The sequence below is a fragment of the Pyxicephalus adspersus genome, chromosome 11 (assembly GCF_032062135.1).
Source record: "Pyxicephalus adspersus chromosome 11, UCB_Pads_2.0, whole genome shotgun sequence".
NCBI lineage: Eukaryota > Metazoa > Chordata > Amphibia > Anura > Pyxicephalidae > Pyxicephalus > Pyxicephalus adspersus.
The window spans coordinates 29,041,653-29,113,741 of record NC_092868.1 but is presented as its reverse complement, the minus strand read 5'-3'; the positions used below and the strand labels follow the sequence as shown (position 1 = coordinate 29,113,741).

The following is a 72,089-nucleotide window of genomic DNA, read 5'->3' as shown; positions in this document are numbered from 1 at the left end:
CCTGTACACTGTATTGAATGTTCTGTATTCCACACAGCCTGGTTGCACAGTATTTCACATTGGACCAGTCTGTACACTGCATTGTACACTCTATATTAGCAGTTGCCAACTGGTGGTCCACGTGAAAAGTTTGGTGGTCCATGGCCCTGGCCATGGGGGTCAGGAGAAGGACTTCGCTGGGTAGGTGCACCGGCCAGAGCCGCAGACCACGTCTCCCATACAGACTGTAGGAGCCTCCACTAGATTAAAGTAAACTGAGGAAACATTCTGATATAGCACAGTGAATCGATTACTTGATAGCAATAGTAGCTTGCTGATTGCTTTTACTTGTGAACTGCAATTTCTCTTTAATTTATTCAACTGGAACTAAAAGCATGTTTTTGTTATGTCACCAAAATAATTCTATAGCTGCAACACATAGTCTTTGTATGTCATTTCTGATTTATGTGCACACATTAAAAGCTACAGAATACATCTTGGAATCTACAAATGCATGCAAAATAGCAGATTTTTATATTTACTTTATTTCACCTCCTACTAATATTATGCTGCAGTGTGTCATATGGGATAATGAAATCTGCCTGTGTATGAAAACAAATAATGTGCGAGATTGCTGATACACATGATGTGTCACTGATGGCAAATAAAGATGACTCACTGCTGCTTTCAGAAGAGGTAACTATGAATGTATAAAATGCTGACCTTGTTTTTCAGCAGCACTTATTTCATTGGTATTAACTGTGGAAGAACAGAAGATGTGTTTTAGTAAGTTTCTTTTAGATTGTAAGGTTTTCTGGGCAGGGTTCTCTACTCCTGTGCCGTTGTTTGTATTTGTCCGTCATTTGCTACCCCTAATAAATGTACAGCGTGCGTAATATGTTGGCACTATATAAATCCTGTTTAATAATAAAAATAATGTGTTATCAAATTTTAATTCCAATAAATGTATCTTATGAACCTGCATGTTATGTGAGGTAGCACATAGCAGGTTAGTCCTGAAATGCACTTTTAGAGTATAAAACTGTACACATAACAGGCTGTGCCACTAAGGGGCTTTTTGTCTGCCCTTCCTTGGCATTTAGTGGTTGAGAAGCAGTGCCTTGTTAGGTACATCTGTCGAATGCCCATGAACTGTCTATTACAATGCTCCTGAGAGCTGATTACAGTGCTCCGGGTTGTGGCCGATCAGTATCTGCCAGGCTGTCATCATGCTGGGAAATCGCTATGTCTAGCACCAGTTTGAGCAAAGTTTTAAAGCAGAACTATGGATTAAGTAAATTTGTAAGTCACCATTAATAGGATTGGCATTTTCAGACTTGCAATCTAAAACTGCACAGTTAGCCTCTCTACTATGTGTTCTGGAGCAGCAAACCACAACCACAGGTCAATGTTTTTGCATGTGTTGTGGTGCAGTTATTTTCCAGAAAAGGAAAAGCAAAAAACAACGGCAGGGCAGGAAGTAGCATGTTACTTCCCGGAACTGTGCAGCAACCCCACCTCAACGCAAATACAACTACATACAAACAAGTGCCAAAATTGTCCCCAACTGCTCATTTGAATGGAAGTAGTTGGGAATATGGCTGAAAGAGACCTAAAGATATATAGCTGTCTTTATTTATCTTAAAATCCCTGTGCAACTCTGAAATTGAACCTTTATTCTGGCATCAAAAGCCTGCTCTTTTTGGATTTTCTCCTTAGGGTACACTTTGGCACCCTTCTTCAATTGTCTGGGGTCACCATTTGCATTGGCTGGGCTTCTTGAAACTACAACACATTGCAATGACATCAGAGTGGCACAAAACTGTAGTTTGTTCCATGGTCTGCCCGATTTCTCCCAGCGCTAACTAATCCTGGCCAGTAACACCCACCAATAATAATGTGCTGGATGATAAAAATCCAAAATGAAGAAGATTAGAGTGGTTGTGTGACTGCAACATTTAACAACAATAGATATAAAATATGGTATAAAATAGGTTTAAAATAGATATATTCAAGCTGTTTACCCTGACAACAGGTTTTTGTTTCTGTCCATCTATTCCTGAGATCCACACAGCCTTTTTACACAGCACAGCCTGGTGGATGAGACCACTAACAGTGAAGAAATATGGTGTCTCTTCTCTGCCCCTTTTCTTCAAACTGGACAATCATGAGCAATGGGAACCTGGCGAGGTCCTCTCTATTCTTCTCTCTCCTTCTATTGTAAGCACATTAGCACGTAACACACCTGTTTTGCCCCCAGTTCTGACCCTTTTTCTTAATGTCTGCTGCAAGAGAAATTGCAAAAAGCTGATTCCAATTACAATTCTGGTAGCATAACTAATCTGCTTTCTTTGGAGAATTTAAAATTTGCTTGGAGTTCAGCTTTTAATTCTATCTATTCATCTTTAGCCAGTAGAATAATTATGGTTCAGTATCACATTTAGAACCCTTTGCATGAGAATTTACATGAACGCTGTGGAAGATCAGACACCAAGATGTGATACTACAAAGTTATACCCCGGGGTCTATATATAAAGCAGGGAATCTGACATTCACCTTTGGTGTTGAACCAATACCTGCTATTGAAATCACATGATCCTGGATAAAGATGTTGGATGAATGTCCGATTTACTTCTTAGTGGAAAGGATTTCTCTATGTCTCCCCAGTATAGTATTGGGCAGATGGACTACTGTATGAAATGTGTATCTAGGGACTGATCACGATGAACTTCTTTTGTTGAACTATCACCTATAGGCTTTGTTCAGACTGGGGTGAGGTTGCAGTGTGGTTATCGCTTCCTCATGGCAGTACTTTGGGTAGATACTACATGATGCGTCTATCTGGGGGAGCTGAATAGAGAACAGGGGTAGCATTGAATGGTCCAGTCCTCACTATCACTTGTTGTCAAATCAAATCAAATGCAGGTTTTTCAGGAACCAGTGGTGTGAATGGCCAAGCAGCTATCAAGGTATCACCTCCTAGGAGCTACGCGGGATTGCTTGCTCCTGCCACAGGTCTGAAACGGTTTATAGCCTTAACAATTGTAAAAGTGCAACTAAAGTCCAACTTTACAAAATTAAAAATCAGGTAGGGACAGGCGCTGTTCCTTCTGCAATAACCTGGCTTTCCTACCTGCTTAAGCCCGTGAAATGCGAAAAGGCTGAGTTGCAGATGAGCAGCTTCAGCTTTAGCTGCCAGGGAAACCTAGAAATGCTGGTTTCTCTTACGCGTGCTGAGGATGAATGACACCTGTAGAAGTTACATCATCCCCCCACAGCCAATCATGATGGTCTAAGAAGAGGAAGAAGGGAGAAAAAAAAGGAGGATACAGGTAGTCCCCGGTTAAGGGCATCCGACGTACAGACCACTCCTAGACAAGAACGGGGCTTCCCTGCATGCTGTGTGCAGAACAGAGGCTTGACTTGCATGACTTGCAGAAGAAATCTTTTGCTAAACACAGCTGAGGTTGTGGGTGATCTTAGTGAGCTCTTTCTGCAGCCTCTTTAATGACCAAGACAAACACTGCAGTTGTTTCTTTTTGCATATCAAAGCACAGCTTGCTCCAGAAGTTAATAATTGATTAGGCTCCAAAACATTTTTTTTTGCTTTGTTTGTGATTAGCTCACAGTGAGGATTTTTACAGTAACTGACATCATGCTGCCTAATAATAATATGTTGAGACAAACATCTGTTCTAATTGCATTTATTAAAATAATGTACCTGTTCCGACTTACATACAAATTCAATTTAAGAACAAACCTACAGTCCCTATCTTGTATGTACCCGGGACTACCTGTAGTAGCGCCCAATGATGGAACACAGATAGGTGAGTCGTGGGGCTTTAGTTCTGCTTTAGGCAGAATAAAAAAACATTATCATGGTTTTACTACAGCCATAAAGTGAAGCTTTACTGTAGTCAACCAGTTGTCTGCGAGAAAATTTCTGTGGTCCGCGGCTCTGGCTGGTGCGCTGGTCACACCAGCCAGAAGCCACAGACCATGTCCCCCGTATGGACACAACCCACCCACTCTCCCATGGCAGGCTCAAAAATGCGATGGGAAATTGGGCCGATTCTGGCATTATGACGTCACTATGGGGGGGAAGTTTCTTCCCCCTTTGACACACGGCTCCCTGTGCATGCGGGGTCCAGATTCCGTGCATTTAGTGGTCCGCAGGTCCGAAAAGGTTGGCAACCACTGCTGTAGTCAACTAAAATACAAATATGGGAGGAGAACCAAATAAATATATACACAGTTAAAAGATCAACACAATCTTATTAAAAAAAATAAATAAAAATAAAGATATATATATTATGTTTGTGTTCTGTTATAGTGGTCTTTTAATCTGCAAAAAAGGCTACTTGTGGTTTGTAATAAATCTGCCCACACTCTGACAGACTGCTAATATTTTATAAAATCCTTTGGTAATCTCTCATAAAATTGATGTTTGGTTAGCATTTTAATTAGCTTTCACTCTTCGTAATGATTAGTCTAGCTGGAGCTACAGATCAAGTCTTACCCCTCTCGTGTCTCACATCCATCAACTATAAACTGCAAGACTGGGAAACTAATTAGATAACCCGACTGCTGTATTTCCTTGTGATTCTGCTGATAGTGTTCCTTTAAAGTGGATTTTCCAGGAAAAAGGTAATCTATTTTTATCATGTCTATTTTTGTAATGCCATGATATTCTGCAATGGTTTAAACTAGAAGTATCAAAGTCATGCAAACAGATCATTAGGGCCAATTTTAGATGGCGGCAAATTAGTCTGTGGGTTGTGGCAGGGAGGCCACATTTCAGCAAATTTAAACCCAAAAAACTAATATGTAATATATTGCCGCTTATCAGCCCTTGGATGAGATTTCTATTTTCCTTTTATTTACACCCGATCTTCCTGCTGTCTGCTTAATTTAGGAAGTGCCTTTGGCAGAACATTTTTGGTAGGATCAACAGGTATTTTCTGCCCTTGCTAAAATAGTTCTAGGCCTGAAAAAAGAACTCTTATGCTTTCTACCGTGCGCACAGACAAGAAGCAGCAATTTCTGATTTCATCTGCAGCGCCACCTTCTGGTCGAATCATGCACATACAACAGCCATAAAATACAACGATTCTCTCCAAGAAGCCCCATACTTCAATGGTAAGGTTTCCGTTTAGTGCTGACTCTTATTGTTATGACTTTCCTGGTTTAAATAACTATAAGCTCTGCAGTGACTGCCATGTATTTACCCTGCACAGTGAGTAATTTAAAGCAAGACATAAAAGTGGAGAAATCCTACGCATACAATCACTTGACCAGTATGGTGGTACACACTCATGGAATATTCATATGGATGGCTGATGAAAAGTAATAAAACAATGACAATTATATACAGTGGTATTGGTAGTGCCAGACCTACTGTAATGAACGGTTTGCTTTATGCCTTAGTTGGCATTTTGATCTACAGACAAGCATGGATAGAAGACTCACTTGCTTGTCATATAGTGGGGTTGCAATGTCTGCCATGGGGCAAACAGAAATGTTCTGCCTGTTTTTGAATGGAAGGCCCTGAAAAAAACAACCCTCCAATCAGCAAAGTTTGTACTCCTGATTGAGTAATATTAGCTATGTCCAATCAGGAGAACCTCTGCAGACAGAATTCAATTTCTGTAACAGCAGGTAAATGCAAGTTCAAGATTTGTTACCCTGGTGAATTTTTGTTTCTTCCAGATTTTCGCAGATTCTCCCAGAAGAATTTCCAAAACAATAATGCACTGCATTGACTCTAGGGACCTGATGCATTAAAGCTCTCCAAGGCTGGGGAGGATACACTTTCTTCAGTGAAGCTGGGTGATCCAGCAAACCTGGAATGGGCAAATGTTTTGAATCGTGGACAAGATTAATTCCAGCTTTGCTGGATCACCCAGCTTCACTGATGAAAGTGTATCCTCTCCAGCTTTGTAGGGCTTTAATAAATCAGGCTTAGAATGTCCATTTTTGCTTTTGGTTAAAACATCTCCCTCTATAAAATTTAGAGGAGGCACACGGCAGCCATAGTGTAAATGATGTGGAAGCTGTTGTACATAAAACATAAGGAGACCTGACAGACTGCATGAAGAAATATAAGGACTGTTAGGAAAATATACTTTAATTTTCATCTCTTACTATTTCACCACTTAAGGCTCTATTTACAGTAGATTCCCCCAGTCAATTCCTCTGAAATTCACTAATAGATGGTCATATCTCTCTACAAGTATCCTATTAAACCAATGACTCGTTCTGCCACCTAGTGGCCAATGGTAAAAAGTACACAGTTGTCACACTAGGAAATGAAAAAGAAAGAAACTAATATGAGCGAATGAATGATATAAAGGAAATAAAGGGATGAAGGGAATAATTTATAAATTGAGCCCTTAATGCCATTGCTGTTTTTTTATTTTGTTTGGGGATTTTTGTTGTCCTGTCTATATGTTTTATCTTTATTTTGCTGGAAGCCTTCCCTTTGAAAACAAAATGTATTTTGTTCCAGGGAATAATATCTTGGGGGGTTTCTTTTATGTTACTGGAGGATTGTTTTTTTATTGTATTACTTTCCTATGTTGATAAGTTGCTTTTTAGGTTAAACTTTTTTTTGCAGGCTTTCCTTTAAAAACAAATAGGATATAGTTTTTAGGGTTGTTTTGTGTTTTCTATTTTGCATGCATTTTTATGTTATGTTAATAGGACCTTTTTATGTTTGGGGTGCTCAAGCTCAGCATTCACCATCTGTTCTTGGAAGTTTTTCGAAGCACACAGCTGTGTCAGAAAAAGAAGACAAATAAGTGCAATGACAATGTGCACATAAACCACCTGACAACAGACAGCGCTGGCCAATTTTACTCTTCTGTATCTTATGCAGCATCTTAATTCATTTAGTACAACCACAGTCTGTATTCTTTGTCTCTAGCAAATTGTAGCCTAGTCTGCTAATAGCCATACTGCTGGCCAAATGTATACTTCTGTATTATCTGTAGTCCCTTAATTCCTAAAGAGGTTCTAAAGAAACTGGTCAGCAACAGGACTTTTATATATCAGAAAGAACAGAGATAGCCAAAGTGCTGGCAATATTCTATCGGCGGGTCAGGGTAGCTTCATAATGCTAACTATAGAAAAGCAAACATCCTCTCACTGATTATTCCTGGTTAGTACAAACCTGCAAGCGCTGAGTTCTGAACATTTCCAGGATCAGTTTGTCAAACCCCAACTGCTCTGGCCAGAAAAGAAGAATCAATCAGTCTGTGCGCAATCTATCATAGTACTGGTATTCCCTGAGTTAAGGATATCCGACATACGGACGACTCCTAGATACGAACGGGGCTTCCCTGCTTGCTCCTGTGTAGAACGGAGGCTTGGAGGGGGTTGGATGACTTCCAGAGAAAATCTTTTGCTAAACACAGCTGAGGTTGTAGGTTATCTTAGGGGGTGAGCTCCTTCTGCAGCCTTCTATAACTTTTTAATGACCAAGACAAACTCTGTAGTTGTTTCTTTTTGCATATCAAAGCACAGCTTGCTCTAGAAGTTAATAAATGATTACCTGTTCTGACTTACATACAAATTCAACTTAAGAACAAGCCTACAGTCTCTATCTTGTATGTAACTCGGGGACTACCTATATATGGAGGTACCTTAAAGGTCTAATAAACCCTAATTAAAGAGTTCCTGTGTAATGATAACACAGAAAAAGTGTTAAAAATAAAACAAATTTAATAGGACAAATTTCAAAAAAATGGTTTAGCACATGCACTATAGTGATGATAGCACTCAACATATTAGGTAATGATGCATAGGCTGGATTGAAAGAAATAATTCATCCTTCACCATTATCTCTAAATAAATGAGCAGTAAAGTCTTTTATAGGCCAGTTTGGGTTATCACAGTTCTTTGCAGGCTCATGGAATTTTCCGACTTGACTACTTTTATCTATTAAGGTGACACAATTTCCTTTATTATATTTTACCAAGATGGTATTATATTACACGTTTGTGTACAGGTAGTCCCTGGGTAATATACAAGATAGGAACTGTAGGTTTGTTCTTAAGTTGAGTTTGTATGTAAGTTGGAACAGGCACATTATTTTATTAAATGCAATTAAGACAGATGTTTGTCTCAACAAGTTATTAGGCAGCATGGTGTCAGTTACTGTATACAATCCTCACTGTGAGTTAATCACAAACAAAGCAAAAAAAGACATTATGGAGCATCTGGAGCAAGATGTGCTTTGATATGCAAAAAGAAACAGCTAATGAGTTTGTCTTGGTCATTAAAGAGGTACAAAATGTTACAGATCAGCTCAGCTCACAAGATCACCCACAACCTCAGCTGTGTTTAGGAAATTATTTCTTCTGCAAGTCATGTAAACTGCCCCCTCCCCCCATCAAGCCTCCGTCCTGCACACAAGCGAGCAGGAAAGCCCTGTTTGTATCTAGGAGTCATCTGTATGTCGGATGTCCTTAACTCTGTGACTACCTGTACTAAGAGCATGCTTTTATACCATTTGCCAATGACATTCATGGCCATGATATCAGTGTCTTTCTCTGAATCAGTACAATAAATTTTAAGGGGCCATGATGATGCCCCCTGAAAGGGCAAGGCATTGATGCCCTGCATTCATAATGTCTTCACTTTATTCTACACAACAGACTGAAGATATCTTGTGGAGAGAAAGAAGAACTGCTAGGGACAGCTCTGGATTGGCAACTGTGAACTGCTTTTTATTTTTTTACACTTTTTTTATTTAAAAAAATACAGAGCTGAATTTTTTATTCATTAGTATTTTTTTCTACCCCTTGATTTTGTTTTGGGTAATTTTAAACCTCATTCCAAGCAATCTTTATATTGATTCTTTTGTAATGTTGCATTTATACCATGTCGAAGCATTATATAAATATGTAAATAACTGAATCAATATTTATAATATTCTTCATATTTATTTTAGCCCTGATAAAGGGGGCCTCCTATAAAACCTGAAATCTATTCTATTTGACCTTTTATAATGAAATATACCCTTCCTAGTTCCTCAACAGTTGGTCTATCACTCCTGCTTATGCTAGCACCTCATTTATTAGATTCCAGACACTGACGGCTGGTCAGGGACACCTCAGGTTGATTTACAGACTGTTCACTTTGCACAATGAGTGTTAGTGAATAATATATAGCTGTATTCACTTGGAATATCCAATCATGTGCTAGCAAAAATCCTCTTTTCCCCTTGCATTTAATTGGGTATTCACAGCACCTTATTTACTAACATTTATTTTTGTGCCCTTCAATATCACAACTAAAAACTTAGTAATACAATTAGTAAACACAGTACCAAATTCGTAATATTATGTCTCAAAGATAAAAATAATCATGTAATTACAAATCATTGTGAAAAAACTTTAACTAAAGTGAGTAGCTAAGACAAAACTAATCCATATACCTTCCGCTCAAACCAATCTGCTAATCCAAAAATTATGTAGGTGGAATGAGTTATATGAATCTATGAAATCTATATAAATTAATATTGGTATTTTTCTATCATTTTTTGTTTTTTACCCATTACAAACAGGTTAACATTTCTGGCATGGTTAAATTTGGCATATCTCCCAAGTTTTGAAGATTTTTTTAAGCCTTATGTATGTACAAATGCCACCCATGTCATGCCTCCTACACCTCATCTCCCCCACATATAGCAAACAAAATAAAATGATCAGTGCTTTTTCACAACTATTTTTTTTATATTTGCGTTTCATCTTAGCAAATAGAATAAATTAGAGATTATATGAAGGTTTAGAGCAATAAAACACTGATCTTGTTAAGTGATAGATTCTTTACCAGTTTATATAACTGATGGAAAAAAAAGGAACATTGGATGGGGACAGTTCCTCCATATCAGTGACAGTTGGGGGTTTCATATGGAAACATCGTGGTCTGTTTAAGGCTTGTTAACAATAATAAAAGTATGTTTTCTATGTGGTTTCACAATCAAATATATGTCAAGCAAACCTGTCTAAATTTATATAATTGTGAGTCAATTTAAATGCTAATGAATAACACCGGTCACATTCCCTGGAGTACAGAGAAGCATCGAGAACCCAATAAAACTCAGCTAAGATGCTAGTCAAATGCAATGCAAACAATGATGAAGAATTTTACAAGTATTTAGTAAGCAGTTATTATCCAATGAAATAGGTTTATAATTGGGTGTTAGGTGAAATAGGTGAAATAGGTGTTGGCCCAGAATACTCCACAGGGAGGGCACGGCAATCACTTACCACTATGACCTCACCAGACTCAACACATCTCTCTTCTTCTTTAACCCACCATGCTTCTTTGTGAACTTTGTGGGAGAAGAAGGGTTAATTCCTTATCATTCTAGTTGATCTCAAGGCTTTAAGCGTTAATTCAGCTCCCGGAAAATGCTAACCAAATGCCTTCTAAATACTCTAGGCGTTCAGAAAAGATTTCATGGTGATATATTTGATTGTTCCACAGTTCATACAATGTGGCTGTGCAAAATGCAATCCTATCCTGCAAATTCTTGAAATCAATAAACAGTTACAACAAAAAGGAAACATAGTGACTGTTAGTTCTAGCTCACTCTGCTTTGATCTTTGCTGATTTTGGGTTATCAGATTTCCAATTTGACTTCTAGGAGATCAGCAGCACTGTATTCCCCCAAGTCTACAGTAGAGGAAAATGTTGAGTGCTGGATGGAAGTTTGTGAAAGATGAGGATGACTCACACTGATATGTGATATACATGAGCAAGAAAAGGATTAATCTAACAAAGCAACAGGCTAGGTGGAATCAGTGGCTGATCAGACAGCTGGAACTGGCTCTCACTTCTCCTATACTCCATGTACAAGGCCCTTACATCCATTATCCACCTAGGGGCAGTATAACTTTTAAGCCTATGATAAAGCACAATAAAGCAGCCTTAATTATCACGTGCCTTTCTAAACATACCTATTACACTTACAGGAAAAGGCATACTTACCCAGCATCACCTGCTGCCACTTGTTCTATCTTGGCTGTAGGACTTTAGCATGACACCCAAGGAACCTGCATCTTCAATGGAGTCCATTTTAGGATTTTTACATTGCCCATAATGTAAGAGAAAAAGAGAATCCGTCAATTTATTATCCAGTTAGCACTCAGCTGGTGGTGCACTGCAGAACAGTATGATGAATGCGTGGCTACATAGGAGCAGGCTGGCTTTTATTGGGAGGACACCGCCACCTCCTGGTCACTTAGGGGAATGCAGGTAGAATTTTTTTTCTTTTTCTTTTTTTTTCCAAAAATTAATGACCGAGGGAGTAAAAATGCCTGGATCCTGAAAATGTGTATTTATGTTTAGAGCTATTAAATCAAGTAGTGTGATACAAAAAAAATGAAATGTAGACTGGCTGTGAAGCAAGTGCCTTCATATATCATTGCATCCATCATAGTGAATGGGAAGAAGCACATTGCAAATTTGGAGTATTTTGTGATCCAGCAGTATAAGATTGTCAGTGTTTGATCAATTCTAGTTGCTAATTAAAGAAATAATATCAGTAACTTGATTTTTCGTTTCCAATCCTCTCCCATACTATGTAATTAGTATCCTGCATTAGGGGTCATCATTGGAAAATTAGTTTATAGTTTTAATATTTAATTTAACAGCTGTATTTAACAAAACTAGAGAACACTTAGAAAAGTGGTGGTGAATTTGTCTAGGACTGACCACCATTTGACTTTGTGTCCAAGCATGAAATCAGCAGATTATTATAGTTTGCTCACTTGTAGGAATGGCAGATTTTCAAAAGTGTTACCCTCAAAACGGTGTATTTATAGTGATTAGATCAGGTACTGTAAATCAAATAAGAAGAAATGTAGAATGGCTATAAAGTGGATGCGTTCATCTATCTTTGCATCCAACACCTTGTACCTACAGATCCCTTGGAAGAAGCACAATCTTATGTCTGAGCACTTTAGATCCAGAAGTATAAAACGGGGCTTGATACATTCTGGTTGCTTAATATAGTATACTATAACAATATACTTTTGGTAAAGTAGCTGCAAAATAAACATTTTTCTAAACATTTGTTATGTATTTGTATGTTATGTATTTGTTATGTAATGATGTTAACATCATTTCAACAGATTTGTCTGCAGGGCTCAGGTTTAAAGTCAGTGCTTAACTAAATGCCATTCCCCAATCTAGTGTCATATTCTTCAACTTTAGACAAGCCCCTGGCCAGGGCCAGAAGGCGTGCCAATCCCAGCACTCAGCTGCCCCCAGGTATGTTTTTTTTAGGGGGGGATAAAAGAACTGATTGAGGACCAGGAGCCCATATGATGGGATGGGGCAAAGTAGTAGATGGAAAGGTCAAGGCAGAAGAGAGCAAGAGCAGATCAAAGGTTAAAGCAACTGATCATTCATTAGAGTCAAACAGTCAAACTTGGTATCCAAGGGTGGAGAGGGTACAAGGCTGGACAATGCTGAAGGAAGGGCTCAGTCTCTGTGGATGGGTCCCATGCTGCAGCTGGGATTTCTTATCAAAGTGAATATAATTTTAGACTGGACACAGATAAGGTTTTCCCGACAACAGAGTGAATTCTGGATGTTCCATGGAGCTTATGGTTACATTCAGTCTATGTCTGTGTTACATTGTGTTACATATAGTGTTACATTCAGTCTATGCCTATTTTAGAAACAGAAATAACTACAGAAGTAACTTTTTTCACACTTTGCAACATATTTCAAGATAAAATAGCAGATGCATGTGTACTTGCAGATCCAAGTGTATTATGGCTTTTCCCAATAGTTTCCCAACTCTTGTGCTCACTTTGACCTATTGGTTCCACCTCTTTTGGCTGAAAAGCTAACTGGTGACACATTTCCAAACTTCTCTCTTAGCATATAATTGTGCTCTAATATTCTTTTGTACTTTGCCACATATTATGTTTCTGTCCTCCATCTCCCACATCTCTTGTGAACCCTGTAGTGATGTAGGGGGTCAGAGAGGGGAACCATGGTGTATAGCAGGGGAGAAAGACAACACACATTTTACCATTCTGGTGTGTAGTGTATGTTTAACTCTCAGTGCACATAATAATTGAAATGATGAGCACAGTGATGCACTGAAACAAGTAACAATTTGGGCACTTTTATATAATTTACATCTCAAGTTTTTTGGCTCCAGAGCTGATTAATAATTCATTTTTTTCCTATTTTGGTATTAATCAAAAATTCTAACAAGGTTGTTGTGTTCCAACTACTGGATTTCCCATTATGCAAATAAAACAAATCTTTATAAATAGAAAATGCATAGTAAATCAGATTGTCTTTATCTTGACCTTGATAAACTCCAGGATTAGTTTGACTAGTCAAGCTATAACACTTCATACACACACATACACTTCATAGTGCCATACATTCTTATTGACCTATCACTGTGATAAGCTAATAAGCTTCTAATAGAAATGTAGCGAAATAGATGGGATAGCTTCAACATTTTTTCAAACAGCTAGGGTAGTGGAGTTTTGGAGACTGTTGCAGTTGCCTTCCTCTAGGTTTTTTTTTTTGTCGACTTGGAAAGGCATCAAAAGAACCACACACAAAATTGATCCTATAGAAGTTTGCTGTAAACTCCAAACATACTGAAGTGAATAGTTAGAAACTCAACAGGTAAGTCACCCTGTAGGGATGCTGTAATGAACATGTTATATGAGACTGCTAGAGATCACAACCACAACAGCCCCTTTATGGAAGTCATTTGTCACTTTGATGACGTCTAGAGTCCATGTGCTACATGGCAAGCACTATAAGGCTACATGCAGCCCTGGTTGGGCACCTGGGCTTTAGGTACCTGCAATTTTTATCTTGCAGCAGATTTTGTCCTATTTTTTAGTCAAATAAAAATTGCAATGGAGTTGCTTTACTAAAATAATATAGAATGTTCAGCAAAATGAAATATCATCTTCCAATGGCATTTAAACTTGGCTTAATGAGTGGGGTAAAGTAGGGCCACCGTCAGAAATGTCTAGCTCCCATACTAGGTAAACTTCCTGTGCCCCCTCCACCAGCATTGGAAAGGTCATGTTCTTTTGCTTAGGGCCCAGTGCAGAAACTCCCTTTGCCCCCCCTCCTCATGGTGGCCCTGGGGTAAACGTTTGCTCATTTAAACCTTCCAAGCATGTGCAAGTCACACACTATTATTTGCATTTTCTCACTTGGTATTGGGCATTTTACTCCATTAACTTTGCTATGTGAAAATTCTCAGTGTAATAATTTACTTTGCTAAGTGAGCAGCCTAAGCTCCTTTAGTAAATCAACCCCACTAAATCATTATATGATCAGTTTAACACATAACGTAATCACTATATTATCATACAAAATCATAACTTTATTTGTTTTCATAATAATAAGTATTGTAAAGTTATCTGGTTATACAGAATAAAATCTATCTTGTGCACATGATGTTTTAACTAGGTAAACTATAGAGCTGCATTTACATTAAAGCCAACTACAAATGTACTTAGATAGCTAGTAAGCTGAAAAGTGCCTGTGTAGCCACAATTATAATTGGTACAGGACAAGGCATTGTGGAAGAGTCAGACCAGGCGATATCTTGTTTGCACAATGATGTTCCTTCTTGAAGATATTCTGGAGCTGGAAAAAAAAGGAGACTGCATTCAAATCTTATATGCATGTACAGATTTATTGGGTTTATAAGTGTGTCTTGACAAGTTATTATGAATAAATGAAAAGTATTTGCAGACCTGAGACATTTTTACCTTTCAGTTTTGGGAATATTGGTAAACCATGGTCCCAACCTCAAGTGCATGGGAGAGGTTGGGAATCATTGTGTGCATGTCAACTGGCCACGCATTCTTTGAATATTTACATTGAAAATGTGGGTGCTCGCAGTGAAATTTGCCTCTCCCAAATCAAGCTCCAGCAGTTTTGTGTGGTTTCACACCAAAGGTCTGAAAGGGCCCTTATTTGGAAAAAAATTAAATAAAGGAAAAAGGTTTTTTTTGTGTATTTTGTTGCTAATTATTATTGCCCTACAAAAATGAACATACAAGATGTTTAAATTTGCATGTTAAAAAACATAAAAAGTCACAACGATTAAGTGAATTTAAGATTGATAAACCTTAATTTAGGGATTAAATAAGAACTTTTCACTTTTGTGAGGATGCTTTAAATGATGTATATATAAAACCAAACAAGGGATTTAATCTCTTACCACTATATCTCAAATTTAAAGAAATGGCTTGACATATACAATAACAAGTAGCCTAGCCAGCAATAACATAGTCATTATAATGACTAATGATTAACTGCTTCAATATTTTGTAGATGCTATCCCCCACAGCATCCCTATAAAGAAATACAATCAGGATTTAAGATACTTCCACAAATGTTACTTGCTATACTAGAATGCATGTGAAAAGCACAGAAAGACACTTCCTAGATGAGTTTCCTATCTTTCTACAGAATAAACATAGCTCAATCTCTGATTGCTAAAGCTGCGTACACACTTCCAATTTTTATCGTTGGAAATGAACGACGAACGATCGATTGGGCAAAAATCGTTCGTAAAAAAAGTAACCAACGGCGCCGACGAACGAGGATAGTCGTTGGAAATGAACGACCGGACCGGCGGATCGGATTGGACGACGATCGTTGACCATCTATCGTGTGTACGGTCGTTCATTGATCGTCCATGGTCTGAGCATGCGCGGTGAACGAACGTTCGCTCACTTTCTGTGGTGCACGTCACTTCCTGTATCGTTCAAACGATCGCATCTATCGTGTGTACAATATCTGCGAACGATCGTGTCGTTATCTGTATGTACAGGATCGGTGCTATACGATCGTTCGCAGATATCGTGCAGGATCGTTCGTCGTTCGTTTACCAACGATAATAATTGAAAGTGTGTACATAGCTTTACTCTTCACTTGTCTCACTTCACTTGTAAAGTTTACCAAACATTACAATCTGATGTATATAGTGCAAGGGCCTGGCAGACTGAGTACATTTTTCAGTTAAAAAAAGATAAATATCAGAGGACCTTATCTAGTATTAGTATGTATTAGTATACCTATGTAGTGTTTGCTGGCATTTTATGCTTTCAGTAAAGGCTTTTAGACATGACTTGCACGATGGGAGTTCCACTTTCCTTTTTAAATTGGACATTCATCCTAAAGCTGATCGAATCTCTTAAGTGGATACAGCTACGCTTTGTAGCCTTCAGCAGTATTCAGTGAATGCTACGATCAAAACAGTTACTGCTTAGAATCATTGGTACATTACTCTATTTAATCTGAGATTTAATGTTCTGGTGAGTTACCTCTTGGGTGACTACCATGTGTAGTGGCTACCCTGAAACTGTGGTAAAAGCAGCAGGTTTGTTTGAAGTACAGCATCTTACGATTTTATATATATATATATATATATATATATATATATATATATATATATATATTCTTGTTGCTGCCACAAATTCCTCCTGAAATACTATGCCGCTGCTTTCTGGAATCATGCTGCCATGTAAAAACATGTTCCCAACTGTTCCCATTCACTTGATTGCAATTGAGCCTATGCCAGAATGTTGTTGTTCACTGTTCATCATGGTTTACCATGGGTGTGGAATGGCCCTAACTTTCAGGATGATTACTGCAAAGCAGAATAGTGAACTTCAGCTGACTAAAAGCACCAGGTTCCCTAAATGTCCTATTTCATATATTTCTTGGTTGGAAAGAACAAATTTGTTCACCTAGATTGCTTCATAAGGTAAACTTATATACACTTTAACATGATTTGTAAAGAAATAAAAACAAGCATTTATTGTACACATTTGCCTATTAATTCTAATTACAAATGTAAGTTTAGTATTTTTTTTTTAAATTGGGGCCTTAGGCAAATATAAAATAAGATCATCAAATGGTCAGCATTTCAGTTCTCTTTACCCCCAACTATTAAGGTAGATAGTGGGGGCCCTGGGCAATGTCCCCTAAAACCAGCCTTGCCTATTTACTATGATAAGTGAAAATCTACTTTGCTAAGCCAACACTATCTTTAGAATCAACCTCATTGTTTCCAGAGAGAAGGTTTTGTGCTGCTTGTCATACACAATCAGCACAGCCAAGTCAGAATGGTGCTGGGTCTGCCTGCTGCTGCTAGAAAATTAGACCAACACAGTGGCACTTACACCAATGCATCCTAAAACACCTACTAAACTTCTTTTAATGCACCTATTTGTTGGATTACCTCTTGAATTGTTCCAGATGTAGAATTTCAACTCCATCAGCATCTCCGTCATATTCTCTACCTTGCTGTGTAAGAAAGCATTCTCAGTCTGCAAGTCTCTGAGTATATCATGAAGCTGGAAGCAGATGGTGGATCTCCAGAATATGAGTAACATGCAAAACACAAGCCTGCCCTGCATGTTTAAAATCTTTTCCCAGCTAAATAGGCTTATCAGTGCTGCTTGTCACGGTTCCCACTTGGCTTAAAGTACAATTCCTGACAGACCTGGAGGAAAGTCCGAAACAAATCCCACAAACACAGGACCGAATGACCAAATAATGCTTTTCCCTAGCCCAGTAAACAATATGAACATTGCATTCAGTCAAATGACGATTCACATTGATTCGGACATATACAAGGACACCAATAATTAGATGGATGTTAACTCATGGAAGCGATTGTACTGTCCTGTTACATACAGGCCTTAGGCTCTTTTATACTGGAAGCCAAGAACAGCCATTCACCCTCTTTTATTATTGATGTGCAGCTATTTTAGATCCAGTTGTCATTACTGATTCTCACCAAAGAGCTGCACACTGTAATTGCGAAGATTAATCAGATTTTGCTAAAAGAATGGAGAAGTAATTTACATCACATTGAAGACTGTCTACACATACCGGGTAAAAGTAAAGGAATTCTGCATTTTTTCAGTATAGTGAACTACTATATAATTGGCTCCTTTTAAAAAAATAAAGCTAAACACCAATTAGTTTTGCAAAATGGGTCCTATTTTGTGTTGAAATATTTAGTCTGATTCCTCTGCACAGGGTGAGTTTCTTGCCATGCCAGTTTCAAATCTAATATAGAGATACTGTTACTTAATACAGGTACTTATTCAACCCACAAAAAATATTTCTGCGCCATAAAATACATGCAAAATCACTAGATTGTTCTAAATGTATCCTATTCTACAAATCCTTGATTTTGTTAGATAAAAAAAGTCACCAAAGCTATCTCTAAATCAAGAATCTAAAGCCATTTAATGCAGACTGTAAATCTAAAAATAGGGACAACATAAAAATTCAATGATACAGTAAGGGAATGTAACATAACTGTATATTATATATAAAAATGCATCTTTTTAAAATCAGCTAAACTTTGTGTATCTAACGTGGCAGCACACCATTACACTATCAGCTTTTTTTAGAAATGTCACAGTCCATTCTATAACATTAAAAAGAAGTAAAACTTACAGCTAGGTTTAAATTGTAAAGTCTTTTCAGAAGACCTCTGCTGCTCTGTGAGTTTGATATACTCTACAACATAATAGCTTCACACTCCAAGTGTTTTCTGAAGCTCAGACTTTCTAGCATCCCTTTGGATTTCCTTTGAGCTGTAACTCTTTCATGTTACATATACCTCATAAAAAATTTTCCTTCCCACTGAAGTTTTTATCTACTACTACAGTAAAGTTTGTGGCATGGATTTGTGCTGTGATGTGCAAATTTCCCAGTATGGCATTTACAGGTTTGCATTTATTTTCTTACACAAATGCATAAGAAAATGTTTTGTGAATATTTTACCCTTGTTTGAACTCACATTTATAAATATTGTGGAGGAAGTGTTTTCCTATAGTAGGTAAAATTTCATATTATGTACAATTTAGCAGCAACAGAACAATCTAAATTTTATATTTATTTGGGGAGGCTGGGGATGAAGATGGTAAAGAAATATATAAAGCAAAAAAAAATTATTTTTCTGGATGCAAATAGAACACCAAGGCCTGGGAGTCTGTAACCCTACTATTTGGGATAAAAAAAGAATCTGAAGAAAAATGATCAGATCCACACACTGGTGCACTGGTGGTAGTTTCTGGTTTTTAACTACCTTGATCTGTACTTAACACCTTTTCACATATTTTACTTTCATCTCCAGAAACCCTCCTGCGTCTGATAGGTGGGCAACGGCTCTGGCCAGTGCACCCACCAGCGGCGTCAAGAGAAGGACCCCACTGGGGGGCTCATAGGCCAGAGCTATGGACCACGTCTCCTGCAGACATTGCAGGCTCAGAGAGGTGGGTGGCTTCTGGCATCATGTCGTCACTCTGGGGTGACACACGACTCCCTGCCCATGCACGGTCCGGAGTCTGTGCATATAGTGGTCTGCGATGTGCAAAAGGTTGGGGACCACTGCTCTAAACAGCTCAGAAACAGGGCCTCTTTCCTACCTCCTCCACCCTGAAACCTGACCAGTGACCCATCACCCTATTATCCTGAATCTCCCTTTTCTTACTCTTCCAGTCATCCTGCACCCCCTTCCTCATACAGGTATGCCTTTATTGCCACTCTTCTTATCTTTCCAATTCCACTAAACTATACTCTCTTTTACAGAACCTTAGTCATAGCTCCAAACCCACCTTCCCCACTATCCACCTATCTACCTTATTGCCACTCCAAAGTCTCCTCCTATCACTGCTCTTCTCCTTTAACCTATCACCACTTTTATGCCTATCTTTTTAATTAGCACTCCACAGTTCCCACTTTTTTTTGCTGCTCCCCTTTACCTCAAAGTCCCCCTCCAATCCCATATCTAAATCTCCAATATTGATGCTCCAGATGTTCTCCTCATTATTGCTCCAATGTCCCTTATTCATAATTCTTATTGTTGTTGCTGATCTAAAGTTGTTAAGTTTTTAAAATAAAAAAGTACATCTTTCCACCACAACAAGGTACTACCTAACCTACTTGATGCTATTCATTGTTGTTCTAGTATTGGATGTGTGTTTGTAGTCCGCCTCATGCTATAGGCTGTGTGTGTGAGCTACACTCTTACTAGTGTACATCTGGAAGTATGTCAGTGCATGACAGTCATTGTGTGATGGTCAGTGTATGTGTGTCAGACGGAACCATGAATGGGAAGAGGGAAATGGGATTGCAACAACATGTATACAATACAACAACAAATATGAACATTGGCAACAACCAACTGATAAACTATAATATTGATATACACACAGATCAATGGAAAATAACTTTGTATCTAAACATAATGTATGGAATAATCCAGATGCAATTTCAGAACACAGAAGTCTTGGGAGTGTAAAAATAGAAGGAGTCTCCATAGTGACGTCTAAGGATACAAGTGGCAATTGTCACAAATGACAGGGAGGGGAGGGTAACAGGAAGGTGTATAAACTACTAGGCCTCAAATACCTAGGGAAAAGGGAATGGTCACCCCTTGCAAAACCCTAATCCAGCCCTGACTCCTAACCATATGAGCATCCCCTGAAGGTAGGGATACTCATACCCAGGAACCTAGGCCCTGCTAGCCCTGCACAGCCCTAGCAGTAGGGTCTGGATTGAGACTGCTGGTCCCTTCCCCTATGAAGGACCCAGTGTCTCCCTGAGGCCTAATAAACAACAAATACCTAAACAAAACACCAATACACCAAAAGAACAGCAACTTATCTTATAAGCAGAAATCAACAGGCACTCAGAATAGCAGGCCACTCCAGCTATTCACATCCCAGTAGTGAATATTAACTGCACAGCATGAAGTGTGAGGCCAGACTAAATGGAGGAGCAGTAATGAGCCCCAGCTGCACCTGATACAAGGGGAGTGGTCATTACCAACAACAACACAGCAACAAGTAAAACCAAAGAGGCTGTCAGATAACCTCACATGCAGCTAGTCTGACAGATCCTCAAACTTCTGTCACGGAAGGGACCGTGACAGCAATAAAGAAGAATTTTTTTTTTGCTGGTATGTAGTACACCAACAAATTGGCACGATCTAAGATTTCCCTAAAGCCGAACAATTGGCAAACAGCTAAATATATCTATGAAATTCAATTATGGGAGCTGTTTTACCCACCAAAAGATTTGAATTTCTATCCATCCATTTTGGAGATTACATATCACAGGACAGTCTTTTCAATCAGAGCAGGAGACCTTATTTTACTGGGCAGGTCACTAACTTCTCTTGGTTTTCTGTACCTACACTGCTTACTAGGCAGTATTAAGTGAAGCAGCAGGCAGAAGAGTTTATCTTGCTGTCACTCTGATCTTGCTGTCCATCAACATGATCCAGTGACTGCGGCACCACTGAATAATTCTGCATGCTATCTCATCCTCCCAAGTGTGAGCTCTGTTGTACAGGGACTACAAAAGACTAAAACCAGGACAAATTCAGCTACTTACTCTGCTTAAATTTGAAATAATATGTGGGCTAATGATTACAGAGTTCTAATTATTTGTGTCTTTTATATTTGCCTAAAGTTTAGTTTTAGTCTAAAAAAAAAAGTGTAAATTTCCCATCAAATATCAGAATCCAGAGTTTTTGTACTTATTAGGTTTTGTACTACCTTACGCAGCATCTTGTTCGCAATGATGTTGTCTGGACATTCATGATCATTAAATTCTGCAGCGCTGCACCTTATAATATGCTGATACCTATGACTAAACAAAGTTCTCACTGACAGCACACATTTATTACGACCCTGGTTTACTCAACCCAAGTATGATTGCACAAAGCAGCAATTGGATAGGTTCAACTAAAGAACACCCTTTTTATGACAGAATTTTTATGACAGATTCAATATAGTATGATGAAACCAAAAATCAAAGATGCAGTCAAAAGCTGTTACCACAGCACGGTGCAATATCTGGATCAGTCTTGGTTTTCTTGCATAGCAGACACACAAGATCTATGGTTGTTGGGTCTTTCTTTAAAGGTGATGGTAGTCTTTCTTTCTTCTCTACAACATAGGCACATGATATTACGAAAACCATTGTAATAGCAATAGGCAATTACCAATACCAGCCCATGGAACTTTCTCCCCACTTACATGATGGCTGAGACACTTTTGCATTATTTATGGGAGAAACCTTAATAATCCTTTATAATTATGGCTCATGTCATATGGGGATCCTCAGTCTGTTTTAGGTAGATACCACTACCACTGAAATCAAAGAAAAGTATCAGTTTAATACCACTGTCATAACCAGTTATTAGTCTTTTGAAAAAAGTTATTTCTATTTATATAAAAGTAGTTTCCAAAGTGTTCTCCCTGACCAGCCTTCTAACCAGCTCATGTCACCATCATTGGGCAGTGTGTTATAACCCAAAAATAGTTGAACCCTTCTCTTATGTACAGTGGCTTCAGAAAGTATTCAGACCCCTCTTCAATTTTTTCTAATTTGTTATGTTGCAGCCTGATGCTGGAATTGTTTAAATAATGTTTGTTTCTCATTAATCTACACCCCATAATGAAAACAGAATTTTAGACAATCTTCAAAGTCTTATTGAGTATGATGCAAACAAAGTAGTCTATAAGAATCTATGAAATTAGTTCCTATAGTCAACATGCCAGGGGGTGCCTTTGCCCCTTTATCTTTGTTCTTACTTACTAACCCTCCCCCCTTGTTATATTTTAATTTGTTATAAATATTATAATATATGTTATATTACTGTTATATATGTTTTTAATTGGAAATTCTTTTGTCCGAGCTGTTTGCTTATTTTTTTTTTGGTTTCTTTGCTTTGTGTATTGTTACTTCTTCATAAAAACAGATTGATACATAGTTAGTATTACACATAATAATGTCACAAAATAACACAATTTCTGATCATACTTCAAAACTTTCAGATAGCCCTAGATTAGGATTGAAATTATTGGGTAAAAGTACCTGTCACCCCATTAAGTACTGATAAGATTGTCTTTAGATGATTGCTACAGCTCACAAAGTGCCCAAATTCAGAGCAGGTATATGTTTACAATTAGGTGGTACAGCAGCTACTACCTTTATAGTACTGATTGATATACTGGTGTAAATGTCAGACTTTCTCAAGGTATGTAAAAAAGTACTAATTATACCCTGCTTGTGTCTGCAAAATGCTACAAATGCCTTGAGGCCCCTTGTGACAGTGCTAAGGAATGTAATATAGGAAAATGGGGTGTGCTGTGTTTCCCCATTTCCTGTAATAACAGGGGGCTGAATCAGGGACAAATGTGGTATGTGGGAGTATAAAAATGTACAAAGGCAAAAAGGAAAGCGTTATTTGAGAATTGATTTTAAAACATACTTTCAAATATTTCTACTATACACAAGACACAGCAAATTTTGGCTTGGCTTCATCTTAATAAAATCTGGATAATAACCATCTCAATGATCTTGTAAAGACTTTACTCTGAGTCCCAGAATTAAAAATATATATCTGTTCATGATAAAAGTTTATGTTTTATATGGCTTTTTTATACAGTATATACAATTTTTATTATACGTATGGGTATAGTCAAACACTAGAGGGGATTTTAAAATACAACTCCGGTGACTAATCTTTCCCCCTCCAAAGGTTTCCTCGCCTATCCGAGCTTCCCCTAATGGTATTTTATTAATTTATCTTTTAAAATAATTACATTTTTTGATCTTCTAGCTGGTCATGTGGTATCCCATTGAATTTATCCGCCTATGCAAGTGATGGGGGTTCTCAAAAAATAATAATGAATAATGGGAGTCACAGTCTGTCCTCACCCTCCCAAGTTAGGTCTGGGCTGATTTTATCTTTTTATGACCAAGTTCATTTAAAAAAAAACAAAAAAAAACACATGCCTGGCATTTCACTTAAGCTTAAAAATAGAAAAAATATGAGCTGGTAGGCTTTTTATTACAGAAAGAACAGATTACAATAAAACTCATTTACTTGCCTGTTCAATCCCAATTCTCGAATAGGTCAAGTTATTGTTGAAGGAAGCCATTCACATTAAACCACCAAGAAAGAGGCTGAGGAGGTGGAAGTGCATGGAGCCACTATTCATTCCATTGTGTCAGGGCAATTATCTATTTAAGTAGCCGAAAGCCTTGTGAACATGCTAGATTTTCAGCATTTATCTCAGGCAAGAATCTGCTGTTAATATAGATTGCCTTTTAGTGATTTACTATGCCTAATACCTAGTGACGACAGCTTCTAATTCAAAATTATTGGGGTGCATGAAGCCTGCTGCTCATCCTCCTCTCCATAATATAGAATAGCGCTGTCTGTACAAAGTACTTTTGTTCTATGGTTACTGGGAACAATCAATAATGATGATTCCTATGGATAATCATAGCACAGCAGGTGGGTCAGTGTAGTCATTCAGGGAAGCAATATAAAAAGATATAATATAAGGGAATGTATAGTCTAAACTCTTTTTTTGTTTGTAAAGAGGAGAGAAAAATAAGAACTTTGTAAACTTTTTACTGTGCTCTCACTGGGTGGAGTCACACCATACATCCGTATTTTAGAATTGTCACCAGAACAAAAAGGATAATGTTCCCACCGGGAATACCTAACGCTTGACAAAAAAAGAGTCAGAGGTTTCAATGCTTTCTTACTTTCTCTCTAAAAAAAAAGCCAATCTATATATAGAATAAAAGCAAGGAAAGCGGTTAGAGCAGAAAAGGATTTCATACATCACTTTCCCAGTGCATATGTGAGAATGAAAGGTCCCTGTTATGGGTTACAATGCATCAAAATCAGAAAAAACTATTAACAGATCAAAAAAAAAAAACAAAAAAAAATTGATGCTAGGGCAAGAACATGTGGGAATGGTATGGCTGGGGTATTTATATGGCTGATGGTTTCACTGAAGGTATCACTTCTCCAGTAGGAACGGTCTGAATGACAGAAGTTTTCATCAAGACTTGAGTTCCTTCACTGTATTCTGCAGAGGGCACCTGAAACAAAGCATCATCGTAGAATGGAAAAAGATCAATGAAGTTATAGCTGCCACCTGTCTGACTACACAATACTTTCTATTTTATCTGCTCAATAATACTGCGAAGTGCCCATCAGCAGTACCAGCTGACACTCACCTGCTCCTTAATACAACCAATTGACCTTTATTTGCTCCTGACTACTATTACCTTGTCACGAAGCACAAACAAGTACCAGCTGACCATTCTGGCTCTTGGTACTATTAACTTGACCTGACATTTTCCTGATCACCACCAGCTCATTTTTCACAACTGACTATCATCATCAGTTTATCCTTACCCATCCATAAATATTCATTGCTGTGCCTCAACTAACACTATCTTCTATTACCTACTATCACCTGCTTTTTATCACCAGCTACTTATACCTAGTTCCTAACTATTGTTGGCTGATTTTTACCTACCATATTCTGCCCATAAACAACTTTGCACTAGTATCAGCTGACTCCTACCCACCTCATTCTATATCTTGGTGACTACCATAACCTTCTTGTAACCTGCCCTTAACCCACCCCTGTCCATGACCAGACCATGACCTTGTAATAAGAATAAATTTAAATTGAATAAAATGTCACTGGTGCACACACTTTTTAGGCCTCACCTGTTTAGTATCTATCTGTACAATACAATCACTTTTATATTTTATTAAAAAAAATAGATTTTAGTGTTTTGTGCACTAAAATAATTAGTTTTAATAATTCATTTTTATTTTGAGCAAGGTTTCTACTTTCAGGAAATAGATGTTTGGGGTTTTTGGGTGATCTAAAATGTCCCTTTAAAATAGCTATGGAGGGGAAGAGGCTAAAAAGTCAGGATCAATGACTAATAAGACTTTGTTACAGGGGAACTCAGAAAAACAAAAATGAATGTGTTGCTGATAGTGAAATATTGTAGCATATATATTATGTGTGATTGTATAAAGTGCGCATGAAAGGATAAGGACTTATCTTCATCTATTAGTTCATTGAAGATCGTCAGTTGGCTGAAAATGTAATATTATTATTCTTTAGCTTAATATAATATAAACCCCTCTATCATTCACTATGAGCCATCCTTTGTAAATAAATTGCTAGCTTCTGCTGGTACAAAGGTTTAGGTCAATATTATAGTTTCCCTTTACCTACTTGAGTTGTGCCCATGCACGGGTTGGTGGGTTTAACCAATCAATGGAGTACTGTAGACTGGACCAGTCTTTGGAACTTTGATAATGTTATAAACAAGGACAGATAAATGAACCTGTAGGTGACAAGTGATGTGATTTCTCAGCATGCTTTTTCTAGGGCTTTTATCTCTGTGATGAAAGCAAACCATAATCACCTCCTTGAAATCTGCTAAATTTGTAACTATATATTCGTTCAATCTCCGTATCTCTGCTGTAACTTCTGGTGGAGTGGAAAGGCTCGTTTTGCAAGGGCAGAACTTAAAAAGAGCTATTGAACAAAGGCACAAACAAAACAGAGGTCAAAGTGGAGATTTAGACCACTTACCTAGAGAAGGAAGGAAAACAGGAGAAAAGAAAAGAAACATGAAAGGTGGAAAGGACAGGTTCAGCTGCTTAAATATTTTTTTAAAAAAAAGGTCCTCGGATGCTGCTACACGTCAGATGATTCTCGTCCGATAATCGCTTCAGGGCTTATATTGGACAAGAATCTGGCGTGTGCACAGTGGCCGTCTGACGTTGTTCATGGATCCGTCCTGGTGGATCCACAAATGACAAACCATCATAATGCAAGTGAAGGGGAGAGAGCACAGCGGGGTGCTACTCCATCATTTTCCCCCCTCCCCTCTCTATAGAGCAGAATGGTGCTGTATGTACAGAGCTCGCACATGTATCTTTCAGTCTTTTGTTGTTGGAAAGAATAATGAAAGATCCTTTTCAACAACAATTATCAAATGTGTGTACCCAGCCGAAGCTTCATTCAAACTTTACCAGGGAAGTGCATTACTGCAACAGATATTACTTGCATTAGTGCATTGCTTTGCTATTTAGTTTCAATGCACAGGTGCTGCAAGGTGTCACAATGCATTGAAATGAATCGCCATGCTTCAAAACGTGTACTAACGGAAAGCACCGGAATGGCAATGTGTGAAATGGCCTTACACATTATGACAAGGATTGCTATGCGTTAGCACACACTATTGAAGATATTAAATCAGTTGCATTGACTAATTACTTATGATTTGAGATGCTATAGATTGTCACATATTTCTTTATACAGCCACCCATAATATATTTATATTGTACTGCAGAATACTACATGGTAGCGTTGCCCTTTTCAAACATGGCGCCCATAACTTGCCAGCAACGCGTGCATTTTTGCGTAATGACGTCACATCCTGGGGACGGCTAGTGATTTTGAGGAGGAAATAAGGGCTGGCTCCGCCCTTTTCCCTTCCTTTACTTCTCCTGGCCGACCGGAGTGAGGTAGTGTGCCGCGTTCGTGGCTCTGATTTACGGGCAATGAGAGCTGTTAATGGCGCGGGGATGGTTCCGCTGCACCCCTACCGCACTCCACTGCCTCCCCTGCTGGTCCTGAGTCCGGTTCGGCGATGTTTGTGGTGCGGGCTCGGGGCTTTATAGAAGCACATGGGGTGAACGTGGTAGGCCCGACGCCAGTCTCTTCTATAGTGAGAGCTGAGAGGCGGCAGCCGGCCTGCTGTGTGCGGTGTGAATGATCGGTGTGCCCATAGAGCCGCCGTATATCAGCACCGAATACACACCGGAGCCATAGTAATCCTTGTGGGCTGTAATAAAGTATTTATTGTCAGTTATTAGGAGGCGGCCTGTCAGTGGTGTGTCAGTGACAGGTTGGTGACTGTAATTTAATCTTTACACCTCCCCATGAGATGTATTCCTGTATTGTATATATTGAAGTGAATCTTAGTGGCAGACCTACTTATATTACTAATAATCCTCCATATAAGTGATCAAATCTGGGCAATAAGATATGCTGCCATGTTCCTGGCTGCTTCTTTTAGGGACCTCAGCGCCTCTGCTGGCCCTGGATTCTGTGTGACTCATGGCCGGCTTGTATGGGAAGTGTTTGTTTTAAAGCGTACCTAAACTCTGAATTTTCATTTTACTTAAAAGGGTACACAACCCTTTTATGTAAGGTAAAAATTCTGTTTGTTTTTTACGTGCAACACCCTTTTTTTAAAAAAGGGGGAAAAAAGGTGCAGCGCTGACCCTGAATTGAATGAAAGGGAGTGCAGAGCCTCCCGGATACCTATGTCACACATCCCGGGAGGCTCTTGGGTGCTCCTTCTCATCATGCCCGAGCATCTTAGTCATCTCCTCAAAGGGGAAAAAAATTGCCGATCCCACGCATGCGCAGTGAGATTGACAAGTTTCTTTCCCATCTCGTGCCTTGTCTGGGTACAGGAGAAGATGGCGGTGCCAGCCTGAAGACGCATATCGGAACGACGCAGGACCCGATGGAAGACATCTCCTGACCGATAAGTGGATTTTTTTTTTATTGTGGGGGAACTTTTGAGTTTAGTTCCTCTTTAACTCTTGTTACTGTTTTGTATTCAGCTGATGAAGTGTACAGCATTATCAGATTTTAATGCTAGGTCCACAAATTGTGACAGTGGGGTCTTACACATACACAAATGTAGCATTTACCTAAAACTCAATGTCAGCATTGTGTGGGTTTGTTTATAATTAGATTGAATAGAAATAGATGCTGGATGTGTAATGAGTGTTGTATAAAAACCCAGTGCAGAGAGGAGCCTGGGGTCCCCAGCATCCATCTGTTGGGGTGCAATTTTAAAACGTTCAGGTCTGTCACCCTCATATACCAGGGCAATATGATAGGCTGCCCGCGTACACTCCGGGGCTTTGTGATAGGCTGCCCGCGTACACTCCGGGGCGTTGTGATAGGCTGCCCGCGTACACTCCGGGGCGTTGTGATAGGCTGCCCGCGTACACTCCGGGGGGCGTTGTGATAGGCTGCCCGCGTACATACGGGGGCGTTGTGATAGGCTGCCCGCGTACACGCCGGGGCGTTGTGATAGGCTGCCCGCGTACACCGCGTACACACCGGGGCGTTGTGATAGGCTGCCCGCGTACACACCGGGGCGTTGTGATAGGCTGCCCGCGTACACACCGGGGCGTTGTGATAGGATGAGATGATTAAATAAGGAGGCTGATCAGTTGAGTACTAAGGGAAGCTGTCGTTGGGCCAGTGCCTTGTAACTTTCATATTTACTTTTAGACTGCAGGTAAAATATATAAAGTGTCCAGCTTTGCATTCATGTTTTATGCTGACGGGGCTGATATTACCTGCAATGCTGTGTTTTTTATTGTTTTTTTTTCTTTCCACCTTGTAAATTTTGATATTTGCATATTGGGAAGCTTTCTGAAGTATCTCTGTTTTGTAGGTGTTGAAAATGTCTGCTCACTTGCAATGGATGATCATCAGGAACTGCTCCAGTTTCCTCATTAAGAGAAACAATCAGGTGTACAGCACTGTAAGTAGATCTTTTTTTCCTTTGCTTTTTTTTTTTATATTTTGTTAGCTTTTGAGTAAGGTGGAGAAGAATCAGCCAAATGGTGCTAATAGGTCTATTCAGTTTAACAAGACAAAAACCACTTCCAAGAGGTCTATTTAAATAGCGGTTAATGTTAGATTCACTGCTTTATATATAGTACCCTAAGATTGTTATTAAACGCAGTTTTCTTACTAAATTAATTATTTTAGGATTAAGTCAGACATATACTGCATGCAGCAATAATGGTGTGCAGATTGCAGCTATACAAGAGCATTCTGTTTGTTGCCTATTTATTCTGGGATCTTTGGGTGACTGGACATAGCACATCACTTCCTTTGTATTGTAGGTGTTGTATACAAGATCACAGAGGAGTAGTGTTAAAAACACTTATAATATTGTGTATCATACAAAATGAAATAAGGATTCCTTAACTGCAGGAAGGGTATGATGAGTCTTTTTGTTTAGAGCTGCCTTTTCATTTGGCAACCATGGTAAAATAAAATATTATGGTGACTGCTTCTAAGTTTTGCTCCTTTACCAGGCGATACATAGATGTTGAGTATTGGTGGACATTGTGAGGAATGTCCTGAATGTCTGTACGTAACAAAGTATTATAATTTACTGTTTTTTTTTTTTTTTTTTTTTTTTTTTTATCTAGGAGCCAAACAACCTGAAGGCCAGGAACTCCTTCCGCTACAATGGGCTGATTCACAAGAAAACAGTTGGTATTGAGCCTGCTGCTGACGGAAAGGGGATTGTTGTGGTCTTGAAGAAACGTGCTGGTAAGAAGTCTGATGAAATCAAAGAAACCTGTATTGGGAGAAGTATTTCTAACCCTTCTAAACAGTCTATTTCAGTGGTCGCCAACCTTTTCGGTTCCGCAGATCACTAAAAACACCGGCTCCTGACCGTGCATGTGCGGCGAGCTGGGTGTCACTCAAAGGGGGGGAAAGCTCCCCCAGAGTGACATCATTATGACATAACCCCGCCCACTTCCCCATCCCTGTTTGAAGCCTGTGATTAGGAGAGTAGACGGGTTATGTTCAGGGACACAGCCAGCCTTCTTCCCTGAGCCTGGGAACTGCACGGGGACATGATCTGCGCCTCTGGACATCTGACCCTGCTCGGAGGTGCACCGGCCAGAGCCGTGGACCCCCAAAATTTTCTCACCACCGGTTGGCGGACGCTGGTCTGTTTGAGTATTTATACAGTTCAGTGCCTATTTGATGGCCTTAAATCCTTATATGTAAAAGAACATATGACTTGTTAAATATATATTGTATAAAAAAATAACATGCTCTTTTTGGTTTGGTATGGCATAGTAACTTTGTTCTTTTTTAGGCCAGCGCAAACCTGCTACATCATACGAGAAAATCTCAATTAACAAAAATGCCCGTGCAACCCTCAACAGCGTGCGCCACATTATCAGCAAGAATAAGTACAGGAGGGACCTTCGTATGGTGAGTTATTTACTAATCTTTTGACCAGTTACTTGTACTCTGGCTTTATCGGTCTAATGCCCCAGGAGAGAAGACTGAGGGGAGTAAAGGAGGCTGCCTATTAAGAGGAGTAGGAAGAGTATGAGGAGTGGATTAGGGCAGTGAAGAAAAAAAAGGGGGATATTTAATCTCCACATTTTGATTGCAATACTGAATCTACAGGTCCCAGGTCTTGTGAAAAAGCCTAATTTTGTTTAGGCTACACAAAAGCTTGTTATCTGTTTAGTTTAGTTTTGACAGTCCGAGAGTAAGAGAACTTCTAGAACCAGGCTATGGGGATATCCACTGTTAAAAATTCCCTGGGTGTAAAATAGTTAATGGATAGGAGAGTATTTTACTATTTTTTTTTTTTTTTTTTTATATATAGCTTCTAGCAGATGATTTGGGAACATTGATTTGAGTCAGATTAGCTGATGATGTATATTCTAGTCCCAAATTTGACTTTTGGGCAAAACCACCATGCATGGACCATTTTGCCCCCTCTTACCACTCCCTTGGCAACAGAGGAGATCCTTCAGGGTTCAGGGCACCTTCCCATTTGGTCATGTAAGGAAGTTTGTTGAGTTTCATTTTAGCCAACTTTATTCACAAAAACTTTTGACTTCAGTCCCAAAGGGTAATGTTGCTCACAGACGTGAGACTATACGCTAGCTGCTAACATTCATTTTTTTCATCTCATCATTCATCTGTCAAGATGGCAAATGAGATAGGTTTAATCCCTTTTGCTGCCAAAGATATTTACCCCACATCCTGGCAATGAAATAGATAAAACAAAATTTACAGCTGCAGTAGTAGCCTTGGGCTTTTTTTTTTTTAAACCAGCAGCTTCCTTTCTGCTCATTGATTTGGACAGATATAAAGTCACTATATTACTTTATAGGTCAGTGTGCCCCGTTCATGATTTCTGGGACTCTCCTGCTCCTCTCCGGGCACTAGAACAAAATAAACATTGTGAGAATGGCAATTGGCAGGAAGAGTAAAAGGAACTTCAGCTCCCAGATCTGCTATGTTATGATTGAACTTGGGGAGTCCTTAGCTCTAAGCGCACCTGGGTTTAGAGCTGTTGGATCTTTGCTAGTGCAGCTGTTTAATATCTTGTCAAGCAATTTGTTCTCAATTAACTGGAGAATTTAAATTCTCTGCACACACCAAAAAGAAATGCAAACACCTGTGTAGGGCATGCACACATAAATGACAGTCGCACAGCACATAGGGTATCGGAGCACTAGTAGTAAGTCGATTATCAGCAGTTCAAAACATTGACCGTTTTTCAGCTCAGACTGATGTTTTGGGTATCATACTTTGCTATTTTATATGCACTCTTCTTAAAGCCTTGAGATATTTAGCATTTTATATATTCTCAAAACACTCTAATGGTTTGTCCTACAAAAAATAGATTTATATTGATTTTGTGTGCATTGAAATTTAGGTTGTAATGAAAATATAGGTTTTAGAAGGTTTTAAAAACATTATTTTATTCCACAAGATCTTGGCCTTCGATAAATTTATATTCATATATATCAATTATCTGACATTATTGTAAACCCTTAACTGGTGAATTTAAGGTTCTTGTCATAGTAACGGAATCATTGTTTTTTTTTAGGCTGCTCTTCGTCGTGCCAGTGCTATTCTGAGAAGTCAAAAGCCAGTTGTGGTGAAAAAGAAGCGCACCCGGGCTGCCAAGACAGCATAAACTATCTGAAAATTTGAGTGAATAAATTTTGGAACTAAAAAATTATCATCATTGTCTCTTTATTAAAACTCTTCTAAGTGTTTGTAAAAATTACTGACTGTAAATGAAAGCTGTAGGGCATAGTGATATGACAAGTAACAATGACCATTATATGTAAAGAGTTGCGGATTATGTCAGTACTATATTACATCTCTATTTTTGAGCTAACATCCATACTGAGGTCATGTATCAATGACTGCATGTTTTGCATTTCTTTAAATGCCTGAAGAACTTTTCTCTGACCATGCCCAAAAATGCATTAATACTGAAGAAAGAGCCATAGCTGATCTCTAACTCTTCTCCCCTGCCCTTTCATAGTTTAAAAATTAGTTTTAAGACATATCACAACCTCCAAAAATGTATTACAGTTTACCAGTTTTTAAATGCCTGCATTCCCTTATATATGAAACATTTTTTTTTCATTTTGGTAGTCCTGTAAATAATCTTACACTGTATAGACAGAACCATGTTTGCCACACATGCAAACTTTATACATGTCTGCCTTTTGCTGCTTGTGTACTGCATTAAATCTATTTTCTCTCATCTCTAAATTCAGCCAATGGGAGAATCCGACAGATCAGACTCAGAGTTTAAAAATTTCCATTGATGCTAGAATACATTTTCAGACTTGTAGTCACATAAGGTTGGTGATAGAAAATTAATGTAAAGATCTCGGTTTGTTTTTAGGAACCTGAAGGACATGACAGCTCCAGTGGAGTTTTTGTGTTTGTAAAGTTTCATTTTATTTAGGTTTATGTTTTTTTTCTTGAGTTTAATTACCGGTGAAGACACATCAAGATTGATTTCATAAAAGATACAAACCAAATTTAGCAAAGCTTCATTGGGCTTAGAAAATAGGAGCCAATTAGAAGCTAGAAAAAATCCTATTTTGAGAAAATTCCTTGCACCTGATACTATAAAGACCACATGTGTACCCCTTTTTACAATATTTTACTTTGCAAAGTGAGCAGACTGTTTTTGTGAATAAATCTGGATGTGTCAATAATACATTTTTTTTACATGGGTCTAAGGTCTTTGAAATGTCAAATACAGAAGCTAAGAGTGAGCAGCAATCTTCACCGTTAGGACACAAGATAAATGGATTGAGATCTAAAATAGGATGCATACAAGTACATCACAATTAGCTGGGGGTTTTAAATCCAGTTAGCTAGTACATTTAATCTTCCTACCAAGAGGTGGAGCAAGAAGTTTTAAGAAGCTTGTCTTTAATATAGGATGACCTACAAAGTCACAGGGCTTGTGCTGTGTTAAATCTGCTCTGCAAAACGTTGAATAAGGAAGCTATGTTCAATTATTTTAAGGGGTTTTAAACTGGTAAACCATAACATTTGTAGGATAAGTGCTTTTATCCTTTTTACTTCCCCAAGGAGCTAGCCAGCCTAGACCCACCCCCTCCTAAGGATACTTACATTGCAATTGTGCCTACTGCCAATATTTTGTGTGTTGGCTGTGGGTATGCAGTAGCTGTATAGAGGGTTTTATAGGCCTTTCTCCAAAATGTAGCCAGAGATCTGTGTTTCAAAACATCAAATTGGAACTTAACATAGGGTTCTTACCACTGGGATAAATGGACAATGGGCCTGATTTATTAAAGCTCTCCAAGGCTGGAAAAGATACACTTTCATCAGTGAATCTGAGTGATCCAGCAAAACTGGAATGGTTCTCTTCTGTCATTTACTATTTGTTAGCAAATGTTTTCAACCCTGGACATGATTCTTTCCAGGTTTGCTGAATCACCCAGGTTCACAGATGTATCTTCTCCAGCCTTGGAAAACATTATTAAATCAGACCCAATACATTCCAAACTGGTTGCATGAGGCAGAAATTCAAATCTAAATGTCATCTGTCATTGCTGTACTCTACTAGGTATTCTTTTTAAACTCTGTATTTGCTGTGTCTTATGTGACCTCCTCTGGGTCCCCTCAGCACTGCAAAGCTACAGGCACCCTGTACATATTGCAGGGCCAACCAGTTGGCTTAGACTCCATTTAAAGGGACAGTTCATTCTACACTAGCTAGCCATGTGGTGTGCTGTTCTGGTTGTTATTCTCTGTCTGTGTTTCTAAGCATTTACTATTATTAAACAGAATTTATATAGCGCCAACATATTATGCAGCGCTGTACATTAAATAGGGGTTGAAAATGACAGACTAATACAGACAGTGATACAGAAGGAGAGGACCCCGCCCCGAAGAGCTTGCAATTTAGTAGCCATCATGGCATTCTTTGCTAGCCCGATCCATTGTAATCCTAAGCCCTTGCAGTCGCCATTCTCCTAGTTTTGTTTGCTGTGTCTTGTACTATGCTCAAACTACATTGATGTCTGATCTTGTGTGCGGTATTGTAAAGTGTTGTGCCGCCCCTGCTATCATCATATCCCTGTTTTAGTAGGCCTCCAGGTTCTTAGCTGTTCACCTTTGGCTAAGCGTCTTCTTATCCATTGGCACTTTTTTTGTTAGGAGCTCCTGTTTTAATGGGTGAGTGCTGAAAAGGGTAAAGCTGCCCCCTCCTTCAGATTTATATGCTTGGATTTAAAAGATGCTAAAACACAACCGGTCCTTTTTAAAGTGTGAAAACTGATCTATTTAAAATTTAGTTTTTAAGACCATGTAAAAGTTATGAGATTCTTTAATGTGCAGTAAAAATAAAAGATTTGTTGCCTAGTGGAAACTGGATCAATAAGGACATTGGATACATGGAGGCACTCTTTGGATAAGTCATACTGTGTTAACCACTCCAGAAGGGGGTGCATTGTGTCCAATGATTTGATACATAATTGTTTTATTTGGTCTAAACCCTGCCAAATAAATATTTTTCTCTCTCATGGGTTAACTTTATTAGTTTTTACAATAATTCATTTTGGGTTCTATTTGAGATGTTGGAAAAACTCCATGTCTTGAGGGACACACTAATCACATCTGACTTTTGCTATGCTCAATGCCCAGTAAAGTATTGCTGATAGAGCAATGTTATGTTTATATAGGAAAGGACTTCTGAAAGGTAATATATACAAACACAGGCTGTGCTCCACTCCCTGAGGCTCTGTAGATCCTTCCATGAGGAACTTAGCAGCAGACAGTTCCATTAAATAGGTATTGATTTTAGCAGGACTCATCATACCAAAACTGATGTTGCCTTGAAGGAACCATTTACTGCTTGACTTGCTCACGATCCCTTATCAATATTTTTCTTTGCCTATGGACATTGATGCTACCTAAAGCGGACCTTCGACTGGGTGGTTCTTACATTCCCCCTATCATTCATCATCCTAACAGTAAAATTTATGTGGAAGCAAAGCAGGCAAAATCTTGCAAGAAGATACTCCAGTCCATCACAAAGCAACTCCTCGTGAGATGTTGCTTACCATGTCTTTTAAAGGGATCTTTCCTGAAGGAGAGTAACTTCAACCCTGTCTAGATACTCAGGCAAAAGATGGGGGGTAAGGTGATTACTATTCTTCTTTTAACTTCTTTTAACTAACCTTTAGAGATTTTAGTAAAGTAGGTGGTTCAGCCATAGTTAACTGACTCCATTTTTTACCTCCCCCGCTTTATAAATAGATCCCTCATTATGTACCATGAGCCAAAAAAATTCCAAGAAAGGTATATTTTACCAGGTATCTAGCAATCAGGTCAGTGTATCATGTGCAATGTTTTATATATCTAGTGATAATTATAATGTAAAAAGGCATTTCATGCTGTAACATTACTGTACAGATTACAGCTACAACTATACTTAAAACAGAATATACAGACGCAGTATTTTTATGCAAAAATTCGAGGTGACCTCTTTTGTGCCTTTTATCATTGAGTATGACATATAATAAAACTAATAATAAAACTTTCTGTATTATATTAGGGTAATGTTCTCCTGCTAGGAAACCCATTTTTTTAAAATCCCCCTTTGTCTAGGAGTGGTGTACATTTTTTTAATTTAAAATATAATAATCTCTAGATTTTATGGGCGATTTTGAATTTATGCCATCCCTAAATAAATGTTTGCAATGCATTATATCAATGGTAACATTTTTAAACTGTGTTGCATTATACAATATATTAAAAGTCAATAAAAAGATTTGGAATGGAAGCATTACAAAGTGGGTAATTGTGAATTACAAACCACTGTAAACCATATCTAGTAATATTTATTCACATTCAACCGGACTTTTGACTGCTTTTCATCAAGGAAATACCCCAACATTTATAACATACACTGGGGGATATTAAAATTCTGAAACATCAAACTGAGATGGTAACAACAAACACAGAATCTAAAGAACACAGACATCTCAGGAATGCTTTGAAATGTTGTGGCTACCCAGACTAGGCTTTTGTTGTAACATCAACAAAGTCAAGCAAAAATTCAGGACCATCAAACAGAGGAGCCCAGCAGAAAGCACAGAATTTCTTCAGTGATGTGGTATGTGGTAACACTTATGCCTAAGTGTTAGAAAAACAGATATAATTTTTGATCATCACATTCCTGTTTCCTTTAAGCTCAAGCAATACTTTTGAGATGCTGTGTTTCTACAGTAACTGACACCACACTGCCTAATAACATGTTGAGACAAACATCTGTCCTAATTGCATTTAATAAAATAATATACCTGTTCCGACTTACATACAAATTCTACTTAAGGACAAACCTACAGTCCCTATCTCGTATGTAACCCGGGGACTACCTATATATCAGAAGACATTACACTTCTTTTATTTTGTTTTACTTTTATATACCCTATATTACTTCTATTATTTCCTCTACCTGGCTTTGCTGAAGATTACATCATACGTCAGAGTTTTGCATGTAAAAAGTAAATGGGAAATTTTACCAATGGTACACTTCTGCTAATCCTATTGATTTGCCAGAAGTGAACCAACTCTTAATTTCCAATTGTGAACTAACAACGCAGCAATTTCATAGACTGGGTGGTGTTAGATCTACTTATTGATTTAACCACTCCAATCTGTATATGATTTCATTGAAGTTTAAGAAGTATATCGCTAGGATTTAATTTAAACAATTTGTATATTTGGTCCTGCATTTACCCTTCCTATGTAACCTCCTTCCCCAACTGGACATTGGAGACAGATTTTTACCCAGGCCAGGGAGCATGAAGGTGGTGGTATTGATAAACCAGGACATAGTGAAGTCATTTCCCCTATTTCGCATATGTGTGTATGACAAATCCTTGGTCAATAAAACTGTGAACATAATAGATATGTATTGCAACATGTATTTAGAAAGTTCCACTTTTAATGTTTCACTTTTTAAATATAATTCTTTGAAAATTGAAACAAACTCGTTATGAACAAATTACATATTTTATTCCAAACTGAGAAACCATTGAATTTTCCACTTCAAATATTATTACACATCAGTATATTTTTGCATCTTTATTAGTAACACAATACCACATAGAAATAAAGATCTGTGCTATCACAATTCTGATTTGTGCTTGAAAACACTGTCTAGTATAATGTAGACATCTGAAATTAACCCCAAAGTAAAGTAACTGGATCTTTGCAAATGTTGTAACATCCTACTAGTTAGAATATAATGAAAAAGTAAAATAATCTTTTTTAATGTTCATGGCTTTACAATGTTAATGATAACTACCATGACACACAGGTGAGTTTTGATCCTAAAATTTACCAACAGTGATATCTGCATACTAAATCACACCAAGGTAATGCTAAATAGAGGGGCTCTGCTGTACAAATCAGAATTTAACAGATGATTCTTTGATGGTTAAACTCTCTATCAAGGTAATATTGTTGTCTGTGTCCCTGCAACTACTCTCTGTGATGAAAATGAATATTTTGAAAAGATTTCTTCTCATTACCTGTCGTGCTTTGGGTTGAAAATTGAAGGAAAATCTTCTAAAGCAAGGTGCAGAGAGGGAAAAAAATAACTTGATAGGGGTTATAACTCTTCCCAGCTCTATATAAAATGGGCGGCCTAACTGCTATGATAGGATTCAATTGTATAGGAAGCAGGGAGTATGGAAAATTACAAATCAATATTCTGACAGCATCATCATTTATTGCAGTTATTTAACAGATATAACAAAACAGACCAAGTTGGAGACTTGTTTTTTTGTTAAGGATTACATAAACTTTAAGCCTTTAAATTTTAATATTCATTAATATTATATAGTGTTCATAGAGCACATTATTGTCACATTGTACATTCAAAGATGCTGCTGGTGATACCAATGATGCTGCTGGTGGTCATTACATTATATATTATATATATATGTAATGATGGATTCTGGAAAATGAAAGGGGTACTGTGCGAAATTTACTATACATAAGGAACGGATCCTGATTTTTACAGAGTTTTTAAATTTTTTTTTTTGATTTAAAAGAAATTTAGTAGGTTAAGTTACCAACTTTTACCTATTATTTTATTGATATCAAATAGGAAGTTAGTTTATTAAATTTTTATATATGGAACTACATGGATAGATTTATTACTGAAAAAAAAGGCTTAAATCATAACCAACGAGCTGGATACAGCAAAAATGTGTTCCAAATTTTTTTAATGTACCACACAAAGCAAATTACAGGGCCCATAAAATCTCCATCATGACCATTACTAGCACTGGGTGGCTCTAAACAAAATAGATGATTGCTGTACAACAATAATGTAACAGTATAATTAGCAATGTTCTTAATACCCAGCTCATGATCTGCATACTTCTCCACAACCTGCCATGGAACCAGCACAGATATGGAAACAGAAGGAGACTGCCTAGCATCAGAGAATGACTGGCTGGAGGCTGTCTGGTTGGAGATAAACCGCTAGGAGACGTATTTTTATTTAGAGACCACCAAATGATGTTACTTACTTCATGTATTTATCTAAACTTCAATGTTAGTGCAGAGCTGTAAACTTTTTATTTCTTTATTATAATATCCTCCCACCAAACACATGTAAGAAATATTAATTGATTGTTATTCTAGATTCCTCTAATTAGTTGCTTGGAGTGCAGTGGATGAGTAAAAGAAGGTAAATCTCTATCCTTTTATTACAGACTGTAAACATCACCTGATAACTCACAAACACATATATACACCAAAATTATACACACCACAGGCAAGCACATTTGGCATTCTTGTATGCCTTGCTATCTTTCTTCAAGACTTGTTAGCTACTTTGGGGTCATACTGGATAAGCCGCATTATTTGATCGTTCATCATAACTCCTTGAATGAATTCCCCTTCAGCAATTTTATCTGGACCAAAAGAAATTAAAATATATGAAAATAAAACAGTTACATAGACAACATTATTATTGCAAACAAAATACTAATTACTAGGCGTTTGTAAGACCTTTGCAACATTTTGTCCCAAACGTTTTGATATGTGCAGCACCTACTTAGTTCTATCATACTTTCTTCAAACCTCATTCAGGAGTTGATTTGTTTGGTAAACCAAAACCGAAGGTTTCATGGTTCCTATTCTTTGCCAACAGATGCACATAATCATGTTAATAGGAGCACAAAGAATATTACAATCATGTTCATTTCTTCTATGCTGCCTATTTTTCCTTTACATGCTGTAAGTTGATAATTCAGCTTTTGTACTAAACTTTTATAAACAGTGCAAAAACATAATAATGAAAGTTTTAAGCAAGAAGACCTCTTCCAGTTGTTCTGTTTTTGGTGAAAGTGAAAGACACATTTAAAGGGACTTTAGTAGAAAGCAGGAGAATGCTGCAGGTATGAGGAGCATGCATATACATGCAACAAGCACTCAAACGTTTATAGCAAAGTTTAAGTACTGCCAAAGCTTTAGTGTGAATAAGGCTTCCTATCATATTCACATGCCAATATGAATGTTTGGGGCAGGGCTCTGACACTACCTGGAATTGTGGCAGTATAGCCTGGAGGGAACAATGTTGGCCAGCTTGTTGGCTGCTTCAGCAGAACTGAAAAATAGAGGTCATCTGATTTCTGAAGTCTGAATGTATTACCATAAAATAACAATCTAAAGCTGAAAAAGTTATTTTCCCTTTAACTTAAACAGAGATAAATTTGTAAAAAATAATTGCAACCACAAATGTGAATGTTTAGGCGTTACAGAAATAGTTTTTGATTATTTATTATTATTATTATTATATTATTATTATGTTTTTTTTTTGTTCATGGCCCCAATCACCTGTTGTGTGTTTTTAGAGCTCATTTACAGCACATGCAGTTCATACACATTGCTGTGTTCCTGTGGTCAATGTACCCCAAGGCTCAAACAAATTTACCTGCACTATGATTTGCAATGCACCATAACAATTTTTGTATCTGTTCGTTGTGGTTGGCTGTACAAACTAGATATAAGCACCAGGATGCTATTAGGAATGAACTCCATAGCATGTTGTGTTGTATGAATGCACATTTAGGGCTCATTCACTCTAGAACCCACTCATGTGAGAACAGTCCATACCAGTCTTTGGTCTAAATGAGCAGTCTATGGCAGCCTTTTGCAATACATGAGCAGTATTCTGTGGTCTATATAACATACAGTATGAATATTATTACTGGATTGCAGGTAGAGTTGGCTATCCTGCTACTGAAATAATTTTGTATCAGACTGGCACTACTTTTCTATATAAAGACTTAGAATAAGCTAAAGCTGTTAAACCATGCCCCCCAATATTTTATCTGCCCACCGATATGCTGTGCCATGATGCAATCATGTCTAAAACCACTACTTTCAGTCTCAATGACAAAGGTCGGCTGGGGCACAGTACTATATACGATGGCCTTACACAAATACTTTACAAAAATGCCTTTCGATACACAGTTGCTTTTGTAAGAAAGATCTTCCATAAGAATCTACTAAGACATAACTTTCCAAAGTCTTGCTCTCTGGCAATGTCAAATAAATTTAAAATGCAGGCATTGGGTATGATAAGAGTGTACCTAAACTCACAATTTTCACCTTACATAAAGGGGGAGACAATCCTGTTATGTAAAGTAAAAATTCTGTGTGTTTTTTTTTCAGTGCAACACCCTTTTTTTTTTTAAAAAAAAAGGGTGCAGTACTGCCCCCTAATTCTCGATCGCCTAGGCTGTCATGCATCCTAGGAGGCTCTTGGGTGCTCCTTCTGCGCATACCCGAGCATCTCATGACAGCCCTGTGGGATTAGGTAAATTTTTTTGTTTTGGGAGACTTTTGAGTTTAGTTCCTCTTTAATTAAAGTTCTCCAACACTGGAGAAGATAGACTATCATGGGTGCACCTGTGTGATCCAGTAAACCTGGAACGGATCTGGTACAGGACTGAAAATATAACTTATAACTAAGCAAGTGATTTAAAAAAACATTTTGTTACAGTGTTGGGGAGTTTTAATAAATCAGGCCCTGAAGGTGCCAGTTCTGATTGCTGTTTAATGTGTTAAAAGCAGTTTCATGAATATGAACCAAGAAAATGTAAAAATACAGTCTGCCATGGCAAGGGATGGTAGTGTAAATTAAAAATAATCAAGAAATATTCATAGAAATGTGCGTAGTGCAATATTGATATGCAAACTGCAAAAATCCATGGCATCCAAACACTACCACATGCCCCCACCATTCAGCTGGGTTTTGCAGATTAACAGAACATGACTATTCATTTCTTGTACTGAGTTACTGAACAGGCCGCTCTATGGCAAGGTATTGCTGTATTTGTAAAAGATGAATTAAATTACCATGATCTTTCTTCTTGAAATAAGCCCATAGCTTGTCTGCTCGCTTTTGTGGTGTATTTTCATCATCTGGAAGGTTCTTCTGTTCTGATTGAGGAATCATCTTGAATATTGCCTGCAGAGAACCAAAAGATTTATTATTGCATATATACCTATATAGAATCTAGGGGACGATTGTATGTAGTGGTGTAAGAGAAGAAAGTGCATGCCCACTCAAGCATGTGCATGTAACCCTGCGCATGACACGTCCATGTGTGCATCCCAATGCAAGGGTGCATAGTTCGTCACATGACGTGCAAGCAAGGGTGAGCACACACGTGCACACATGCTTATCCCTGGACAAATTGGGGATTACAATTCTGACCTCCCTCTTGGATTTCCCATAGTTTGTAGCTTTGACTTTGGTTTCCTCACTTTCTTTGCTGACTTGTACCATCTTGGATTTTGAAGTCCTGACCTGGCTTTCTGACTCCGTACATTAATGAGGTCAAATATGATGTATTTGCATCATCTGTATTTTATACCTTTTAAAATTTTTTGGAGAAAACATTTCAGGATGACTGGTGGAGCATTCTTTAAAAGCTGATGATCCCAAAGTAGTTATAGCAAACTAAAATAAAGCTGAAGGCTTGTATACAAAAAATAAAAGCTCTCATGAAGAACTTTTTTTTCAAGTTGTTCTTTGAACTATATAAAGCTGGGATCAACTAGATAGGAAATTAATGAAAAACACTAATTTTTTACTAGAGATAACCAAACCAGAACAAATTTGCTGACAACTTCACACAAATTGGACCCAAAACTAACTGTTGGTAGTTATTGACCCAAAAATGTTAGAATAATGAAATAGGCTTCATGGTGGTTTATAGCTCGGTGGGGAGTGGAGAAAACTTTCTAATGAGCAAGTACAAGATCACCTGTATGACAAACTGGGCCGATTGAGGCTGCTGATCCAATCTGTTATCCAAGGGGTCATGGGGAATGCATGGCACAGTGGATCTAAAGCAAAACTTTCTTGTTCACCAAAGAAGGTCAAATCAAATGTCAAGCTACGGGTGGACTCCAAATTGAACGAACATATTTCTAAACCAGAGCAACGTTGTTCCAAAGAAGATCATTGAGTAAGCAATGCCAACAAATAGCAGCAAGCTAGGGAATTGAATCTTTTCGGAAAGGGTGATGAAGTTGGTCATTTTAAAGACAGTGCTCAATAAAAACACCTTGGCTATACGTTAGTAACAAACAAATACATTTCCTTATATATATCTGTACAGATGTATTTTTTTTTCTGGGGGGAGGCCCTTAACAATATCAAGTTTATTACTTGTGTGAAACTGTAATAGCAATGTCATGAGGCTGAACTCATGCATTTTGTTGTTCATTTTATTCATAAAATTAATTTAATATGTTTTAATCCCAACAAATTTGATTTGGTAGCATCCTGTAAAAAAAGGGCAACACTAGGAGCTGCACCAATAAGAGGGACAGTATGCATATGTGCTGATAAGGAAAATATTGACAGGAGGAAGAAGAGAAAAGTGAGCAGAGAGATGAGCTCATTGGTTTGCTGTAGATCCTTAAATGAACATATACATGTTGGGGACAGAATACCACCCTAGCTGTATTGTCAGGTTACCAACCTGACTTTGATTTATGGCACGGTGGCTCAGTGGTTAGCACTCTGGCTTTTGCAGTGCTAGGTCTCAGGTTCAAGTCTCGGCCAGGACATCTGCATGGAGTTTGCTTGTTCTCCCTGAGTGGGTTTCCTCCGGTTTGCTCTCACATCCCAAAAAATTGCATTTAGGTTAATTGACTTCCCCCCAAATTGACCTTACACTGTACAAATGACATATGACTATGGCAGGGCCATTTGAGGGACAGATAATGAAAGGACTATGGACTTTGTAAAGTGCTGCGTAATATGTCAGTGCTATATAAATAGTGGATAATATTATTAATAATGGTATCTCATGACTGTATGGTCAGAAATATAAATCTACTGAAGGGTTAAATGCTATGTGAAATAAGGATCTTGTCCATCTGTAGAGTGGAAAAGTAGAGAAATCACTTCTTATCCTAGGGGGACAACACTGATTGTCTGACATACGTAACAGGCTGGTTTAACATCGGTATCGCTTTACTTTTATAGAAGACTTATTATTGGCATACTGTAAAGACTGGTCAGGTTAGATAAAAAATCTATATATCAAATGGCAACCTGCCGTTCCTTGCACAGCACAATATTGAATGTACCCTGCATTGTGCTGTGATTGTAAACAAAAAAAAAACACCACATGCATGGCAATGCACAGAGCAACGCACATCCACGTGCCCGTGCTACCAGGGCTAAGGGGGCACAGAGTGGCAAAGAGCATTGAATAATTCTACAAGCTGACAAAGTTTTAATACTGATGGTCACAGATACATGTACATAGAGATAATACAAAAAAGAAATAAAAGTTGTTTTAAAATATTTATATTCCATTGCTTCTGTTTGCAAATTGTGTTTCAGAACCATTTCACAAATAAATAAAGCCTAAAGCAGTGTTTTTAGACATTTTTAACACAGGGGAACCCTTGGAAATAACTTTCAGCTCTTCATGGAACCCCTACTATAATTACTATACTCATATATATATACTTACTATATCTCATTAGTGTACATTAGTGTGGTGGTCAGTAGGAAGAATACCTTGTACATTGTCGGGCAGTGAAAAGAATGTCACAGATAGCCAAAAAGAAAGAAAGGCCCAAAGAAAGGATCTGAATTTGCAATACCTTAAATAAGCCAATAAAAGGTATCGCCTGAATTCCAAACTTCATGCACTGATGTCTAGCAAGGTACAAATGTTTACTACCAGCTTAACAGTTATGAAATATTCATGAGTTACTAAACAATGATTTTACTGTATTGGATTATTATTATCAATCAGTAAATGGTTCTAAACACATTTCTAATTGTCTCCTACTGCTGCTCAGAGATAGACATAATTTTGATGACCTAAAGAATAATTACTCAAATAAAATCCTAAACTAGTTGATGGTATAGGAGTAAGGGGGTGTGCATGACCCACAAATTTCATATGCCCGGAGCTCTAAGTGAATTGATTTTGTTTTGTAGTTCAAAGTTCAGTCTACCGTGTGCTTACAGTAATGAGAGGATGGATTTTCCCTTGTTGATTGCTGGGGGCTAAAGGAGGAGGGGTTCACTCCATCTTCTACATAGACGTGTGCTGTTTATGTCAAGGATTTATAATTTTTGTCTTAGAAAATCAACCATTTTTTAAGTTTATTAATGTTTGCTTATGATCCAGATATTGCTTTACACATAATCAAATGACATGCATTGTCTATGACTTGACTTTTACAAATATTCATTTAGGACACTTGATACAGGTTTATACATGATACTATGATTCCAACCTTTACATTTAAATATGCTTCATTTATTTCCCCAATTTGACTGGATATTTGATACAAGTATATTAATACTGGGATTTACCATTGAACAGGTAATGGTTTATTCCTTATTAAATTGCCCTAAAACAGCTGAATATCAGTGTAATCGCGTTAGTTTCATGGGGTCAGTGCTTTGTCTTCTGTACATTTTGATCTTGCTTGGATTACGTGACAGCTGTGTCTTGGTTTTACTGTCCTCAGTTTCCTTGTTAGTAAGACCCTGAGCATAATGTGTGGTATTTAGTACAAGGTCCTCCTTTCCATGAGGCTGTTCTGCAAGGGATTCTGTTGTATTCTGTGCTTGGGGGTTAGCTCTCCGGCTTTCGAAGTGCTAGATCCCTGGTTTGGATCCCAGCCAGGACACTATCTGCATGGAGTTTGCAGGTTCTCCCCGTGTGTGCATGGGTTTTCTCCGGGTACTCTGGTGTCCTCCCACATTCCAAAAACATGCAGTTAGGTTATTGGCCTACCACTAAATTGACCTTGGACTACAATAATGACATATCACTATGGTAGGGACATTAGATTGTGAGTTCCTTTGAGGGAGAGTTAGTGACACGACTATGGACTTTGTACAGCACTGTGTAATGTGATGGCGCTATATAAATACTGTATATTAATATTAATAATCCTAATGTGTAACCAGTATAACCTTTCAATTTGTAATCATGAGTGCAGCCATTTTTAACCAGCATTGTGCACAATTGTGTAATCAGACCACTTACCGAGCAATTCTTCAAAGATTTCTTCACCCAGCTACATGGTTCTTAGGTTTATCTAAGGATTTAACTCTGGGAATCCTGTGGATGTTAACTGTGTGTTAAATGTTATTTGCTTCCACCCTTTGTTAATGGCACGCCTTGGTACTGTTGTTCCTTTTCTATTGTATATTGTGTTTTGTTTTTTTTTTATTCCTGGTTGTTACCCTACTATTGTTGTTTGTTATTTTGACCTCATGTTGAATTCATTCAATAAAACTTCAAATTAAAACAAAAAGTTTACATCTAAGTTGTCGTTGTAATCAGTGGTCCCCAAACTACAGCTTGCAGACTGGTGGTAGAGGATGCCAAGTGCTGGAAGTCTTTTTATTATTGGTGCCAGTGCTGAGGGGGTAGGTTATGGAGTGGGAAATGTTTACACCCAATGAAAATTAAAACAAGGGTATTTTTATTGCCAATGACCGCCAATACAGAGATATGTTTTATTCCTACTGACTGCCAGAAATGGAGCATTTAGTACTCTTATTGAATGCAGATTTAATTACTCACACTGACCATGAATGTAGAATAATGTTTCATTCCAGCTGACCAGCAATATGGGGGCAGTTGTTTACTTCCATTGACTACCAACATAAGGAATTTATACCCCAACTGTATGTTTTTTAATTCCTCCTTACCAAAATTTGGCCCCTGCCGAAGGGTGACTCGGCCCTTTGCAAAATCTATAGGGCTATACCTGCCATACGTCCTGGGTACATTTGTTGGACCTTCTATATTCTATATTTATTTAGTTGGATTTAACTGCCTAACAGTAGAGTTACCGACATGGAGGAACTATCACAAATTCCTTAGAAACAGATGATTTTATCTGTTCTATGAAATAAATATAAACAAGAAAAACTCTTTAGAAGGGCAACTGGAAAAATCTGACTACAGCTCCTAACTATAATTTTTATTCTTTCTACATTGCTTACCACCTATTGTATTGCCAGGTGGATAAAATAAATTTGTTTTTAGGCTGCATTAGTTGAATATTTTATTAGTTTGGTAAAGATTTAGCTGTATGAGTTATTTTGTTCATTTTTGAGTCTGGTGAACTTCTTTACTTGTTCATCATTATTTAGGCAGCCTACACATGCTCAGTTATTGTAGCTGGAAACAATCATTCAATATCATTTCCAGGGACAAAAGACTTACAGATGAACGAATGAGCTCTGTACACACAGTGCCGTTCTTTTCTATAGAGAAGGGAGGGGGAGAACGAGCAAGCAGCACCCCGCTGTGCTCTCCTGTCCTCACTTGTATCGCAGTCATGGATCCGGCAGGATGTATTCATGAACAATGTCAGGTGACCTGTACATATGTCAGATTCTTGCCCGAGGCCGTTTATATTAAGCAACAGTCAATGACATGTATACAAAGCTTTAGCTCTTTTCCCTCCAACCTGACTGTCACCGGCCCATCCATGTTATTCATTTATTTTACGTAATTGTATCACTGCTCCAGACTAACACTTATCCAAAAATGATTTTGATATCAGCATAACTTCTCCCAAGAGTCAGCCCACTGTATGTATCAGGGCTGATTGCTCTTGATGGGACTACTGAGATAAGGAGGTTGTGGAGGTTTTTGGGAAGCTATGTACAGCAACCTGCCTGCCCCTCCCACCAGTTAAGATATGCCTGAACTTGCAGAAAGAAACACAGAGACCCCGTTATGCTGTCACTGAGTCAAAACAAAGGTATTTATTCAAAACTTTTTTTTAACAGTTGTAGTAGCATATTGATGAAGAGGTAAGAGTATAACAAAGGAAAGTGAAATATTAGCATAATAACTTTAGATAAATTTACTTTTAACCATATTACTTTAGTTTGTCTGCTTTTGTCTCAATAACAACATTTGATATCATTCTTAATCATAAAAAAGTTAAAAAATTTCCTAAAAATATTATTTACAATGCTCCTGAAATATGTAGGTAATTAAAACCATACACTGGCCTGCCAACATCAAACACCGGCTTGCCCTTTCCTGGGTATATAACAGTACTCTGGCTTTGTAATTGGCTGTTGGGCCGGAACACAATCACAGAGCAAGTCATGTGTTCCCTCATACTTGGAAATGAATTTTATTAATTTAGGCTGCAGAGGAACACAGAACTGCAATTGATTTCTGGTGGAGGTGTGTATATCAGGTTTGGGGTAAACCCTCTGCAGAGACACTGCCAGTTTGTGCGGCACGGGCAAGCTAATTGTATGTCTTTAAACTGACACCTATTGAATGCAAGCTGTATATATAAAATATTATGCAATATGACATAAATACTTGTATAAAAATAAAATGTAAAATCTGTTTTTTTATTGATGGAAAAAAACTTTTTCCAATCTTTCATTTCTGGTAGAGTATTCTTACTGTCCAAAAGTTATCCTATTCATGAACCAACCTAATAACAAATACCCTAACCATAAATTATCTTATATTTTGCTATTCGTCACCTATTGGGCCCTCTACCTGTCAATATATATTTTCCTATGTATGCAGTACCCCTTTATGGGCAGCAGGTGACACTGCTGCAGTTTTCCATCAAAAAGAATTTGGAATATGCTGGCCTTAGATAGAGAACAATGGTGCTTGTGTGTGAATTGTATTTTGGATGAACTATGATATTTTGTGCAACTGCCTTTTAAACACTAAAAATCTTAATTGTATACCAACCAATTTGACCCTAGTGTAATGTACTGAAATGTTTTTGCAATAATCAGTTCAAGTAAAGCATGAGTAAAGGATTTATTGAAAACATTTCCTATATTTAATTAATAGCACTTCATTGTTACCTTTTTATATTAGCAGTTCTTGCACATATATAATTGAACATTTTGGTAATTTTTTTGGTTACCTTCACACAATAAAAAGAGAAGAAACACTGAATAAAACTTCGGGTGGGTGGTTGGTTGAATCTCTCATTGGTTCCCATTCATATCAGGTTTTAAAATCAATATAGTTACAGATGTCCTTCGTTTGGTCTGGTGATATCACAGGTCCTATCTCTTGGCACATATTTTTTATAATTTTAAGATGTGGCTTGAAATTATAATATTGTATATTAGCAGTACAGCAGAATCTGCAAAAAACCTGCAAAAACTGCACATTGTTTCTGGCTTTTGGCAAAAAAAAAAGGATCCACTCGGGGAAAACCAGAATAGGAACTGATTATAGATTATAGTGGTAGCAGCAGGGCAATTGTTAGTCTAGGGAGCGGTGGAAAATAACATGTGGGACACATGGAACAATAAAAGAGAGAGAAACAAAGGTAGTGAATGAGTGGAGATTAAAGAATAGGAGGCTGAGAGAGAGAAAGCTGATCTGCCAGTGCTAGGCAGGACAGACAAGACAGAAAGACAAAATCTTCTCTTTTTTAACAATCTTGAACTTAAGGTTTAAAGAAGAAATATGTCTCTAGATCTTTGATGCCATAACTTTCCAAAGCTGCATTGGATCACTTCTTCAGGCATATAATAAAGAGGTTCTGTTTGGTCCAAAACATTGAACTGATTCATACTGCAATGTGATGCCATTTGGAAGTTCCTGCAACACCCTCTTTAAAGTGTATTCTGGTGTGCAATGGAAATCTATATTACATTTATTATTTAAAGGTAATTTAATGTGCCTAAATGTTTTATTTTTAAAATGTGTTTACATTTACAAGTATTTTTTAGTATGTTGTACTCATTTAACGTGCACTCATTCCAGCAGGCGGTGAGTAAAACTCCAGGGTTTCAGAAATCTGATATACCACTATGCTGAGTTAAAAAGGCATTACTTGAAGTCTGTGCTGCCGACTCTCAGTGTAATGTATCTCCTGTCAAATTAAAACTTCCAAGTCAGGTCAAACTCAGTAGTGATACATTAGACTTTCTGTATGTGGGAGAACACAATGAGCCCACAGTGGGTTTGTTTGGGAATACTTTTTCAGCATTACCAACAGGTAAGTTCAAGGGGTTCCCATAATCCCAGAAGTCTTGGTGATATTCAGCCTGTGTATGGACTGCTGATAGCTTTAACTAATATTGGATTGTTGGTATGATGGAGGAGTTGTGTAGGTAGTGGAAGACCTAAGACCCCATACATACATTAGATATGGGTAAATGTAAAATGATCTTTTGTGCTTATTTCCAGTAACAAGAGAAAGAATAAGCACTGTACACACAGCGCTGTACTGTTCTATGATATTCTGTTCTTTATGATCCGTCATCCCCGCTCAGTATTTTACTATTCACAACAATGAATCACTAGATGGGGTGGAGGGGATCCATAGCTTGTTTCCATAGCTTGTCCAGTTCAGCAAACCTGTGTGTACTCAAATGTTTTATCATTATTTTTTTTTTACTTACTATGTAGTGTTTTATAATGAAACCTTTAACAATTGAAATATAGGCATCCCATTCTTTTTCAGATGAGCTCACATCAAGCAAAGTAAGGGAATGTGTTTTGCTGAAAGAAGATAACAGTAGCATCAGCATCACTGGCTTCTTAAATCTTGGATTGTTGAGATAATTGGGGATTTTAGAGTAAGGCCTAAGGGCTAATACACATGTCAGATTTCTATACAGTATATCTATAGCAGTAAATGATCTTGAGCTCTGTACACCTAGAGCTGTTCAGTTCTATGGTGAGGGAAGAGGAACCCCGCTGTGTGCTTCCCTGATAGGAAATTACAGGGTTGCCTCAGGGAGATCACTACCAGACAGCTAAGAAAGCAATGACAGCGGCTGATGCCAGTTAATATACCACGATGCTGAAACAGCTGAATCCTGTAGATTTAGTATATTGGTCCACTGGTTTTGAAATAAATCTGTTTATATTTTTAAAATGTGTTACTAGGGTAGAGCTACAACACAGGAAAGAATTATGGAGTTCTAACTGTGGATGTTGTTTAGAGAGATGAACTCATTTTAAAGAGGATAAGAATTCTATTTAGGTAAATCTTTATCTATCCCTGGACAGAGAGGATCTCAGATTAAACTTAGAAACCAAAGTAGAATTCAGAGAAGATGTATTTTTAAGTAAATAAATACTGCAGGACAGCAACAACATTTTACAATGAAGTTACAGTTTACAAAGCTTCTTTCCACCCTATGGTTGTTTTACAGGATAACATAAGCCGTAAATATATCCAACAGGCACACAAAGGAATCATCATTTCTAAATGATGAAAGACATCAATACCACAGCATAAAAAGGGGCCGAAAAACAAAAAGGAGTTAAACGTGCTGAGGTTTAACAAAGATGTTATTGAGCAATCAGTGTACAAAGTGCTGTAGGGCATAGTTACCAGCTTTGCTAAACATTATATTGTGATGATAATGACATTATAATAGAAAATGTATTTTAAACACAATAGTAGTAGCTTCTTTAAAATGCACCTATGCCCAGATTGTTTTACATATTCTAACTAACAACAGATGTATTAAAAAGGCCCTCTCTGACCTCTCTAGCTGCTTCATTGTGAAGTGAATCATTCTCAAAGATTCTCAAGCAACAAAAACTCTTGTTGGGTTCAGTAGGTTTCTAACAGCTTAGAAACACTTGCTGTGTGTTTGCACAACTACAGGGCTGGCAGTTTACCCAGATTCTGTGCTTTGAACATGCATTTGATCACAACTTTGAAGTTAACAAGATATGCAGGGACTTTTAATATTTAGAATATTGAATCATTCCTTCTATAAACAATCATTACTTGGCTGTAGTGAATACTATGGTGACCCAGAGTTTAAATAGTAATAAGGATATGAAATCATGATGGGTACACCTATAAAGGATTAGGAGGTAGTGGAAGTCATGCTATACTGTTCCCACCCCCATCACTGATAACAAACATTGGCCATACCCAGCACCATGGTGTAGGACAACATAATATTTGGAGGATTGAATTGAATAATTTTGTTTCATTTGGATTAACTGTTTTGTACATGTTTTTGCTATTACACAATTAGAGTGGATAGGGGCACAGATCTTGAAAGTAACTTGAGGAAGAAACACATCCCAACTTCACGACAAGCGAGTGACAAGTGCTGTGGTTGACACTAAAAAAGTGCATAGTAGTGTAATAAGGGGTGATAGGGAGTCACTAACCACATGTTTTTCAATCATCAATCTGAAAGCAAAACTTTGTACCCAACTAATACAAATAAAACAAAAGGTTACCTAAAGCCGCATACACACGTGCAATTCTTGTCGTTGGAAAGGATCTTTCACGATCCTTTCCAACGATAAGAACCGCAAGATGCATAAACGAGTGCTGTACATACAGCACCGTTCTGCTCTATGGAGAGGGCAGGGGGAGAGCGACAGAGCGGCACCCTGCTGCACGCTCTCCCCCTTCCCTTGCATTAGGATGGCTCGTCGTTCATCGTTCGTGGATCCGCCAGGATGGATCCACGGACGATGAACGACGTGGGCTGTACACACGCGAGATTCTCGCCCGATATCCAGCCGATGCCGATTATCGGGCGAGAAAAATTTAACGTGTGTATGTAGCTTTACCCTGATTTGATATTGAATATAGAGTAACTCAGTTATATAAAAGTTTTTCTTATTCCTCTTAAAAGCCACATACTCATATTTTTCCTTTTTTTCAACTTTGTACAATCAGATTACAATACAATATCAATGCAAACACATGCCTGTGAATGGGTATGTTTAGGAAATAGACCACTGGATTTCAAATGATTGTGCTTGCACAGGAAAAGGCCTACACCCCATCTACAATTGCCTATTCATATTGATATACTTTCAGACAGTCTGGGACTTGATGTTAACTCCTTAGAAGGCCGGCAGGAAGACAATAGCTTGGACTGTAAATTGTTGTTAAGTAGTTGGTTATGTAGGTTATGTAAATAACTTTCAACTATTAGTGTCAATATATCACTGATTATATATATATTTTTATTTAGAATGTTATTATTACTTTTATACTATTCTATAAAATTGTAAATAATTTGTCTATTATAGCTAATATCAGCTGAGATTCCTATAATACTATTTGGGAGGATATTGCAAAGTGAAGTGCTGAAAGCACAGAACAATTCAAACAACTTTTCTTTTACAGAGTTTCTGCTGTGTATCAAACAACTGTTAGATGCTATTAGATTACAATTTATAATTAGAATTGTATATTGTTTACACTTTTCATTTTTGCATTACCATCCAATAATCATATTTACTTATCTTTGAAATGTATTTAACTAATCCAGGGCTTAAACACAGACCCTCAACAGATTAACCAATGTCCCTATAACCTCTTCAACAAATGGAAACAAAACAGCATAATTAACAGTATTATTAGTTATCAATATGGCTTTAAAAGGTGTCAATAGTTTGGATTTTTATTACATTTACACTGAAATTTACAAATACACAAACTAGCTCTAACTGGTAAGATTGTTACTGTTGCTTTTTTGTACAATCAGAACACAAAATCCGAGGTACAGTTACTGGCACCTATTGATGTCTAGCCAGGTATACATGATTAAATCTTCTGCCATCAGAAACCATATGGTTGGATGCCCCAAAACACTTCGCAAAGTGTCTGCTTCTCCAATTCAATCACTTTCAGAAAAAAAGTAATTGGTTGGATGTGCAACATGGTTTGTACTTCTGATGGTTTACCTACATATCAGATCAATACACAACTGATCGAGGAGAGAAAAATCAGTTAGTAATGACTGGATAGAAATACATTTTACTCCATACAATACAAATACAATTTTTTAGAGTATAAGGGGTAAAGATATACCGGTTTAATCTTTGGGCTGTAACACTTGATATAAAAGATTATTGCCATTAATTTATTTTAGAAGTTGGATCCCCTTAGTAGAATGCTAATCAACAAGCTATACTTACTGTGATAATCTCAAGGACTTCGACTTTGCTGACTTCACCATTCCTGTCCACGTCAAACAAAGAAAATGCCCATTCCAGCTTGAGGCTGGTTTTCCCAGAAGAGGTAAGATGAAGTGCAATAATGTACTCTCGGAAGTCCAATGTGCCATCATCATTTGTGTCAAAGCTGCGGAAAACATGCCTGGCGTATGTCTGAGGATCTGAATTGGGAAAGAAATTGGCATAGATCTTCTCAAAGTCTGGCCGTGTTATCCTTCCATCTGGACATTGCTTCTTAAAAGTCTCATACCAGTTGTAAAGCTCTTCCTCTGTATACTTTGTGTTTAGTTTTAAATCCTCAAGGATTTCTTTTGAAAGGGCTCCACTTTTGGTGTTCCCCATGTTTGCTGTGACCCCTCACGTTACTTATCACCTGTGATAAAAACTGTAAGACAAAAAAATGACCTCAAACTTCTGCTGTTTTAGCTGGGCTTAACTGGAGTGGAGATGTCAGAAATGTCTGCTTCTCTTTTTATAGACTCCTAAGTCACTTATTACATCACAGATTGGAAATCCAGCCCCTTCTTCTACACCTTTCAGGACTGCCTGGGTAAAGGGCTTAGTGATACCTATATCTTTTTAATGAAGGGAGATTTCAACCCTGAGAAGATTTAGCCATGTCTTTCATTTCTGCCATATGCTCTCCGTCTATATACTGTCATCCTCGCAGCAACTACACTACATTGTAAGCCACAGCAATGCAGCACACTTCTCAGAATGGGTATACATGGAACTTTGTTTTATCGTTGTATTTATGGAACTTTACATGGAACTTTATTTTGTTTTGTATCTGAATGAATTGACCTACTTATATGCATACCCATGCAAGTAGATGTTTGCGCGTACCATTATCATTGAACTAGGCTGTAGCTGGAAAATCACGTGAGTCTATTAGAAGATGAGTATTTATCAGTACAGTACTTTACAACAATCAGAAAATTCAACTTCAATTTAAGGTGTGAGTTTACACAAACTGTAAATTATTGTATTCTCATACATGTTGGAAGATTGACTTATTTACCTTGTTCCATATTTTTCTGTGACCCTTACCAACATGATACTGGAATCACAAATGGGTCTGACTTTCATGGTTTGGTGGATACAACCAGATGGGCAAGATTAGAACCTGCGGTGGGATCCCTTGCCAGCCACTTGGTTAAGCTGGTTCCTAAAAAAATAACTGCGGATCTGACACTAGGCAGCAGAAAGTGTTACGGTACCAATTACATCCGCCCCTATTCATTTTTAATTGGGGCTTCTGTGATTATAAGCTACTTGCAGTGTCTCCTCTGAGGCATGATGAGGAAGTAACAGCACAACATCCTCCCTGCCAGACTGAACATAGCCTAAGAGTGAAACTTCCTTGCTTGGCATCATCATGGCTGCAGTGCGGAGAGGGCATAGCTGTGGGCAGAGGAGGGCAGGCATTCACATTCTATCAGTGTAATTTAGGAAACTGAAAAGCTAACATTTTATGAGTGTAAGATAATGTAGCAATAGTTAAAAATCCCTGTCATTATTTTCCTTGCTCCCTGTGTCCCATGGAAAACATTTCTTTTCACTTCCTGTTCCAGTAACACAACAGAAAGTAAAATATATTATCTCCAAAGTGGGGTAAATGTCTTTCTAAATAGCACACAGTGGAATAGGTATTAAAAGGTTTCCCCTATACCTCCAGGTATATTTAGTTCCTGGACATGCATCTGAAAGTAATGGGAAATCTCCCCAGTGAGAACTGAGTAATATTGGGTAGTTGTCCCTATTGGGGGATTCACGCTCCCATTGTAACATTTCACCAAGAATTCACCAGTGTCTACAGAAAGATAAATATACTTTTTGCTACGAGGATATTACAATACATGAAAACCCATTTTACGCAAGATGTACATAGTAATAACAGTACATAAAATTCATCAGCAACGTTATTTATTAGTATTTGTGCGTTGTTCACAATGGTCCCGTGTTCATTCATTACTTTGTACTTACTGATGGACTGCCAGTATCCAACATGTACAGCTCTTCCTGAACAGGATATGACCTAATCATGTATAATGGCTGCTATCAGCACTAATTGTAATGTAAAATAGCGGGACATTGTTTTTTTACACAGTTGACATTACTGTGGAAGAAAAGCATATAGGCAATAGGGGGTTGGGATAGGATTGTATGTTAGGCCAGGCTAAAATTCTGCTTGAAATATTTGCCTTTCCTTAAGAAAATGCTGCTTTAGTCATCTTCCTGTCTCAGTCATTGATCAAAAATGTAAGCATTCAATTGTTTTCTGCATAAAAGGAAAATTGGCTAATCTAAAATATAACTCCCTATCCTCCAACAGAGATAATGTGGCCACCACTAGGTTTTTTGGATACATTGCTGGCACAAAAAGCAGCCCTTTCTTAAGGAAAGTTATCTTTAGCCATCTGTACATTTTTTTTTCCAAGAAAGACTGTATCATAATTGACATTTTTTCTTTGCAATACAGTATATTCCTTTAGAAAATAAAATAAAAATAGAAATGCTGACAGATTTAAATACCTTCATTTATTCCAATGATGCATTCATTAAATTTTACCTAATTGTATTTTCTAATACACTTTCTGTCTTTACCTTACTAATATAATTCCTTTGCACAGCAGGATTTACTGGGAGGGCAGACAAGGAAAAAGAATCCATCAATGAGTAAATCTGACATTTATTAACCAAATTGATGATTTTAGATAAATGATGAGCCAACCTACAAAACATAAGAAATAGCAGGAAAAAAGCGTAAAAAATCAGCATACTAAATAAACATAACCTTAAAAAAAATATACATATTAAATTTGTACATACGCAATACATAAAACAAAAAGATGTTCCAAGCAATATAAAAAAGTAAATCCATGAATACTTCATCCAGGGTTACTAATGAACAGTCTACAGATTCTGGATTGATGTTGCTTTCAGTGCGATGGTATACAGTCCTACCAAATCTTGGCAGCTTCAATAAAAGTACCAGGAAGATGCTGAGGTGTCTTTGGCTGGCAACATACCAGTTTTGCTGGCATTGCACAACATATAGGCAGCTGGGGCTGTTAGTGACATTGCTTGCTAGCCTGATGTCCTTGTCATTGAACTTTGGGAACATTTACTGTCTCCACTGGTGCTGGGGTTGCCACAGTGTATTTATTCTTTTTTATTTTAGCGCAATGATGCAAAGTGTCACATGTGAATTAGTCCTAACACATTCTTTTGGCATGTAAGACAGTTCACACATATTTATTTAAATTGTGAATTTAGCTGTGAGCCTACATTCACCTCCTATTGTGTGTCTCCCCTCTTATTGTGTGTTACTTCCCTCTTCCTAGTTTGTAAGCTCTTCGGGGCAGGGTCCTCCCCTCCTCCTGTGTCACTGTGTGTATCTGTCTGTCATTTGCAACCCCTCTTTAATGTACAGAACTGCGTAATATGTTAGGCGTTATATAAATTCTGTTTATTATGAATAATAATAATAATAATAGTAAATAATTTCTGCTGCCATAAAGTTTTCTGAGTATTTCTGTGCTTTAATGAGTACATCCCATTCTATACATGTTATTCTATTCTATTTATGTTCTTGTGAACTTGAAAGGAAAAAGTTGGAAAAAAAACAAAATTAGTTTGTGACTTTCTGATATTTTTCCATAATTATTTGAATACCAGAAATTATACCTGGTAGCTGGGATAGTGCTGATGTAAATGCTGTATGGAAAGTATATAAAAGTGAGAACTTGATTGCCACTTTATGAATGAGTCAATCTGAAAATTGCCTGTATTTTACAAACATTTTACTGGTGATTCACACATTTGCAATTTTATTAATGTATCCTTACCATTGACTAAAGCTGTATTTGCATTCTTTTGATTCTTTCTTCTGAGAAAATAGTTATGTACATCATTACTCAACTGAGAGTTCCTCACTTTTTACCTTTTGCCTTAACCACAAAATAAAGACTGTACTGTTTTTTTTTAATTTTTTGCCTTTTTTCTTGCCAGGTACAGGTGCCAGGTACTATAGTAATAGGGTACACTAGGCTATGAAGATAGACCCCCCTCCCATCTCCATAGAGCAGAATGCTGTTGTATGTTCAGCACTCGTTCATGCATCGTGCAGTCTTTTGTCGTTGGAAAGGATCGTGAAAGATCCTTTCCAACGACCATTATTGCATGTGTGTACATAGCCTAACTCAGGAACTGTATAGCTATGTTGGCAAAGAAAACAATATAATTAACTGAAAAATCAACAGGAAGCCTTAGTCCAATTGTTTAGGCCAACACTAATGAGGAAGCTTGTTTGGCTCCCCTGGAGTTAGCTTTGAGAGTGATCTTGGTTGTATTCTTTTCTTGTTGCCTAATGAATGTGACATCCTTTACGTAGGTTTGATCATGGTAGTGCTCTTTGCCGGCATAGGCTGGGATCTACAAAGAGGCTTTGCTGGGATTTATAGTAGAGGGCAGTTACATTAGCCAGTGCTGTAAATGAACAGAGAGGTGCTTAACATCAGCAGAGGTCTTACAAGGGCTCTTAGTTGGAAGAAATTAGGTCAGCCCAGGTACAGCCAAGATGCTGCCCTCCAGTAAATGTTGTTGAGAACAAAAATGAGCTGATTTCTAAATTGCCAATTTCATCCATTTTAACTTAAATTATTGTATATAATACGGCCTTAAGGTTGAAAAAAATGATTACATCTAGTTAAAGTTCATATTTTAGTATTATCAATATCTTTAGTATTTTATTAGTATGGCATTATCAATTAATGTTAGCACTTGTAATCTTCTAAACCTTTGTCAAATGACAAAATATCTTCTGTTTTCATTATATATTTCAAAGTAACTCCCCGATCATGGTGCCAAAATACACAAATATGGACATCATCTCTTCCCCTTAAGGTCTGACATGATCTCTACTCCTTGAAGTCTGCAGTATCTCATTTCTATTTAGGTGATTTCCTGTTTCTTCCTATCCAAAAGACATGAGTAAAAATCTCTAAGTGAGGGGAAATCCCAACTGTTGTTATCAGAACAGATGCTCCTATTGCAGGTCCATTTTATTTCCGGTGACAAATGTATTTATAAAGAAGAGACAATCTTATAACGGACAACCACTCATCCACTCTTCCCTCCTTTTTCAAATTTGATTGCCACTCTAATAACACCAAATTTACTTCCATTGTTGCTGCATTCTCTACCTTTGTAGACAGGCAATGGCTAAAAAAAAATTGGCAATCAGGGTGTTTGAAAAATATCAATCTCCATTGGCCCCAATAAAGTTGCAGTTAGGTCTGCACACCACTTTATATTTATGCTTTTATAAATATATACTTGGCTTTAATTACAAATTTTTTAATTCATTTAAAACACTTCATGAAAACCACCCTCCTTCTCCACATTATTATTCACCCAGTAAGCAATAGTAGTATTTTCCACTGTCCCTGTCAGTGGTGAATATAAGATCTGTGTTTTCAGAAAATGTTTTCATCTCTTGGAAGATACTGTATTTCTAAATGTATCATTCACATTTCCCAAAATGTCCAATGAATATTCAGTGAGAGACTAATAAAAATACATGGCAGCCACAAAGCTCTCAGCAGTGTTTTTCATTAGAGGATAACCAGTTTCTCACAACATCTGTCAAATAAAAAGAAATTAAGCTGATTTACTAAAGGGGTATTTTTCATGCTTGTCTATGATCATATCAAGTTCCTATTCAGGCTTGAGGGAAATGTATATTATTTTAACCACTGTGAAACTGTATTTGAAATGAACACAGTCCAAGATGAAAAGGACTTTTTTTTTAAATAGGCTTCAATGCACTTTTTTTCTCCCAAACAGATAAACAGTACCCATGGATTCGGATTAGATGTTTAATCTTATCAGAATATCAATTTGACAAGTTTTTTGAGCAGTAGAAGTCACCACTCTAAACTATTTGTTGTGTTTTCCTCAAAAGATTTGATTCCTGCTGCCCTGTTAGGACAAATGTTAAGCCTTAAAACAAATGTCAAGCCTTATGTCAAGCAAATTTTTCTGCCTGCTGGAAAAGATTACAAGAACAAATACAAAGGGTGATTCTTCCCCTAGACACAAATGGCAAAAATCAGAACCCTTAACTCTCTATCCAAAACCAAGATTTTATTTTCCCCTGGTGATCCTGCCCCTAACACACTTCTTGTCCTTCAGTGACAATGTTGGTGTATTACACAGGGTAGAGAGTAGCAGAGTAGCAAGCATTATTACTTTAGGCCAGACCTTTCTAACCTTTATACCCTGGAGGAACCCCTGCAATATCTATCAAATCCTGGATCCTCAGATACAGTTAAAGGGAGTTAGAAAATGACTCTTAATGTTTGTGTCAGAATGCCACATTTACAGACATGTAAAAAGATTATTGGTGGTGTGTCGTTGGCTCTGTAAAGTGGTAATGGTCCAAGGATTTTGCAGTCAATGTAAAAAAAAAGGCAACAGCTCAAGGAACCAAAAGACACCTCAGAAGGAACCCCAGGGTTCCACAAAATGATGGCTGAGAATGGCTTTTCTCATTTTGGATTACAGATCACTAAATGCCCCCCATACCACCTCACCCCAACTGACTGCTCCATTTTATACCACTGCTGGAGACTTTTGGGAAGCATAGATTATACACAAAGTTACAACCTCATTTGGTTTCTGTGGGATGAACTCATGTTAGCCAACAAAACATTTCAATGGTAAATTTACCAAACCAAAAAGGCAGCAAATAAGAGAAGTTACTTATTAGGGTTTACATACATAAATACTGTAAATTAATGAGTTCAGAATATTGGATATGGGTTTAACTTGTGTATGATTTTATTGATAGCTGACTTAACCACAGATAAAAAAATGTCAATAAACACAGGCTCATCAACATCATTTCAAATTACACATAAGATGACAAATATCTCCTAAATAGGAGCAGGCATGGGCCTAAAGCTGGCTAATCTTTATTACGTCAGCTGTGGACAGCAATGTAAGGGGATTAGGTATCCTGGTAATGAAAGAAAAGGGAAAGACATAATCAATTGTATCAGGAGAGTTGCTAATCTCTGATAAGTTACTATTTCAGAACACTCAATATATCAGCACCAATAGGGAACATTAAGACACATGTTTTCAATTATTGTGTATATTAATTTCACACTTATTTAACATAAAGTGCTTAACAGTGATGAAACAGGTGGAAACGTTAATCACCCAAAACTATGTGCACCTTGTTTGTATAGATCTTGATAAATAAGAATACCACTTTACTAATCACATGATTGCCCCCTTTCATATTAGATCAAGATAAGGTACATGTACTAGTCTTTATCTCCGAAAGACATGGTAATTAAAAGAATTGGCCCAATGTATTGAGCTACACATTTTTAAAAAATATATATTTTAATTTTTCTTAATATTTAATCCCTATGTACACATATAGTCCATTAAGCTTACTTACTATCATATCCCTGACGAAGCTCATTCGTGGCGAAACGCGTTGGATTCAATACAACCTAAGCACGGTCCCCTGCATTATTTTCACGTAAATCTATTGTATCGCTAGAAATACGTATGTATAGGCACTAAGTGACCCATACGCTTCACATTGTTAAACAGGTATGGGATATTGACTGGTTTGTTCTTCTTTGCTTTACTAATTGTATATAAATACATTGATTTTTCTTCAAACTCATTTGTGAGCCCAAAACGTCTTTCTTTTCTTCTCTCTCTACTTTTACGTCCAATCTAAGCTAATTAAAGAGGTGGCTCAACTCCCACTGTAAAATCAAAGTAAGGGGAATACACCTCTTTCATTATTTTTGAGCTACACATGTGTTAATTGTTATTTGTCATGTCTACTACTATCAGTTCAGTCATTTAATTGTAATTTTCATCGTCATTCGCTATCCTTTCTAAAAAGAATGGTATATATAGCACATATTGCTCAGTATAGCATACTTATTCAGCCTGGTGGGTTAGTGGTTAGGACCTTGGCCTTGCCACTAATGAGGATTCTTGAATCTGGGATACTATCTAAATGTGCATATTTTGTTTTCATGTTCATTGAAAGCCTGATTCCACTTAAACTGATGTGTCTGTATGACCATGGTAGAGATTTAGGAATTTCTATAGGAATGAATTATCAAAACCTAAAAATGACTACAGACACAAACTTCTATCGTACCCCATCATCCAGTGTTCTGGTTAGTAAATCATTTAAAATAGATTTTCCTACGTGATCGTTATTTAGTCCTTGACCCAATGCCTATGAACATGCACATTTGGTGGAAAAATTTGCACTTGTTGGACAGACAGAACTTCTAATCACAATTTTATTTTTATGGTTGATGGTATGACACTTCACCGAGAGCCGACTCACCCAGGTTCAGCAAGCAAGGAAGCGTCTGGCAAATTGCTGCAAGCGGCTGGTTCACTCTGCTGACATCACTAAGCACTTTTGAATTCTGTAAAGTGCTAACACAACAGGAGAGCTATATAAATTAATAAAATATAAATACTTACCTGTTTGTAGAACAATACAAAGAATTGCACACTTTAATTTACATTCCAGTATTTCAGAGTACCTTGCTTTAAATATTTTCTAAACTCGTATTAAAATCCTTACACGTATGTGTTAAACTATATCCTATTGATTTTACTTTAATGCAGAATTTAAAAACAATCACTGGATTCTGGTGCCATTCTTTTATATCCTATTATATTATTTATTTTCTTTCCTGCAGCCTGATGACTGCTCTTTCTATTTGCTCCTGTTTGGGAGGAAAAGCTGTGAAAGCCTGTACAGCTCAAATAGCTGTCTACACGTAGCTAAAGGAACTGGCTAATTTGTTCTTTTATCATTTTCATCTCAGTCTGGACTGGAACCCAAATGGGAGGGCACTGGTGGTGAGTGATGTGTATATAAAAAAACTTGGGGGAAACTTTTAAAGCTGAGAAAATACAGAGCAAGATACAGATTCCTTCTAGGCATAAGAGACACAGCACATTGCTCAGAAGCCATAGAACTGCTACTGGTAAATTAACAAAATACTTTTACAACACCAAGGCAAATATAAATGTTAGTGAATATAAAAAACTGCAGTACTAGATAAAATAGAAATATAGAGTTATAGTCATATATATTTTTTCTGGAGAAAACTGCTCATTGTTGTGGATATAGAAGTGCACAGAGAAAATAAAACCACCGTGGCTACTTCTTGGGATAGACCTCCTTTAAAACAAAATCAGGTGAGAATATTTTGGTTATTTGTACTTCCAATTGATAATATTACCTTTGGACTTTAAGTTATGTTTGTATACATAAATGTATGTATTTGTACTTTAAATTTGGAAACATACGAACTATGTAGAATGGCGTGTCTTTTTACCTGGTTTTAGATAGTTAGTTATAGTTATTAGCTATAGTCATTGCAATGTTGCAGTAGATAAAAAAAAAGTTAAATATTTCCTATTAATAATAAAAGTTAGACCAATGAAAAAACAGGAAAGTTCCACCTAGCAGCCAATACAGTTTTTTTCTCTAACCAGAAATGGGAAATTTGGAAAGTGATCATTTGTTAAGGGTAACAGGTGCACATTTACTTGTCAGATGTGTAATTTAATATTCATAGCAGCCTAATGAAGATTTAATGGGGATCTAAAGGGTTGGAAACTTGCCCTAGAATCTCTTTGCCATAAGCAAGAAATAGCGTTGCTCTAGCAAGCAGATTTAAACTTTTGTTATAATTTTCCATTGCAGTTTGGTGTCACAATGATGACAATGCTGCAGCTTAGAACAGTTTTTGGAGCAAATTATAAATTAGGTAGAATTACACCACTATACGATTATGTCCCTGTAATGTAAAATCCCCAAAAAGTTACAAATCAGTCAAAAAAGAAAGAATTGCTGTTTTAGCAGTTCCCATTGCCTTGCCTATCATGAAATGTTGTCAGTCCAAATGCCTATCTCTATTCTCAATTTTTTCTGAAGTCAGAAACATTTCTTTTTACTAACCCAAAAGTAAGGTAAAGCTTTATGGATTGCCTTTAGAGTGTACCTCAACATCTTCTAGATGGTGCACCCTGATTACAAGAATCTTTCTGTACCAGTTTGCACTTGTACTGTGCACTATACTACACATTGTACACCACACTGTTCTGTTGAGGATTATTTAAGATAGAAGCAGCTGTGTGATGTATAGCTGCAGGTGCCATATATGCTACCATTTTTATAGTTAGAAATGATCTGAGAGATGGTTTATGAAAAGGCTTAGATCACACAGTCAAAAATAAAATAATATAAATGGATAACTTATTAAAAGGTATAATAACAATAATACCTCGTGCCAGAATATATACAATTTCATCAATTATCAATATCATCAATTAAAAGTTTTTTTCTTACGATATTTTCTGTCCTGATGGTCAGCATCAGTCAACAAACTTCTTCTGTGCACAAGTGGACCTGGACCTACCCCAGCCTGTGACTGAACAGTGACAGGAGAATCAACACTGTGATGAGCTCACTTCTGTCCCTCTGCACTTTCCTCTTTTCAGCAGGCTTTGTGTCAGCACATAAGATGAATGGCTCCTTGGGCTGCTTCTTTCTTTCACTATGTATGGAGACTGTGCAAGACTATTACCATGCTAAGTTAAGGAAATTATACCCCTTGTATAAAAATTTAAATTTAATGATGCATTAATGATTGACTTTATTATTTTAGTTATTTAGATCTCCCTAGAGTTCAACGTTGAAGCAATATTACACTGCAGTAGGGGGCACCCAGCATTTGTCTTTTACCTCTGAGTAACACTTACCTCTTTCAATCTGTCCCTGCCATGTCTTTTTCCTCTTTTTTTCTGGTTTGGTGCATTATAAATTCTCTTCTACCAAAAGACCCTACATACCGGCAAAGTTTAAGTTTTTTGTATTTATTATGATTCTTATAGCAATACAATCAACAATTGCATAAATAGTAATACATATGAAGTGCATTATAGGTCAGTTTACATGAATGGATTGTAAAAGGTGCAAAACTGTGTTTGTTGGATAGGTTCAAAATAGCATACATACAAAAGAATACTCAACAGGTGGCAGCACTGGGGAAGATAACCCATATTGCTGCTAAAAGATAAATTAAAAGAATGAGCAGAAGGTGGTTCTAACGGATTGCTAGGATATGACGGGGAATCTCTTTCCACCATCTTATATTGATACAATGCTCAAAACATTTCTGGAGTTGTTGTTTTATAGTGGGATTTAACATTACATAGTTACATAGTAAGTCAGGTTGAAAAAAGGCATAAATCCATCAAGTTCAACCACTAGGGAAATAAACATCCCAGATATAAATCCCTATAAGACATAGTTGGTCCAGAGGAAGGCAAAAAAACCCTCGTAACAGGGGAAAAAAATTCCTTCCTGATTCCACGAGGCAATCGGATGTTCCCTGGATTAACAGTCTCTGTTATCTTTACTTTAAAAAAATTTACTTTGTTCTTTGCTCCTTCTAGAAAAACATCCAGCTTTTTATTAAAGCAATCTATAGTAGTTGCTAAAACTACTTCCTGATTCCTTTAATCTTTTTAAGCTTAATTCTGCTGTAAATGACTTTTGTTATATAGGTAATATGTGAGCTGCCACTGTTGGCTGCCAAATAAAATTTGCATTTGCCCATCTTCCATTGACTTTGCAGTTTTTTAGGTCCCTGACCCCAGTGCAGTGATTTAGGCCAGAGATTGTGCTCTCCAAAAAAAGTTCTTAGTCAGTCACATGTATTTTTCTTATGACTGATAGAGAAGATCACACAAATATTTTAAGCCCTGTTTTGCTTGTGATCCTGTCACATAGGTTTGATATTGCAAGTCACAGCTTCCATATTCCTTTTTGATGATCGGTGAATTATCCCATGGTGTAAGGAATGTAGAGGTTATGGCAGCGAGTGTAGGGGGTATGACAGTTGTTTGTGTGAATCAGGAGAGAAGTGCAGAGACTTTAAAACTTGGTAGTATATTCAAAAGAGTGGTGCAGAGAGTTTGAAAGTAGGTCATATGTGCAGGAGCGGAGTGCAGAAAGTATGACATGGCAACATATGCAATAAAGGAGTTTATCAGATATGGCAGTGGGTCGTATGTGCAGGAAAAGAATGTAAAGGGAATGATATTGGGCAATGTATGCAAGTGTGTAGTGTGGAGGGTAAAGTAGTGCAGAAAAGCCTGTGAAGGTTATGACAACAGACATACAAACATCATAAATAGGTATAACTGATCTTTTCATAATTATCAGCCTTTAGCTTCACAGATTCCGCACAGGCAATTCTGCGGTTCCACAGCAATCTTTGCCTTGACCCCAAAACACCTTTGAGACTTTGCCAATACTGCGCATTCCGCTGGCATGACCAGCACATTTAGGCTTGGACATACAGTATGAGTCTGAATATATAGCCGCTTTTAAGAACTCCTTCAAATCCAAAACCATTCTTACGCCCCATTCCTATTAGTCCCCAAGATTTTGAACCATCATATAATCATGTTGGATTACCCATGTACTGGAGACTGTGTGCTAGGGCCAGTGGTGGACTGGGCAGAGGGGTAGGGTGAGTATTTGCATCCAATCATCAGTACCTATTCGTAATAGGTCGGTCATCAAGACTTTTGTCAGAACAAGACTCATCAACTGTATATAATGTGACATTAATGAGTGGCTGAGGACTGAATGCTGAGGAGTTATCGCATATGTGCAATGGAATGGTCACTACAGAGTTAATGCACATGGGCTGAGGACTGGTTGATAAAGGGTTGATTTCTCACTGCAAGCATATGCACTAAAGACTGCTCACTGATCTTTCTCACTTCTGGCATTAATTCTGGTGAGGTATGTCCTGGGGAAAGGATACACAGGAAAAAACGATAGGTATCATACTCTGTAATCATATTCCTGCAGTACAGGCTCCCATACTGTATATAAACTATACCTCTTCTCCACTTATAACACAGGCACTAAATGTTTCTTTTTGCGGTGGAAGCACAGAGGCTTCTACTAAATGGAGCTTCACTATTTGAAATGTTGAACGTCCATTGTTCAGGCTCAGTGAGCAAAATTATTATAGTAGGGTTCAATATGCAATTAGTGCGTTGGAGTGTGGTGACTGCAAAGCCATTAGAGGGAAGATTTGTATGTTGAAGAAAAGCCACAGAGAAAAGACCAATGTGTACACGAGAAGTGGGATCACATTGAGTCTAAGAAAAGAACAACAAGTGTGCTTGAGGAGGGTAGAGACCAATGCTCAGGTGCTGAGGGTGGGATATCATAAGCAAAAGTCCAATGTTAGAGGTGTTCTTTCACAGTTTGATCATGCTAGGTTTAATATTACAGCTAGAACCTAGAACAAGGACCATTACATTAGGTATAGTAAAATTTATACATTTTATTATTAAAGAAAGATGTGAATACTTCTGTTTCTGTTATTTGTTTTTAGAAGTTGCATGTATTTGTTTTCCCAGCAGTTGTTTTACCACAAGATCAATGGCATCATCCATTATACCTGCCGAGATATCTGTAGAGCTGGATGAAAATGCAACAGAAAGCAAAAATGATGACAATGAAAAGCCAAACAAAAGCACTGAAGACCCACATCTGATCAGTACAACAACAGGAGGGATGGAAAACTCCTGCCACAGCTGTATGTTGGGCTTTGGATTGGTGACTTTAATAATTGGCATATCAACAACAAGTGTGTATTATGCAAATGGCTCATCAGATTTTAGCCTCTCTGTAGTGGGACACTCAGTCCTCTTCCTAGCTATTACCTGTCTTTTATTCAGCTGTGCTTGGAGATATTACAGGAAGAAACAAAAGGAAAAAATCATGGAAGACCTGGCAGAATTGTGCTATGAGAACAAACTGAAAAAAATCAGAATATAAAAATACTTGTGTTCAGAAAAAAATTTGCAATGGATACAATTGCTAAATGGTTCAAGGCCAAATATATTGTTGCAAAAATGACATGTTTATTTCCTATGTTAGAGGAGGAGAGGACCCTACCCGAACGAGTTTACAATCTAAGAGACAGTAAAGAAATCTGAAAACCGGTCTTGTTACTTTGTGTATCATTTGTGTGTAATATAGGTATTTGTAGATGCATATATTATATATTATTTTACAAAACCTTCCCGTAAGATAAAATGCTCCTTTAATGTGTTTTATGTATGTTATGTTAATTGTAAAATTATTTTTGGGTAGACCTCACATAGTCTGAGACTGCTACTAGGAGCCATTATTGTGGATGGGAAGGCTGGTGTGCCATCTTACCATTGCACAAGTCATGGAGTCTGTATAGGACCAGGAACACAGTAATATAGTGCTAAATCTATAAAGATTAATCCAAGAAGGCAAGCAGGATTTTAGGTTATACAAGGTCTATATCTGATTGAGATAATTAAAGTGGAAATTCAGACTTTTTCAGATAAAGTGAAGTAAGGTTCAAAGCTCCTTTTATGCATTTGTGGCTTTGTTTCCACTGGGGATGTCTCTCATTATATCCTGTTTCAGTGACCTCCTATTACCAGTATTTCCAATTATTGGGAGTCATAAAACAATAAAAATCTAACAAATGACCAACACACAGAGTTGGAATTTTTGAGGTATGTGTGAAATTATTTTTTATAACGTTATTCAAAAATGTATTATTTAAAGTCAGATAGACCTAAATCAGTCGAATACATCCAATACTTTGGATGAAGAAACCTCTACATAGATCTTTAAGTCCACCCCAAGGGGTGCGGAGGTTTCTTCATAAGTGGAGGTTTCTGATGTTTGTCTGGAGATCAGCTTTAAAAAGCTCAATCTCACACAACATCATGTGAGATTTAGAATATTTGACTAATCGATGGAGGCAATGACAGTTGTACCTAAATATTTGCCCTTTTTATAACTCCCAGAGTCTCACCCAACCATTACAACAAACAAATCTCTCTCTTCTTCTGTCTCTTGTTTAGTGACTTCAGGGAAAACATTCATTGAAGATGTATAGACAAAAGAAAAATGTAGACCACAGAGATAAACCACTGGTGGGAAAACCTGTCTGCAGTTCATTAAAAAACTAGAAAGACTGAATTCCAGATGTTAATTTGTTTTCAGAGATGAGCAAAAATGAGACATCAGAACAAGAAGAAAGACAAACATAAGGGAATCTCTTATAATGTGAAAACATTTTTGTATTTTATCATATTGTAACCATGTTTTTTTAACTGTGTTAAACATAAAAGACCTATAAAACAAAAAGAGCTCTAAGATCAAATAGTGTAGAATAATGAAAATTTGCATGAAGAAGTCTTCTGAATCTCAGCTTGGAGGAGTGAACATGATTCAGATTTGTAAGTTACAACCTATACTAGGAAAGCAGTGGCCAGAATGTTTCAATAAAAGGTCTATTTACTCTGGTATAAGGTAAATTTCCCTGAAATTGTTGTAATAAGTACAAACTCAAGGCAAATTTTCAATTGCATGGAGTTTGATAGAAGTAAATGGTAGTCCAAGTTACAGACATATGTAGTCTATATCACAGTCTTACTATTTCAAATATACGTCAGCTGGCTCTTTGTGCAGAATTCTTCAATATATGATGTCTGGGTAGAAGTGTGAGGTATCACTGAACTCTAGTGGTGAAGGTTGGTTAGAAACCTAACTTGATACATGTAGAAGTTCATAAAGAAATCACACGATTTTCCACTCCCAGTGCGGTTTTTACCATTACCGCACAGCGGAAAGCAACTTTTCCTTCAAGGAAAACTATGCTGCAACTCCTCCACAACTGCATGAAAATACTTGGTTCCCAACTGCTCCCATTCAACCACGGTTGGAAGCACAGTTGTTCCTGTAGTACAATGGTGTGGCTTACCACAATTCTAAAAGGTGCCAATGGTGCACAATTCTAAAAGTATCAATGCCTGGGGAGTGGGGTAACTACACTGAATAGGAAAGGTGACAGTGCCTCTTTAAATATATGTCTGATATATACACAGATGTGGTAACATTTTGATTTTTTACATACTGGAGAGTTTATCAAAGTAAAAAAAAACATTGCAAGTGAATTGTGGAAAATAACGTCAGAATTTTAAGACGCTGTTTATTTGATAAGAACCTTCATTCGGTATTTTCTTTGTGTTCCCCAAGATAGTGTGCTTTCCAGCACAAGTCATCACATTGAATTATGCTTGTCAGTAAATTCTATTTTATGTATTTTTATATGTAAGTTCTAACCACAAGTATTACAGATGTACAATAAAATGTTACAGTTCCCTGCTTACCTTTCCAGTGTACAGTTTCTTTATACAAAGTCAACAATTTATCATATATTCATTAAAGAAAATGGTCTGGAAAAGTATTGTGTAGGCAAAATTAATAAACAGTGAAGGAAAAATTACTCTTTGTGAAAACAGCTGGTGAGACACACAATGAAAATAGTATTCATTGTATGGTAAGATTTAAAAAGATTCCTTTACTTACTCTATATAGTGCGTCACAAGCCCAGGCTGCCTCTGCAAATATTAAATATGAAATAAAAAGATCCATTGACTGTTCACAACCATCTATTTCATTTTTACTATAGTTTCTTTTGTGTATGTTTGAAAATAGAAGAAACAATCTGCCCAGTAGCAAGGTGCAAACACTGTGGTAAAAATCACATTTTAAATTGTACCTTGCAGTCTTTGCACAAATGGTATTTATAAACCAGGCCAAACTTCAGAATAATATAAAAGGGAGTGAATTGCTGGAGATATGAGATCATTTGACCCCGGATGCAAATCACTTTGGGGTGGTGGGGAGTTAAGTGGGTAATTCACCAACTGAATGCAAAATACCAAAATATAATAAAACGTATGAGAGTTGAAAGTTAAAATCAGAGATAGTAGAAAAGAGATAACAGGTATATTATGTTTATGCACACTGGCCTTCATTCATAATCTATAATGGGGAAGGGGATTAACAGAATTAGTCAAATAGTATGTAATCTCTCAGATTCATAGTAAACATTTGGGCCATAGTACATTTAGGTCAACATTTATTGACTATAAAAGCTGTTGGCTTCCCAAATATAAGGAGTGAATCTTGAGAATGTGCAATTATAATACTAATTATTATTGGGTTCTCTGGTCCTAGAACCCCTGGAATGCAAAAAAGCCAGGTCCATGACCTCACTTTTCTCTGTTAGAACTGGTTGCGTAGTCCCAGAACCACCGCCTCCCAAAAAGCCAAGTCTACTGCCTCACTTTTCTTGAATATTAAAGCTCAAATCCTTTTTTTACATGCATAGGTCACTACCTTTCTAATTATAAAAAGTGGCCTTTACTGCAATGCACATCCCCACCCTGGCATTGTCTCCTACAGAATTTCCAACCCAATCCTGTGGCTGTCTCTATTTCAGGTTAAATGAAACCTGGTATATTTCAACCTAGTTTCTGAGAGCCCAGACTGACATGAACCCACCCCTATAGGGTGTGTCATCATCTGAGCCCAACATTCATATCCATGAATATCTTTTATAAC

At 37.4% G+C, this 72,089-nt stretch overlaps 3 protein-coding genes and 2 long non-coding RNA genes across 5 annotated transcripts in view; 2 read left to right on the top strand and 3 right to left on the bottom strand.

Annotated features, from left to right (window-relative positions):
* Positions 1-11,188, bottom strand: part of LOC140340753 (germ cell-specific gene 1-like protein) — a 42,560-nt gene extending 31,372 nt beyond the window's left edge. Inside the window, exon 1 of the mRNA XM_072426131.1 lies at positions 10,978-11,188. The gene's annotated coding sequence lies outside the window, so the exon portion shown is untranslated. The remainder of the gene's footprint in view (positions 1-10,977) is intronic.
* Positions 11,189-14,347: 3,159 nt separating this feature from the next.
* On the bottom strand, positions 14,348-17,590 carry LOC140341057 (uncharacterized). The gene is made up of 2 exons (XR_011922794.1): positions 17,243-17,590; positions 14,348-14,634 (listed from the first exon to the last, which is right to left on the bottom strand). It is a non-coding gene; the product is annotated as an uncharacterized lncRNA (long non-coding RNA).
* A 9,753-nt stretch (positions 17,591-27,343) lies between these two features.
* Positions 27,344-32,751, top strand: RPL28 (ribosomal protein L28). Its single transcript, XM_072425397.1, has 5 exons — positions 27,344-27,400; positions 29,359-29,448; positions 30,128-30,251; positions 30,811-30,929; positions 32,572-32,751. The coding sequence occupies exons 2-5, from the start codon at positions 29,368-29,370 to the stop codon at positions 32,659-32,661; spliced, it is 414 nt and encodes a 137-aa protein (XP_072281498.1). The 5' UTR covers positions 27,344-27,400; positions 29,359-29,367; the 3' UTR covers positions 32,662-32,751.
* Positions 32,752-38,023: 5,272 nt separating this feature from the next.
* On the bottom strand, positions 38,024-54,981 carry LOC140340314 (visinin-like). The gene is made up of 3 exons (XM_072425396.1): positions 54,485-54,981; positions 42,411-42,522; positions 38,024-39,958 (listed from the first exon to the last, which is right to left on the bottom strand). The coding sequence occupies exons 1-3, from the start codon at positions 54,863-54,865 to the stop codon at positions 39,861-39,863; spliced, it is 591 nt and encodes a 196-aa protein (XP_072281497.1). The 5' UTR covers positions 54,866-54,981; the 3' UTR covers positions 38,024-39,860.
* Positions 54,982-63,449: 8,468 nt separating this feature from the next.
* LOC140340755 (uncharacterized) lies at positions 63,450-70,844 on the top strand. The gene is made up of 2 exons (XR_011922727.1): positions 63,450-63,790; positions 68,045-70,844. It is a non-coding gene; the product is annotated as an uncharacterized lncRNA (long non-coding RNA).
* The last annotated feature ends 1,245 nt before the right edge of the window (positions 70,845-72,089 follow it).

Coding starts and splice junctions, on each gene's coding strand:
- LOC140340314 (XM_072425396.1), bottom strand. CDS start 54,865: ATGGGGAACACCAAAAGTGGAGCCCTTTCAAAAGAAATCCTTGAGGAT. Junction 42,523..54,484: donor AAGTCCTTGAGATTATCACA/GTAAGTATAGCT, acceptor GGTTCTCTGCAG/GCAATATTCAAGATGATTCC. Junction 39,959..42,410: donor TTTCAAGAAGAAAGATCATG/GTAATTTAATTC, acceptor CTTTTGGTCCAG/ATAAAATTGCTGAAGGGGAA.
- RPL28 (XM_072425397.1), top strand. CDS start 29,368: ATGTCTGCTCACTTGCAATGGATGATCATCAGGAACTGCTCCAGTTTC. Junction 30,252..30,810: donor GGTCTTGAAGAAACGTGCTG/GTAAGAAGTCTG, acceptor GTTCTTTTTTAG/GCCAGCGCAAACCTGCTACA. Junction 30,930..32,571: donor ACAGGAGGGACCTTCGTATG/GTGAGTTATTTA, acceptor GTTTTTTTTTAG/GCTGCTCTTCGTCGTGCCAG.